This window comes from Thalia democratica, chromosome 7 (assembly GCF_965202585.1).
Source record: "Thalia democratica chromosome 7, ktThaDemo2.hap1.1, whole genome shotgun sequence".
Classification (NCBI taxonomy): Eukaryota; Metazoa; Chordata; class Thaliacea; order Salpida; family Salpidae; genus Thalia; species Thalia democratica.
The window spans coordinates 18,073,909-18,145,997 of record NC_139171.1 but is presented as its reverse complement, the minus strand read 5'-3'; the positions used below and the strand labels follow the sequence as shown (position 1 = coordinate 18,145,997).

The window sequence follows — 72,089 nt, the reverse complement described above, 5'->3', positions numbered from 1 at the left end:
GATATATCAAATAGAATTTTTTTAAACTAGATTATATGATTAAAATTCAATTAGAATGAATATTTTTAAAAAATATTTATGATAATTAAAAACTTATTCTTTTATCCTTTGAAATAAAAGTCATTACAAATTTTCTAACAGTTTAAATAAAAACCAAACAAAGGTACTTAAAATAATATAAAATGAGGTATGGACTGATAATTTAAAACCAATATATTTTAAAAATTTAAAATAGCAAAAGACTTATTTGTACATATTTTAAACAATTTCAGATCAGGTTTAAGCAGTAAGCTATTATACTGCTTCTTCCATAGAAAATAGACTGGTATAAATGTTTGAAAAATTGGAAGTTTTTGTAAACTAATAGATAAATTAAATACATAAAGGTAAAGAAATCCTGTGTATATATAAAACTTAACCAGTAGTCTATTCTGTTTAATTTATACATTAAAACGAAATATAAACGCTTAATCTGTTTTATATACAGTTTTAACTTTCAACTTCACATCTTAACTTTTAAGTTGTTACTATATACTTTTGTTTAGAAACAGAAAAACAATTTAAAAAATAAATTAACTAAACTCGCAAAAAAAAGATTAATGAAACATTAAGAAATTAATTTTTATTACTGTTCAAAACGTATTTACATGTAGCATGCTTTAAACATAACTTGTAATATAAATACATCTATAAGTAAACTGCAACAATTTTGCTAAAAAATTTAAAGGTGTGTTTCTAATCAGAAAATTATCAGCAGAAATATAATAAAAGTATTAAGTACTTGATATGTTATTAAAACTACATTAATATATAATTATGAAGGCAACAATAGTTTACCATACTCATTTACACTAGTTTATAAAAGCTTATGTTTTTCTTCAATTTTAATAGAAAACAAATTTTTTAGCTACATAAACAGGGTATGAACATAAATTAATAATTTATTTTTTTAAAGAAAACAAATACAATGATCCACTACAAAGCGGATTTTCAAATTGTTAATTTTATTCAAATAGAATCTGAATTGTGGTGAAACATTATTAAATTTTTTCTTTAAAATAATAAATTATTATTATTTTATCTCCCATTTGGATCGATTACTCTGTCTAATTTGTTTCAAACTCAAAATAAAATTAATATTATACTTAAAACAGACTAAAAATAATATATTTCAAACTGTAAATTATTTAGCTTTGCATAAACAATTAATTAGAGAATTATAGTTTGTTTAAAAAAACTATTGTAAATAACCTTAAGACTTTTTGGCATGAATCTTTGCATGTCTTGATAAATTAGATTTAGTGTGACATTTATACTCACAGTGCCTACAAGAATATTTAGGCTCATAATGGTAAACCATATGTTGGTGTAAGGCTTTCTTCGTTTTAAAATATCTACCATGTGGGCAAATATAACATTTGAAATATCTAAAATCACTATGAGTAGCTTGATGTTCAATAAATGTAGATTTAGTGAAATTTTTCTATCACAAATTTGACAAGCATATGGTTTCTCTCCTGTATGAGTAGCTTGATGTCGAACTAAGTTACTTTTCTGTGTAAACTTTTTATCACAAATTTGACAAGCAAAAGGTTTTTCTCCAGTATGAGTTCTGTAATGATTTGTTAAATTTGCTTTACATGGAAATAATTTCAAGCAAACATCACACTTAAAACTTTTTGATTCCCTTAGAACTTTCATGTGTTGATCAGGATATACTTTAGTAGAATACTTTCTATGACAAACTTGATAATTAAACTTTTATCTATATAAATTAAAAACAAATACTTACTTTTGATACATAAATTAAATAAAGTATATAAGTTACTTAATTAATAACCTTTAGTAGGATATGATGCTAACTTTTAGAGCTTTCAATATAAAACATAATTTCTTTTATAAAAAATCATTTGTATTTTACTACAAGGTGATTAATGTTTTTTTTTTTTAAATAAGTTTTCTGATTTTCTTTTGAGATTTTATAATAAAATTTCTTGTAACTATTTAGTAAAAACTTTACCAAAGAATACTACTACTCTGTTTGATAATGATTATATATATTGTTTTATAATTGTAAACTTAAGTTATTTATTTCATTATTTGAAATTTATTGTTTGGTATATATATAATGTTAATTTTCTTGTTATTTCAACTTAAACTAATAAGTAATACAAATAAGTTTATTAGAATTTATTAAGTTTTAATTAAACATAAGTAAGTTAGATTAACCAGGGCAAAGTTAGCTCAAAATGTTACAAATCTACAAAGATTGAAAAAAAAACAGCAAAAAAACTTAAGAGACAGAGCAATTTAAACTAGTATTATTGTTAACTATTTTAAAGCATGAACTTATGTTAAAAATTACAAATTAAATTAAATGTTGAAAAGAAGAAATAACTGTAGAATATACAATATATGAATACTATGAAACCTTTCATTTAAATCAAGTACAAAAAACTTGGATTGTAGTCAAAAAGTAAAAAAGCTAAAATTAATTTATTGTTTTAATAAAAAACAATGACTTAATAAAAATTTCATGTGTCTAAAGACAAAATTTTAAAAACTCTCTAGCTCAAAAGAAAGGGTTTAATGTTTTATTAATTTTAAAGAAAATTTACAGTGAAATATTTGCATTGCGGTCCATTTTTGTCAGAATCAATTATTTTTATTACAATTAATTAAAAGTTAAATTACTATATATGATTTTGATAACTTTCAACTTCACATGTAGTAAATTAAACTTTAGTTTACATTAAACTTAATAGTTTAATGTAAACTTAATAGTTTAATGTAAGCAGCAATATTAATTTCACCCCTATTAAGGCAATAGGTAATTACAAATAGGCATTAAAGCCAAAGGGAGTCTTTAGTGTTTTTTACAAGTTTTAATATTTTGTAGAGTTAATCTTATATACCCAACAACTATCGGTTATGGAAGGGTTAACATTATTTGAAGTTCAGTCTTACTTTTTACATTTTTTATAAATATACCAGTCACTCTTTACTTGTTTTTGAAATTCGAATTAACCTTTGAGATATTAAGCAATTTAAGTTAAAAGGTTCAATAGGTTCTTTAAGGGAGCTGCATAATAGAAATGCAAAAATAGATTATTTCATTGAAAACCTATCTATTTAGCTATTGTTTTAAAAAATTTTCAGTCTAATGTTTAACAAACTTTGAAAAACTAGTAAAAAGCAGTTTTTTAGTATAAAATAACAAACTTTTTTTTTTGTAAAAGTATTGGACATAACTTTTATATTTTCCTTTTTTTACAAATATACTTCTTTCAAGTTGGTTGTAAGATTAAAAAGAACATTTCCTGATATTGAAGTGAAATTCTTTATTTTGGAAGTTCTAAAAAAATAGACGTTGAAAATTTATGATTTTATATGGTTGTATTGATTTTTTATAAAAACTTGTTATATCTTTAAACATTGTTTATTTTTTGTTCTACAGAAAGTATCTCATGTAAGCTTTAAAATTTGAGACAGTTTAAATTTTTGAAAAAGAAAGTTCTATGACCTTTTGCCCTTGTTTTTATCAATATTAAAAACTACAACTTGTCATGTTTTTGTTTATATTTCACAAGTGAGTTTAAGCATTCAACTCAAAGTGTTTTTATAGCAATTATGCCATTTTTGATTTTATTTCTTTAAAAAGGGGATTTGAACATTTGAGGTCACTATCTAAAAAACATAATATTTCATATAAAAGTAAAACATTATAAAATTTAAAACAAAATTAAAAAATTACATTCATATTTATCGTTTTTTTATTAAAAATCTCAAAATTTACTTATGTTTTCAGTAAAAAACTACTTTATAAACTCTAGAATTGGTAAAACTGTTGTTTAAATTTTTTTCGAAACTATTTTAGGTTTTAATTGGAGTTTTTTAATTTTCCAATATTTTGTGCTAAATTTTTACTAATTTGCAGTGTTATAATAAAAATTGACATACCATGTTATAGATAACAATTAAAGTTACATTAAACAAAAGTAAGCACGTTTTTATCATAACTTTGATTTACTGCTATATATATGATTCTAGCTAAACTTTAAAACAACTAAGCAAAACAATTTTATTAAGATAAAGTATAAGTAAACCGTTGAAAACATTTATAAGCTTTTTATTAATTTACTTACAAATTGAAAAACTTGAAAAGATATACCAACTAAATGTTCTTTATGGCAATTTCTATATCTGTTTTAAGACTTTAAACCTTTCTAGTGTTAACTTTTATGATTATTTTTTCTAGAAACAATGTTGAATATATGCTAGTAATTTTAATTTTAATTAATACATGCGTACAACAATATATTTGAAGTTATTATACATTTATATTAATTAAGTGTTATAGCACTTAGGTAAGTTTAATCGACTAATACAGTGATAAAAGTGACTAATCAATACAAAAAATGGGTAAATATTTTATATGCATTGTTTTTTAAGGTCCAGCAGTTTAGTTTATGGATATATTTTTTTACCAGAAAGAAATAATGAGTTTATATTATCAATAATTTATTTGAATATAAACATCCAAGCAAAAACTATAAAATATTATTTAAGAAGATATTGAAGTAAACTTATACTTAATAAAAAAAATTTAGAAACATGTTTTTTAACGTTTTACAATTAAAAAAAAAACTTTTTAAAACAGAAAACATTTCACTTACAAAGCTTTTTTAGTTTTTGTTACAGACTGCTTTAAATTTCAAAATCATAAAACCGATTGAACAAAATTTATGCCGTACAGATAACCTATTTATATGCATAAATAACCTTCAAGAGTTTTAGAAAACTCCTAATTAAGAGTATTTAACTACCTGTTCAAATATTACATGTACATATGTATACGAGTGTTTGATTGTTGCTTTTATCAAGATAAACATTAAAAACACTTTATAAATCAAACATAAAGTAATGCATATATCAGCTGTTAACTGTATACATATATAAAGGTTGGTAAAAACTTAGCTTAACTATTATATTATTAATACTTTCTTTCAAATAGTTAGAATGTTTAAATACTTAAAGGCATTAAAAGTTTGAAAACTTAAAAGTATTTAAAGTAATTTTAGAAGTAAAACATAAATTTTTGACTTAGTCTATAACAACTCATTTTACTCTATTGATAAACATTGTTATTCTTATTTTACTTTAACAAAGAGGTAAATCAACGCAACATTAGCACAGTTTTAATAAAATCATATTAAGTACTGAAGTTGCTGAATACAAGTTATATTTCAACTTTATTATCACCGGAATATTGGGTTCTGTCTGCAACAGGGACAAGTTATGAAATTTGACAATTTTTTTTTAATGCATCCACTGCAAAATAAATGTCCACATTTCAGATTAGTAACATTATTTCCATTTTTAAACTTTTCTAAACACACAGCACAATCCGTTGATTGGTTTGCATTTTATTGTTAACTTAAATTGTTTTTTTATATATATTCTGCAAACTCCTAAATCATCGTAGTGTTCCATATTTTTATAAATAGAACAAGAATTAACTAAATGTTTTACTCCTGGTTTTAGTTCAGTTAATGAACTAGAGTATACACAATCTTTTTTTAGTTTTTCACTTAGTTCATTCATATCGTTTTTACAATTTCAATAATCTTCTTCATATACAATAGTAAATTCGAAGTTAACAACAGCATTTGTACCGAAATTATCAAGTTTTTTGACGAACTTGTTTATTTTATGTTTATCAAACATTTCAAAATTTTTATTAAAAAAAAAAAATCAAAGTTTTCTTTTTATCTGTTTTACCATCTGAAAAAAGCCATGAGCAAGCTTATTTAAATATTATAAATGTTAAAAAAAATTACAAAACTTTTATAATACTTCGTGTTTTCATCAAACTCAGCCCTCAAAACATTTACAGTGTCATCAACATTGTATAAAATATAAAAGGCCAGTGAATTTTAATAAATCAAAGTGATTATGGGAAAGTATGTTGATCTTGTATTCAAAAGACTTAACAGTCGTTTCTATTATTTAAAAAAATTTTTTTAATAGCATTGAGTTCTGTAGTTTTTTTAGTGTTTATTTTAATTTTTTGCTTTTAAATTTTAGCATCGTTAGTATTTATATCAAATTTGTAAATCAGTTAAACACTTACGTTTAATCTTTTTAGACTAAGTAGTTACAAATTAATCCAAAGATTATATTACAAGTACCAAAAGTATCTACTAAATTGTGACTAAAACATTATTTTTCTCATTGTAGTTTCGTTTAAAGAACTACCGATTATAAAAACTAAATATCAGTTTAAAGAAGAACATAATACAAATATAAAAACTTATCATTGTTTGGGTATTTGATAATATAGTTAAGTTGATGTAATTTCAAAACGTATTAACCAGCATTATCAAAAATTGTTTACTACATTATGGAACAATTAACTAATTAATGCTTTTTGATAAATATCTGCATAAAAACAGTAATACTTAAGTATCTCGTAGTTTAAAGGAAGTAGTAATAAAAAATGAGTTAAATTTCAAACATAATTTCTTTTGAGGTTATTCAAAACATATTACAATAAGATAAGACAAAAATATTTTTCATTGTAAACCAATTCTGGATTAAAAGCTTATCTAATTACTTTCAATATACCACAAGATCAAAATAAAAACTATTGTTAGACTAAGAAGTTTAAACAAAATTTATAAGTTATTCTATATATGATACTTTCTAATACTAATTAAAAATAAATAGAGATTGCGGAAAATATTATATATTCAATTATGTAAAGATTTTATTTAGGTTCGATTTTTATTAAAATATTTAGTTATCTGTTTTAGTTGGATTTAATTATACTTCTTGAGTTAACTTACTTAAAGTAATAAAAGTTTTAAAACAAACATTTCAAGTTTTTTTAAGTTGAGATAAAGTATTTTTATAACACAAATAATTATAAATACGTTTTTAAAGGTAAAAACTAAAACAATTTTTACAAGACAGCTAAAAATTGCTTTATTTAACTAAATTAGCGATTCACAAAATAACCAATAAATTGATTATTTATTTTTCTCGACTTATAAAGGTATATTACCAAGTATATATTAAATAAAAGTTTAACAATAATTTAAATAATAAATGGTATGATTACTACGTTATTTTATTTTATTTTGTTGATCAAATTTTTAATGTTTTTGTTTTTTTGTTTACGAAAAAAATTATTGTATATCTATATGTGAAGTACTTATAGAGGAGGGTATATTCTTTATGATTTATTTTTAAGCTTTAAAGTTTTTTTAAATTAAACTTATTAACGAATACAATATCTAAGAGTTTAAATAAAAACTTTATCTGAAGTATAATTTATATTGCTATGGTTGCCTTTAAAGTGTTTTTTTGAATTTTTTTTTAAATATATTTCTGTTATTGGTATTCAAAAACTCTTCTTACCCGTTTATATTTTTATTTCTTTTTAATAATTATCTACATAACCACTTAGGAAATTATGTATTTACATTATGAATAAAGGTTTATAACGAGTGTAATATTATTTACCTTATTTATCACATGTTGAATTGTTTGACAACATAAAGTTTTAAAAAAATTTAAAAGTTTAAAAACTAAAAAAACAATTTAAGCTAGGCAAAACATTTATTTTAATCTGTATGAACTTATTTGAATTTTATTATAGTATAAAAACTGATACGGTAACCTTACTATAACACAATTAAAAATCTGTTTAATTTTAGCACTACTTTAACAAAATCATATTCAACAATGAACAAAATTATGCAAAGTTTATGTAATATTTTAAGTATTTTCGTATCAATTAGTAGATTGTTTAAGTACTTAAGGCATTAAAAGTTTGAATAAGTGGAAAATTTTTAAAATGGTTTTAAAGTTAAACATAAACTTTTGCTTGAATCTATAAAAAAAAACAGGAGGGGATACTTGAGCTTTAAAAGACCTTTTTAAAGAGATACACATTAAGATTCATAGTTTATTTCAAGTAGACGCCGTTTCGACTTTTCAGTCATGATTAAAAAAAAAAAACTAAATGTTAAATACTAATTTTTAGTTATTTCGCACAGTTTTTTTTATTGATAATGACTAAGGAAAAGTCAAAATGGAGCCTAAATGAAATACACTATTAATTTATATTATGCATCTATTTAAAATGGCTTTTAAATCTATAACAGCTCATTTTCTTTAATTAGACACTTTGTTATTGAAACTTTATTTTAAGACAATCTACCTAACTGTATTAACATTAACCGAATCTAAACCTTATAGTGAATAAAAACTTGATGAATACAAATTATATTTCAGCTTTATTATCATCAAAGTTCTAGGTTTTGTCTGCAACAGGGACAAGTTATAGAAATTGACAGCCATTTTTCAATGCATTCACTGCAAAATAAATGTCCACATTTCAGCTTTGTAACATTAGTTCCATTTTTAAACTCTTCTAAACACACAGCGCAATCATTTGCTTGATTTTGAGTTTCCTTATAAACAAAATTGGTTTGCTGTTTTAATACGCATTTGTATAGGTACTTTTTTAAGTACTTAAGATGCTTTTTATTTATAATACTCCCACAAACAATTAATTTATCGCGGTGTTTCTTAGGTCTATAGGTTGTAGAAAACTCAAACAAACTATGCACTATTGGTTCTAACTCTTTAGAGTCCACATTATCATTATTTACTTTTTCTTTTAATTCTTCTACGTAGGTCTTAACTTTTTCAAATTCTTTGTTTTGCTCAAAAGTAAATGAAATTTTAACTTTAATATATCTACCAAATTTGTTAATAATTTCAGCGATTTTATTCATACTATGTCTGTCTATAAATGTCCCGTTTTCTTCGTAATTACAAACAAACTCTACGTTTTCATTTAAAGCTTCTTCACCTTCTTTAAACAAATTTAAAGAAAACTTTTTGAAGACTAAAATTTTAGAATATTTTTTGCAGAAACATTTAAACTTTTTCATATACTTTTCATACTTCAACTCCAAAGTTGTAGTGTCTTCAACGTAATGAGAAATGTAATAAATCAGTGAACTTAAAAAATCAAAATGGTCGTAGAAAACATTTTTGATGGTTCTTTCAAACAATTTTATCGCTTTTATTAGACGTTTTGAAGCACGTCTAACTTTTTTCAGTTCTTTAGTTTCGATTTTACTCATTTTATGATCTACTTTTAAACTTTGGCGAAGATAGTATTTATATCATTTTGTTGATAATTGCAAAACTACGTTTAAAGATAAAAAACTTAGAACTTTGTTTAAGTCCAAAGAATATCACCAGTTATCAAAAGAAAAGGCTATTCTTATCAAGTTTTGTATTTAAGCAGTTTTGATAATACATACAAAATGTAAAATAGTTAGAAACAAAAAACAAAGTATATAAAATTTAAGCTTTACTAAAACTAATTAAAGAATTTATAGCCGACTAGTTAATAGTTTTATAAAATTGAGCTGTATTACAACAATATTAGTTTTAATATTTTTTAAGTTAAAAGGAACTACAAGTATAATATAAATTAATTCTTATTTTTAAGTAACCTTTTCTTTTCAGATTAGCTAAAACTTATTTGATTTTAAATAAGATTAGATAAAATTTTATATTTATTGTTTTTCATTAAATTTCAACTATTGAAGCAATCTTAAATTTAGTAATTTTTACATCTGTTTTATAAAGAATTAACGAAGTTTCGTAAACTAATCTAACATCTAATGCAATACTTATGTTTTATAGTTTAGTCTAAACATGATTTTAGAATAACAATATTCAAAAAATTTTTTTACATAGCTTAGAATTTAAACGACAATTACAAGCTTAATTAGTACATGAACAATTACAATAATAAAGTGATTTGAAAACTAATTAAAAGCTAGAATATCGTTAATAAAGTTACTCGTTTGACTATCAATTAAAGATTACTTAGTAAACAACTTAAAAAAATGTTTGTTTTATTAAAATTTTAAAAATCAAAAGTTTTCTTCAGTTTTATATCGACAAAACTTAATTATAATATTGATTCATTCAACGTTTTTTAATTAAAAACTGTTGTCAAGTTTGGTAGTACAGTTATCTTTATATTTCGTTATATATGTTTGACAAGTTTACTTTTATCATATAACATAATTTTTTTTTCGTAATTTGTTGTTATACAAAAAAAAATTATATTGTAATTTTAAACTGAGGTTCCAATTGTATAACTTTTAAAAAATATATTCTCTTTTTTTATCAAGTTATTTTCTACATATTTTATATATTAGTTTTTTGTTTGATACAAATTTAAAGCAACATTAGCTTATGCAAACTTTAAATATTTTATTCATTAATAGATTTAGACAGTTATTCAAAAACATTAAAAAAAAACCATTATTAAGTTTGTAAATACATATTAAAACTACTAAAATTACAGTAAGTTCATCATTTCTCTCAAATAGACTAGTTTGGTATTGTTAAATATTAATCAATTGTTACATCCGACTAAACCATTTTAAATTTTTCAATATGAAAAAATTATTAGGACGATTGGTTTTCATTTTAATAACTAGTTGAAAAATTTTGGTAGTTAAAGTTAAATCTTTAAATTAACATTAATTTATATTTATTTTTCTAAACACTCACTGTCATTGTATAATAATAATTTTTTTAACAATAGAAAAGCTCTTTTTTTTTATTATTTTATAAAGTAATTGCAAGTTTTTGAAACTATAATGTTCAATGAATTATAATAAAGTATACTATTTGAACTATAAAAAAAGACTAATTGCACGTAAAAACTTTAACAGCATAAGTGCACTTTGGTTTGAAATTTACAAAAATATTAATATTCAGACTGTAAGTTAGTCCTAATATAGAGTACTATGGTAAATTTCGTAACGGGATTGACCACTGAAAAGAAAATAACATTTTCTTTTTAAACAACTATAAACAATGAACTTCACCGCAAGATCTATAACAACAGCATCCGAGACAATCCTACGACCGGTTTCGATCTAATCAGGAATCATCAGGTAGGAATAGCCGTGAGAAACCGCTGTTGTGATCTTAACCAAGCGGGCCTAAGTACAAAGTACTGAAGCGACCGTTTGTGGGTAAGTTGGAAAAAGTTGACACAGCTTAATCATTCACAGCCCATAACTAAATTAGAGATCGGCAAACTGCAGACAACATCATCCTATCAAGTATAAATTCACAGCTATAGAGAATGTTATTATATAAATAGTAGGCGGCCCGCGAATATGTGAACTTAAGTTACACTTAACATTCTGAGATTTAAAATGAATTGTAAAAAGTTTTAATTTACAACTTACATAAGATTTAAAAATAAAAGGTGACTTTTTAACTAAAAATGCTAGCGAATATTTTTAATTTTAACCATAGTTACAAAATGCCTGCCGACCTCTAAAATTTTAAACATTTACCCTTTTTTTAGTCATTGTTTTTAGTTACTAAATGCTTTTTTAAGTTAAAAATGTTAAACTGATTTAACATGTACCTTTTATTATCGATTTGTTTTCATTGGCAAGTTAAGTTTTATTTTACCTCAGATTTATCTCAAATTTATCGTAAATATATGTAAAAATACTTATATAAAATAAGGTTAATGTTCAAACTTAAACACCTTCTACTGAGCCCACTTGAAGGGCTTTTATATAATTTATTGAAATGGCGATTTTAAAAATTCTGGTACTACATATGTTTCATAAAGCTTTTATTTTTAATTTATCATTAAGAAACTTTACTTATATATAAATATATATATAATTTATTGAAATGGCGATTTTAAAAATTCTGGTACATATGTTTCATTAAGCTTTAATCATCAGCCAGTTAAATTCAAAATAAAAAGCACTGTACTAAACAAAGATACAAAATTTATGCAAAAAATTAAAAAACAGTATGACGTAATATTGTACATTACAAATATTCAGTACAAAAATCGATCTACCATCTAACTAATCAAACAACTAAAATTAACGAAAACAACAGTTAATTGACTATAAAATACTTCAAAATTTGTTGAATTTAAGAGAAGCTTTTTCATATGTCGACAAGACGATATAAATTCGCTATAAAATACTTAAACAACCTTCCTTTTTTAACGCATACATAACGGCTGTTGATTCTTTTAAGCACAGCCTAAAAACAGGGTTGTTACCATCTGCTACTGGCTGTGCTCTTTTTATCACCTCCCAAGTTAATTTAAAATCAATGTTTTTGCGCTTAAGGCTGCAAACATACTTCGAAAGCTCAGTTTCATTTTCGTATACACCACCTTTAAAGGATTTTTTATGGTTAGCATACCGAAATCTGAATTGAGTGGAGCATAAGCCGATGTAGAACTTCTTTTCAAGGTCAGAGTTAACTGTTGCCTTGTAAATAATGTTCTCTGACCGGCAATTGCCTCCCTTCAAATTATATTTACAGCCACCAGCGCAATTACACTGATTTTTGATTAAATTACTTTTGTTTAAAATCCTTCGATTATGTGACTTAATTAATCTCTCCAAATTCGCCATACATGAATAACTGATTCGCATATTATGTTTGTTAAATATCTTTGATAATGGGTTATTTTTGTTGAAATGTTTTTTTACTAGATTTATAAATTCTCTGCCGATGTTTGTTTTAACTGAAGTACAGAATGGGGGATTATACCAAATTATATTTCGCTTTCTGTTACTTTTATTGGTCGTTTTGTTTTTTTGCTCCGTTGTTTCAAAATTAAGTTTATAATTGTAACGGCATTTTTTCATTATTAGTTCGTAATCTTGCTTTGTCTTTAAAAAGTTTTCTTCGTTGCTTATAAAATACTTTTATGTATCGTTAATCTTGAACTGTATGTTTTTATCAAAATGCTACTATAAAGTATATTCGAAAATATATAATTTAAAAACTATTTAAAACAGAGGACTGTCTAGACTTTTTTCAGTAGGGTTACGCAACTTTTTTGTCCAATTAAATATTGTTTTGGTAGTCGCTTTTAATAACACTTTAGAAAATTACAAAAGTATCAAAAAAATTTAGGTACATAACATGTTTAAACTTTAAACATTTTCAAAATACCACTGAATCAGAATGGAAAATCTTTATAAGTAATTCTGTTCTATAATTTCTAGTAAAATGATTTAAATGTAAACCTAAGTCTTGCTTATGTTTACAATGTTAAATTTTTACTTTACATTGTGAAACTAATAATTAAAAAATAAGAAAATGTAGATTAATCATTAATTAAAACTAGTAATTAACATTTCTTATTATTAAAGAAATGTATACAATGATATGTAAATAAATTACTTAAGAAAAAAGTCCCAGATAAGTTAATTTAGATAAAAATCAAATTTAAACAAAAATAATATTTTTTTAAACAATCTTATAAAAGATGTAAACAATTATTTGATAATTTGATTAAAAAAAATGAAACTACAGTTTAAACTTTAACATTGTAAAAAAAACATTACCCAATTTATTAAAAAAATTCAAAAGTTTAAAAGGGATCGCAGAGGCAACCAGTCAATACACGCCTCTAATCTAAAGTATTGGTTACTGTTGACTTAAAAAAAAATGTTTTTTAGAATTTTATAAACTAACTTGTACTTAAAATTAACAAAAACACATTATTAAAAGTAGAAAGGTTCTTTTAAGCAAGTACAAAATGAAATATAAGGTATTCACAAAAATTTTCATTTTCAAAATATTTATATTTTTATATATATTTACTAGTAGTAAATATCCTTTAACTATGTCAGTTATTGGATTGGAAAAATACACAGACAAATTTGCACTAGTATAATGTATCATTAGCATAATAGTCTATATAGTAAAAAACAATAAAGTTGTATTTTGAACACAGCGTTTGTCGAGTAAAAAGTGCGTACCATACCCGCACTTCGTACTTAGGAAGTGCGTACCTAATTGGCAGGTTATTGTATCAAACTTTAAATATATATAATTACTAAGATTACATTAAATATATTTATTTTGTATAAAGTAAAATGAAAACAGCTGCACAATTTTCCAAATAGATTATGTAGTAGACTCCTATTATATAAACGCATAAAAAAATTAAGATTAAAATTTAAAATATAATTTATGTAAAATAGTATAATTTTTACTCATAGCTACTTATAGTATGTTTCTTCTCATTAAAATTTGTTTACTTTTATCTAAAAATAGCGATTCAATTACTCACATAAATGGTAAATTTGAACAATTTTAACACTATTTACAGAACCAAAAAAAAAACATATAACACAAAACTTCTTTGTTCTATATATTTTATAGAAATTCTGGGTTCTGTCTGCAACAGGGACAAGTTATAGAATTTGACAACCATTTTTCAATGCATTCACTGCAAAATAAATGTCCACAATTTAACTTTGTAACATTATTTCCATTTTTGAATTCTTCTAAACACACAGCACAATCATTTGCTTGATTTGCAGTTTCGTCGTAAACAAAATTGGTTTGTTGTTTTAATACGCATTTGTATAAATACTTTTTTGTATACTTTAAAATTTTGTCATTTAAAGTGTTTCCACAGGCTCTTAATTCAGTGTAGTAATCCATAATTTTGTAACTAAGACAGCAATTAATTAATTTTGTTGCTACTAGTCTTAATTCATGTAATTCAGAAGAGTCTAAATTTTCCTTATTTATTTTCTCATTTAGTGAATTAGCATCATTTTTTACTTTTTCAAAATCCTTGTTGGCTACAATAGTAAAATTATATCTAATTGTTACACTTCTACCATACTTGCTTAATATTTCTACAATTTTGTTTATTTTATGTCTATTTATAATTTCACTATTTTCTTCATAATTAAAAATAAGCTCTATGTCTTCATTCAAATCTGTGTTATCTTCTTGTGATAGAAATACAGAAAGTTTTTTGAAAACTAGAAACTTTGCATATTTATTACAAAAGAATTTACACTTTTGCATATATTTTTCAAACTTTCCTTTTAAAATACTATTATCTCCAACATTTTGAAAAATAAAGTAGGCCAATGAATTTAAAAAGTCAAAGTGGTTATAACAAATGTCTTTAATTTTCTTTTCGAAAGAAATTAACGTGTTTTTTATACTTTCACAAACTTCTTTTATTCCATTAAGTTCTTTGGTATCTGTGTTGTTCATATTTTTTATAGAACTGTTTAGCTTCGGTAAACTTACTATTTATAACAAATTTATAGGTAGTTAACCAGTTACTTTCACTTGTTTTAAGATTTAGTAGTTCTTATTGAATCCAAAGATTTATATATATATCAAACGAATCTACAAAATTAAGGCTTTTATTGTTTAATTATTTTTTAAGCACTGTTAATTAGAAATTCTTAGTATTATATATATGCTAAACAGAACTACAAAAATTAAAAGCCTTATTATGACAATTTAAGAACGTTTTGTATTATTTTTTATTCACTATAGTTTATAAACATATATAACAATTTTTTATTATTATTTTAAAGAATAAAAAATTTATACTTTCATAAAGCAGTATTAAGGAGCTGCATGAAAGTTAATTACTTTTAAACTTAGTGCTTGTTTAATTTAATTGAAGATTTAAAAAAAAATATGTTAATTAGGTTTAAAACTAGTTAAGATGTTAATTAATTTATTAATGATGTTTGTTTATCTGTTTTAGCTGGAATTAACTAGATTCTGCGATTTAACATAATATCTAAAGTAATTCTAGTTTTAAAAGAAGCACATTAGGTTATTAAATTCGAGGTTAAATTTACAGTTAAAATTAACATTTAAAAAGTACTTTTTTTTCTACTAACACTAAAAGTATTGTTATAATAAAGCTATAATATGCTTTATTTAACTAAAGTAGTGGTTATTAAAATTAAAAACTGTTAATAATTTAATTAATTGAATAATAAAGAAAAATAGCTAGTTTGCAATAAATTTAAATTAAATAAACTTAAAGTTTTAAACTCAATAAAACAAGTATTTTTTGTTCTAAAACCACAAAGTTTACTTAACAAAATATGCAAATATACCATTCCTTTAAACATGCTAGGTTAAGATATTGTACTAAAATAAATTATAGTTTTTGTATTTCTGTTGACTACTTTTTTTCATATAATATAAAACTTTTATCGTACTTATTGTCACAAAAAACTGATCAAAAACAGAAGAAAATAAAAATAAAGCTGATAGGCCAGTGAGTTCGTAGTCCTTTTTTTTTGAAGAGGATTATCACTCTATCCTCTGCTTGCCTCCTGCTAGAAGAATTCTAAGGTGATGTTCACCTAAATCTAATTGGTAAACAGCAAAAAAACAAAATAAAAGGAACAGTGTAAAGAACAAATAAATTTAAAATAGTCATGAACTAATTTAAAAATCAAACTTAAGTAGAATATTAATAGGAGAGAGAAAAATTAAGTATTTGGTTTTCACATAAAAAAAAATAATTATATAATAACATAAGTTTTATCAGAATAACTAACTCAGTAAAAAAATCTTAGACAACATGGTAAAAAAAAATGGTATCTACATAATAGTATTTGCACAATAAATAAAATGAAATACCAAAAAAATTCCTGGTTACATTTCCCAATACTATTATCACTTTTTAAAGATAAGCAACTTTTGATTAAATTTTCTAACACAGAAAAAAATCCTTGGCAATCTAGTATCAATGGGTTTTAAGATCAAAAGATTTTCACAAAAAAAAAAAAAAAAAGAATAAAACAATGGTTTAGTCATTCCGATACATCACTTAACTATCATGCCTAACTTAACCCTAGAATACAAAAAGTTTTAAGTCAGCCTATCTAATACTTTATTTCTTAATTTGTCAATTTTAAGTTTAATACTTTCAACATTTTCTTCAATTTTTAAGCCTTCTTTAATCAACTCATCTTTTTCTAAAATTAATTTTAGAATTTAACTCTGAGGTTCAACCTGTTCTTGTTCATTGCTAATAGGTTGATAGCCTGTTGAACTAATTTTTAATGAATCAATTGGAGAATTAGTGTGGGTGCTTTCTTTTGCAAGTTGTCTATCATCAGTTGCTTGACCCTGGTGGGTTAATTGGTGGTTGTGTTTTATCTCATAACAGTTTTGCTCTTCTCTTTGCTGTTTGTCTCTTACTTTATAATAGTCATTGACAAAATAACATTTTTGTTGAGGCCTCTGTTGCCTGTTAACCCTCTGGTTATAGCTTGGCCACCTGTCTTGGGCATATTTGGAACCTTTAACTGGTTTTTTATTAGAACCTGTTACGTTCACAGCCTGTGGTAAATTTCTTTCACTCATTATAACATCAAACTGAACAGCCTCACCTTGAGCAAGTGACCTTAAAAACTTATTAGGGTTGTTTTTAGTAATTTCAGTGTGATGAACAAAAACATCACTGTCCTTATTATCACAATGAATAAATCCATATCCCTTTTTGACATTAAACCACACAACTCGGCCTGTTACTCCATTTTTTATAATTTTTCTTGGAGCTTTAGGTTTAAATTTTTGTGCCTTTCTGGTTGAATAAACTGAAGCAGTTTTTGTGGTTACAAAATTACAGTGTTTTACTGTTCTATCATTTTTTCCATGTACTTTGGAAAAATTTTGGTTTAGATAGCCTTCATTTTGTTTGTTGTTATAGTGGTCTCTGCCATTATTTGTACATTGGTTGTCTCCAAGCCTATAGTGCTCTTGATTAGGCTGGTTACTATTGTGGTTATAATGAAACAGATTTTGGTTTTGCTGCCAACCTACATTATTGTGACTCTTACTTTTGTACCTACCATAGTATGGTTTGTAAGTTTCATATGAAATGTTTTTAGAATGCTCAACAACTCTCTGTTCTTCTATCTCACATATGGACTCTGTGTGCCTTAAAAATTCCTCATACTTTAACCCAAAATTTTCCTTAATTTTCTTTTTTAATTTATCAGGAGCATGTACATACATGAAATACTTAATTCTATCTTGCTCATTTGATTTTGCCCACTTTTTTGCTGATAAGTATAAATTTTGGAATTTTACTGGCCTTTCCCATGTTGGATGGGCTCCTAAGATTTTTGGCAATTTACTGCCTTTGCCTTCTAAAAATTTGAAAAGATTAAAGTATGTTCTGTCCTCATCATAAGCTTCAAAAAAATCTATTATATCAGGACGTGGCCAGATTCTTTGAAGTATTTCAAACTTCTCAGTATCATCAGTAATGCCATAAGTACTACACCTATCCTCAAAAAATCTTAATTCAATGACAGGGTCCCCTATGGCCTCAATCTGGGAAAAAAGTTTGCAATTTTCTAGGGTCCTGTGTTTCAAATTGCTGTTATATGTAGCCCCTACAGTGTGGGAAGAATTATATACAGGGCTACTGCCACTATAACTTATCTTACTTTGGGATTTGTTTTGACCTTTGTCTAATCTATTATAAATTGAATTTAATTTCTTTTTTAAGGTGGCCTTCTTTTTTAAAATTCTAGCTTGGGCTACTAGTTTTGTAAGCTGCTCTATATCCAAGTTTTCCACCTCTAGTAAACTTCAATAATCTAAAGACTGCTTATGTCTATTGGCCTGCACATTTTCATGTATAAGGTGCTGACTGTAATTACCCATATAAGAATGTTGATTATTTTTATCAAATTCTGACTTATTTAACTGTTGGTTAAAAGATTGGTAGTTCTCACTACTTAAAAGGACGCCATTGTGGGCTACCGATGTTGGTGGCCCAACATCTAAAGCCTCAGTTGGGTCAGGGTGACTTACTGTGGGCAGATAGTCAACCTGACCTTTTTGTTCATACTTCTCATTTATATTATTGTAGTTGGACATAATAACTATACACTATTTAATGCTACTTTATATAAATCAGACAAGACAGTTTTGAGTGATGAATCTTTTATATAAAACACAACAAGAAATACTAGCATATACAAAACTATAAATTACTATGACAAACTTTTTAGAAACTACAATCTATTTAAATCTCTAAAAGACTTTAAACAATAAACTAAAAATTTAATAAAACTTTTAGTAAAGAAGAAACTGTAAAAGAATAAACTATTAACTATAAACCTGGCTTAAATATTAAAACAATTAAATACTAGTTGAAAAATTCACTTTTAACACAAAACAATACTTACAATACACAATCACAAATCAATACAAGGTAGTTCAAGCTGCACACCAACTCACCAACTGCTTACAAATACACTGAGTGTCATTTTCTGATATTTAGTTGCATCAGAATTAGTTTGAAACACGTCAGATGATTCTCATTGGCTAGTGCAATGAAGCGTGTCAAACTCAAAATATTCTCTGAGCTCAACTTTGAATAATGAATAATGCACGTATTCATTACAAGTTTAATAAATCAAAGTGATTATGGGAAAGTATTTTGATTTTATTTTCAAAAGACTTAACCATCGTTTCTATTATTTTAAAAACGTTTTTAATAGCATTGAATTTTATAGTTTTTTCAGTGTTCATTATTTTAATTTTGCTACTAAACTTTAGCAACATTAGAATTTATATCAAACTTGTAAATCAGTTAAACACTTACATTTAATTTTGTTAAGACTAAGTAATTACAAATAAATCCAAAGACTATATTACAAGTACCAAAAGTATCTACTAAGAATATGATTTTTCTTGTTTTAGTTACGTTTAAAGAACTACCTATTAAAAAAAATAAATACCAGATTAAAGAAAAAACATGATACAAATCTAAAAACTTATCATCATTTGGCTTTATGATAGTTAAGTTGACGTGATTTCAAAACGTATTAACCAGCATTATCAAATATTTTTTTAATATATTCTTAAACAATCAACTAATTAATGCTTTTTGATAAGTATCTGCATAAAAGCAGTAATATTTTAGTATTCTGTAGTTTATAAGAAGTACTGATTTAAAAAACTGTTTTATTCAAAACTTAATCGCTCTGAGATTATTCAATACTTTTTTCAATAAAAATAAGAAAGAAATATTTTTCTTTTTAAACTAATTATGTATTCAAATTAATTACTATTGGTATACTACAGGATTAAAATAAAAACCTTTATTAGGCTAAGAGGTTGAAATAAAACTTATAAGTTTTTATATTTAATGTTTTCCAATACTAACTAAGAACAAATAAATATTTCGGAAAGTATTAAATTGTTAGTTATGTTTTTTATTTCGATTTAGTTTGTTATTAATAATATTTAGTTATATGTTTCTATTGAAACTAATAAGATATCTTGAGTTAACTTAGTTTTAGTAATAATAGTTTTAAAACAAACATATCAAGCTTTTTTAACGTTGAGATAAAGTATGTTTATAATACAAATATTTATGAATAAGTTCTTTAAATAAAAAAATTATAACATTTATTACAAGAAAGCTAAAACATTCTTTATTTAACTAAACTAGTGATCTTTAAAGTAATTAATAAGTTCATAGTTTATTTTTTTCGAATAATAAAAGAAAACTACCAAGTAAATAATAAACGAAAGTTATACTATAATTAAAACAAAAAATGATATAATTACTAAATGGTTTTACCATATAAAGAACTATTTTATTAATTAATTTTCTTAAACAATTTTTATTTGTTTTTGTTGTTTTATTTACTTAATAAACTGTTATAAAGCTATTTGTGAAGTTAATGAAAGTGATAGTATATTATTAGTCACTTTTTAGTGACTTACAAATAATTTAATGTGTATGAAGCTTAATGACTTAAGTCAGCAAAATTAAATTTAAGTATAAATTGACAGCTGAATAATCTTTTGCAGTATAAACTTGCATGACGTAACTAAGCGCTTTACAATGAACATTTTAAAAACTTTCTCTACTTAAAATTTGCTTGCGGGTGTAAAATGCAAACACAAATTAACGCATTATAAATTATAATGCACTTTAATTTTAAGTAGGAAGTTTTTAATGTAAATTTAACTTGTTTCTTAAAAACTAAATCTTATTTTATTTCTACGTTTAAGATCTGATTTACAATGTTTGACAAGTTTTTTCTGAAAAGGTTTAAAAAACAAGATAAAGAAAAAAATATGCTTCAAATGAGTTTTTACTTATAAGATTACTTTATTCTGTGACATTTTAAACAAACTTTTCAAAATTGAAAAAGAATATTTTAAAATTATGTTATGAATTGTGCAATAAAAGTAAGCCTATTTATAAAAAGCAACTTTTAGAAGACGCATCTTACAACCAGTAAAAAATTGTATTTTTTGAATTAACATCAATATTAGTTAATTTGACTTACCTTAATAAAATATATTTTTTTTAAGTTAAGAAACGTTGTAAAAATTCTTATAATTGCTTTGAAGAATATAGTTATTAAGTTGTAAATTCTGTAAAACTAGACTACAGACAAATAGTACATTATTTCAAAATTTATCATTCTGTAATGCTGTGATATTTTTGAATTTATTTTTCAAAACATTAAAGTAAAACAAAGAAAGTTATGTATTATCAACTGTCTAAAAAAGTAAATAAAAGTTTTAATATGAAATGCTACAAATGAAGCATATACTTACAAAATTATGTTTTATAAACTTAAATTTTATGGTGACTATAAAAGTAACATTTATAGTATATATATATTACATATTTTATAAACTTAGTTTAAAAGTTATCTCTATTACAAACTTTTCAGTAAAATAAATAACATTAGTACTTGTCCTCGCAACAACTGTACAACTTACATATTGACTGTTTAGTTTTATTTATTCCAACTATTTTTATATAACAACTAAGTAAACATCACATTCTTACTTTTATTCTTTTTTGTCACAGCTTAAGTAAGATGCTTAATCTTTATTTAACAAGTTTTGTTTTCAGTTTACATAATGTGATATAGGTAATCTTGAAAATATTCTGATTTAACCTATTTACGAGATCTTAAGTAATTCTACTCAAAACAAAATTTTTAGAAAAGATACGAAAAATAGCAAAGCGTTTTTTCTAAGGTATTATAAATAAATATATTTCATGTAAACTTTGTACTTAATTTCTGATATATTGTTCCACCATAAAAACAGACATTTTTCATAAACAAAAACTTTTACAAATCGCCACCGGAAATAATGCTAGTAGAAAAAGAACAATAACTTAAACTTACATATGATTAGTACAAATGTGTTATCAAAATCATTTTTCAATCCTAACTTTAATTTGTTTTTATTTGTGTTTTTTGTTCAGTACTCAAAGAAATTTAGTTTTATGCTGTTTTTATGTTGTTTGTACAAGCCATCTACTCATTTTATTATGTCATGCTGCTTCAACATAAAATAGATTTGAGAAGTTATCTTAAAAACATTTTTTTATAGAAAATATTGTTTTGAAGAACTTAAAAGAAATAAATAGTAAAGAATGAATAATAGTGAAATAGAATGGACTTTATTAGAATACATGTTAGTTAACAATCTTCACAAACTTTTATAACTATTTTAGTAAACAAACTGTGTTGATATAAATGTATTTTTAAAAATAATTTCACAAATTATTATTAGATGGCCTGGCCAAAAAACTTATTTTATAAAAATTAACATCATCATTTATTATAAAGTTTTAAACACTGTAGTTACAAAAGTTCCAAGTATTTACTCTTAACTAAATACTGGATTTTATATAGGTTGAAAAACTGTTTAATTTTTGAGATATTGCAACTGTTTTAAAAAGTTTGAGTTTGACTTTAATTTTTTTAATAGTAGTTTTTAATTTTAGTAGATTAATAGTAAAAATCACTAAGTTCTATTGTTTTGTGCATCATACCACAAAATTTCTTATCAGTAAAAATTACTTAAGTAGCTAAAATTATTTTCAATGTTGAAATTTAAAAAAATATTAAAATACAAAAAAGTATAATTTAAAAAAAAAATAATATTCTAGTATTAAATATTCAATATTACTTATGGACTTCCTGTAATTAAATGAAGAAAACTGATTTTAAAAAGTATGGAGAATTTTATAAAATATTTGAAAAAAATCAACATGGCTCAGGACATTTTAAGGTCATTCAGGACAGTTGTTTAAACTCATAGAGTAGTAACCCTGAATAAGATTAAATATAACTAAAATATAATGTATAATAAGACATCTAACTTTGCACACAATTGCTTTTCTAATACACAGTTTTCATATCTATTGTGCACAGTTTTAAATAAGTCTGTTGTATTTAAAGTTTCACTGTTATTGACTAAAATGTTAAACTTGATCAAGCTTAAACGTGTTTTTAAACTAGTTTTGCAAACAACGACTGAGGGTTTACAGTAAACATAAAAGCATGGGTAAAAACTAAAAAATGTCTGCTATCATACTGAAATTAGCTATGCATTTAGTATGCATCTCTCAGAAAAATATGTCTCAAAGTACTACATTCTACTGTTTGATTTATTTTTAAAATTAGTCACACATAGATTTTGTCTATGACAAAACTCTTAAAGGCAATAAGTGTTTTAAGTCTATTTTCTGAAATCAAAATTTTCTAGATAAAGAGCCAAAAAGTCATGTAATGTTATAGTTATATAATAGTATGTATAATATACTTTATATAATAGTGTACATAATAGTTATATCAAGCCCTTGCATTGAAATCATCCAAAATGATAAACTGTTCATTAAAAACATTTGGTAATTTTATCTGTATAAGATATCTATAAGTTTAGTTTTACTTGGTTGTTAGAGTATTGCATGTGCGCTAAACTAGTATAACTAAGTATAACACTAATAAAAGTTTACCTGGTGTGCGAATAAAGGATGTCAAAATTATTGTCATATCCATGAATTGTAAAAGTGTATTGTTGACTGCAAATATAGTGTATTGATTTGAATTGCAAATATAGATTTTTTGTTTAGTTCTGAAACATTTTTGAACTATGTATATTGTAAATTACACAAAAAAACATACATACTATATAGTATGTCTTGTATGGTATACTTAAATTTCCCAACCGCAATCAATTTCCACCTATTTTTTTTCTTTGTTTATTTCTTTTTATAATTTACTATCACTGGCACCCCTTACCCTTGGTTAGTAAGCAGTTCTTTGATTTGATTGAGTGGGAATTGATTGCGGGTGTTCTGTGTTATATACACTGTGATATGGCTTGTGGTCAAGAACCACTATAAAAACCTTACTATAAAAATTTCAATTGGTTCTGCAAAAGTTGCTTTATATAATGAAAACTAATACAAAAATTTTTTACTAAAGAATCTTAAAACTAAAAATGAATGTCTATATTATATGTTTTCACTTTTTGTACTAACTTTAAAATGTTCTTTTCATAACATTAATCTCTACTTAAAAATGGTCTGGAAATAATCTAATAAAAAGTATTACAGATTTTGTTTGTAATTCGTGAAGTGTAACTCCAAAAAATTTAAATATTTTCAGTTAGTTTTAAAATAAACAAGGTAGTAGTTAATTTTGTCATTTAAAAGAACAATGTTAAAGTTTTAAAAGTACAGTTTACTTTTTCCAACGCTTAGAAGTTCAAAGTAGTTTTATAACTGAACTAGAAGAAGCTTCAGAATGCTTGGAGTTAAAGGTGATTTTAACTTCATTTAGTAGTAAAATTTGATGAGTTGTAAACATAGAAAATTAATCGTATTCTTGACTAGTTTTAAAACTTTTTTAATAATATTTTAAGCAATAGTTATGTCAGCCTTTCTACTAATATGACTAATAAATACTTTACGTAAATTTTTTAAATTGTTTAAAAAAAGTTTTTTGAGAACTTTTTTCTATACAGTAAGAGTCTTAACAACATATATTTTTGTATATTATTCATGATTTATACTAGTAGTATTTATTTATTTTAAATAGTTGTAATTTTTTATTCACAATTTCATTCGTTCTTAACATAGATTGTAGTTTTTTTTTTAGTTTAATGTAAAGAAGGTAAATGTATAGCTTTATTATTTGTCAAAGTAATTGAAAAAATATTTACCAGAAACAGTTGAACCAACACAACCAGGGATAGATGCTAACATATCAAGAGTTTCCATTCAAAGATACAGGTAATTGAAGCATAAAATTATTTATAAGCATAATTAAAACAATTGATTTAGAAAAATTATTTTAAAATATTTATTTTCACCTAAAATAATCAAGCTACCATTTTCTCTTTGTTTTGAAATAGTAGAAATCAAAGTTATGGTTTAATGAGCTCCTTATTGAAGGTGCAAAATAAAAATAAAAAAATTCTAGTTAACCTTTTTTTCTCTTATAAATTATGAGCAATCATTTTTATAAAATTTTGAAATATTTATAGATATTAAAAAAAACTTTTAGCCTAATGTATAAAATTTTTAAAATATAGGAATATAATAAAACAAATGTTTGTGCACGCTTTAGTTTATTACCTGGTTTTGGTGAGCGTAAGCTAACCTTGTCAAATAACGACAAAACAGTATATAATATTTAGTCAATGGCAGTATAGTGTGAATCTGAACTCATTGATGCATAAAAACATAAAAAAAATAAATGAAAAAGCTTTTTATTTTCTGCATATGTAGATATACTTTTAACATTTATCTGCTTCAATAAATTCTTCATGTAAAATTTGTATTGGAAAATTTTACAAAAAGATTGTATCTAGAAAAAATGACTGAATGTTTTATGCTTATAGTACAAACTGGTCTTAGCTGTCACGGTAAATGCTCTGCCAAGCAAATTTACTGTCTACACGTGTTTTCTAGATTAAAAAAGCAGAAGCTTAAATTTTTAATGTTATCATTTTGATTTGAATAAAATCTTAACTATTTTATGTTCGTTTCAATACACAGTTTTTCTTGTAATTTTTGTTTTCCAGATAGTTTTGTTTTAAATTTTTAGCCAACATATAACATTTTTCATTAAGTTAAACTTTATATTGTAGCTGACCACAATCATAATAAATTTTTAACTTTCAAAAACGGATAGTGTTAGTTTTTGTTGAAATATTTGTACCTCCTTATGGCTAAAATTTTATATAACCTAGTTATTATTCTGATCAGAGTTTTCCAAACTAATTTTTATAATCATTTCCTTGGAAAATTAAAAGATGATCACCCTCACTCATTAAAAACAAATCTAAAGTAAGTTTTAAATCTCTTATAAAATGTGCCTTTGGCTTTTTTTGCTGTTCAATTTAAACCCAAGATTATCTAGTTTAAGTTTGGAATTTCTAGTGAAATTTTTCAAGCTCTCTAATACGTACTCAAAAATATCTAGTGTTGATTTCATATTTACCCCCTTATGATTCATTTATTAATTACAGCCACCCTTTTGTCCCGTTTGATCTTATCACCCCTGACTTACTAAGGGACCCTGTACAATATGTTACAGCTTATAAAAATACTGTACTCATAAAATATGAAATAATACTACAGTATATTCTTTTTTACATATCAGATTGAAATATTTTCTATAAATGTTTTATGCTTTTTTTTAATCAGTGTAACTTAGTTTTATATATTGCTTAATAAGTACTATGTTTATATTAAAAAAGATTAACATAAGCATCAAAGTAAAGTTAATGTCTTACATATACATTTTACAGTCAAACTCTGAAACAAAAGTCTTATTTGAGTTTCAAAAATGTTAATTACTATGTTAAAGGTTAGTTTTTTACTTATTTACTGAAAAACTTAATTCTAATAAGTAATACTTTTGTAGTAAGTAACAATGTTTCAAAAGTTTACACTATAATTTCAGAAACATTATTCTCTTTCATTTATTAGTATATTAAGTTATTTTACATATCTTTATGAGACCAAAATTTTACTACTTGCTGTTTTGATATTTTTATTATTTTTTAATTATTAATGACTTGATTTGTATATGACAGGCTTTATTTTGAATTTACTCATTATAATGACTTCTTGTAAAAAATGTAGTTTTTTCTACAACGCTTTCTATGTATTTATATTTATAATTTAGTTTTGTTAAAAGTTGTTAAAATATGTTCAGATAAAAAATCCAAGGATAAAAAAGGCAAGCATGTTCTTCAAGATTTAAGGTGATTTTTATTATTTTTTTTTTCAGTTAAAGTATTATATAAATTATAATATATAATAAGTTTTATTAATATTTTACATTTAAAGTAAATTACTTAAGTTTGTAAATGTAAGTACTTCATATGTTTTTAGTTTGATGTTTGTGACTTTGTATTGACAATATGTACAGTTATTTTAAATTGGGTTTAATTAAACATAACATTTTATTTAACTGGTATAAAAATAAGTAAAAACAAATTAATGTGCTAAGTTCTTAGCAGTAAAATAGTTCAGTGCTTCCTGGCTTATCTGTTCCTCTATCCGGCCAGTTTCAGCTGAGAAGTAGATTAATTTTATGTTTTACTAAAAATACATACATGATATTTTTTTTTACTAAGCAAGCAGTTTTTAGTTACGTCATTTTTCTTTACGACGTAATTAGTTTTTTGTCAAATTAGTTTTAAACTTCATCAAAGTTTTCTTTTGTAAATGTTTTTTTGTCTTATGTTCCTGGTTTGTTAAAAATAGTTAACATAATTAAGTTAATAGAAAAACTTTAGGTTAGTGTAGGATTTGTTATATGTAACTCTTTAAAAACTTGCCCAGCATGGCCGGATAAGCGAGGAAGCACTGTACTATTATATTGATTTTTAAATCAGTGTAATTAGTTATATTTATGGCATAAATGTGTTTTTTATTTAAACAACTTCAACAACATAAATGTAGTTTAAAAATTGTGTGGCTTCTTTTAAACTGATAAATATTCTTCAATACTTTTAAGTGAAAGGAAGAATAAAATGTTGAAAAAAAATTATAAGAGTAAAAATTTTTACTAGGGTTGTATAATATAACTAACAATTATCAAATATTATTAACAGTGGTATAATGAAACCAGGTCTAAATGCAATCATGGGTCCCACAGGATCTGGTAAAACTTCGTTAGTTATGTTTTATAAATTTTTAGTAAGAAGTTAAGTTTATTTTAACATTTAAACCTTTTTGTTATTTTTTTAGCCTTCTAGACAGTTTAGCAGGGCGTAAGAACCCGAGAGGATTAAGTGGCGAAGTCTTACTAAATGGTGAAATTTTACCTGATAATTTTAAAAGAATAAGTGGATACGTTGTTCAGGTTGAAATTTTCTTAATTCTTGTAATTTTTACTTACTTTTATAAATCACTGTTTTAATGATATTGGTTTTCATTAGTTTTGTTATTTAGTTATTTGCTATTTTACCACTTTTAACTTTAATATTTATTTCTATTTGTAAGTTATTTTATGTAAAAGTTTGATAAAATATGTTTATTTTTAAAAAGACACTTGATCACGTATAAACTACTATTATCGTTTGTTAACTAGTTATTTTTCCTTGCAACAATGTTAATAAATGTATTCACAAACTAATATGTTAAATATAGTTGAAAAGTTTGCTTAAAATACTGGGGTTGCCAAGAAAACTGGAATCCACTAAAAACCTTGAATTTGAAAATTTAGGCTAAAATAGCCTGGTAAAACCTGGAATTTTGAACAAAAATCACAAAAAATCTTGCATTTGAATCTATAAAACTTTTATTAGATTTAAAAATATATCATATACAATACTTTTTTTCTTATCATTAAATGTTTTTTATAAGAAAAATCTTTTAAAGTACAGTTATCCTTTCAATATTTTTTTTTACAATTTAAGACAGTCTTCTACCTGAAGATTAAATATTTACTAAAAATAGACGAAAAAAATGTGTATTTTCAAAAACCTTAAAAAAAATTCAAAAACTTTTGGTAACACTGTACAATATAAAAACATACATATAGAACTGTACTTGTAGAATTTAAGTATTTCTATTTTAAGTAACATAAAAGTAATGAAAACTAAATTGGTTTTGCATTTTGAGACCAACACAAATCTTTTAGTCAGTTTAAACTTGTGATAAAAAACAGTTGGAAAATAAAAAAAAATGTTTTCCTACTAAATTGTAATATAAACAGCTGGTTATGTTTCAATATTTAGTAGAGAGAATTTGTTTTTATAACTTACCTCACAGTGTTCTAGAAAACAAATTTGACAAAAACTTTTACTACAGTAAACTTTTCATAAATATTTTAACACATCATCTTTTATACAAGTTAAACATTCTAATTAAAATTAAGTTTTTTTAAATTAGACATATGTTCCTAGATATATTGTAAAAATAAATCTTGGTCTAGTCTACTTACTGTGATTTTCATAAAAATATTTTTACAAAGTTCTCACATATACTTTCTTACACATTCTTACGCAGTTTTCGATTTATTTTCCATGTTGGGATGTTTATATTACAACTTGGTTAGAACAGTAACTTAATAAAACCCCATTAGCATATAAAGAAAAGTTATATTTTATATTTCAAATAAATTAAAGTAAAATAGTATGTTTTTAACTATTAAAATTTTGTCAACCAATTATTGAAAAATTTCCCAAAATTCAATTAAAGTAAATAGGTAAGAAAATATAATGATAATAATCAAGTTAAAAAATTCTCCGAAACAGAAAGACATAGCAACAGGGACGCTGACAGTTCGTGAGAACCTGATGTTCTGCGCCAACTTGCGTTTACCGAACACAGTGCCACCTAGTGAGAAGAGGGAGCTTGTTGATCAGGTTTTGAACGATCTCAACATCAGCCACTGTGCTGACACTAAAGTTTGTTCAAATATACAATGTAAACTTGAATTATACTAACATCAGCTGTTTTACTTTTTATTAGTTATATTTTATTACTATATATTAGTTAGTTTTAGTTTATATAAGGTGCTAAACGGTCTCAACATCACTCATTGCGCTGATTCTAAATTTTTTTTTTGTTTATTATCTCAGTGATACTATTTTGTTCGTTCTACTAAAAAACTTTTTAGGTTTAAAAATGGTTGCTTTTGTCAATTTGTTTTGCTAAATAAACACTAGAAGTCAATATTGAAGTATTTCAAAAATCTTTTTTTTCATTTTACAGAGAAAATAATATGCAACTACTGTTTAAAGATTTTTTTTTAATTTTTTGTAAAACTAAATCATTAAAAACTATATTTAAAGGTGTTATATAAAGTAATGTTAATTATGTATACAAGTTCTTAGAGAAGTTTATACTCTATATGTATTTACTTTTTATAACTGTGGACGATGTAGTAACACTATTTCAAGTATAGTTGAAACATTAATATAAATTAGCTCAAATCTAATTAATCAGTAACTTTAAAATATTAAAACGAGATAAATTGAATGGCAATCAACTTTTTAGGTAGGTGATGGCATTACGAAGCAGAGTTGCTAAAAATTGGTAAACTCTGTATTTTTTTAATGAAAATTTTGTTAATATTATGGTATCTTAAACTTAGATTGACATCATGCATTTGTTATAACAAAAAATGCAAAAGCATACAAACTTTAAAACCTTTTTGTTTATAAAAGTTATACTTGTAGCAAATCTGCTTTAAAAAATCATTAGCTGATCCATCATGATTAGCAAATACCAACTGATAAACAAGATATTGGTGGTTAAATGGGGACGGGCTTGTTTTTCACAAGGTCACATTTGCACGAAGTTAGAATCAAAGTTAGAGTTAAGAGTAAGGTCAGGGTCAGGTGAATGCGTGTAAAAGTTGACTACTGGGCAAAACTTAAACTTTCTACAAAAGTGTCAGTTTGTGGAACAGCAAAACCCACCAAAAAAAAACCAAAAAACTTTTAAAATAACAAAAAAAAACAATTTCTCAAGGAAATAATTGAATGACACGGATATTAGTGTGTAAGTATTAAAATAATGCAAACCAACAAAACAAAAAACACGCAAGGTGGGAGACGACCTGATACGAGGGATCAGTGGTGGAGAAAAGAAGAGAACGTGCATTGCAATAGAACTAATTACAAGTCCGTCAGTGCTGTTTCTTGATGAGCCAACCACAGGGCTGGATGCTTCAACTGCTAAGAGTGTCATGCGATTGCTGTCCACGTTAGTTGCTACGTAAAAAAATGTTGTGGGAAAATATGATTAATCTATGGTGTTTATTTGATAGGTCATCTGCTGTATTGAGCTATTAACCTTAATGTATGAAAGTTTGATCTATAAATAACTATGTCATATTACATTGTTTGGTAAAAAAGGAACTACTTTTTTAATATTTATCTTAAAAATGATATTAATAATATTAGAAAACGTAAATTATAATTCTTTTTATGCATTACAAGCAGTTTAATTAATTAAATTAATTTAAAGTCAAAATTTTAGTTTAATAATTATCATGTGGTCTTTATCTGTTGACATCTATCTATAAAAGTATATTTTTTGTACAAAGGTTTTGGTGTTGTAATAAAAGTTTACATATATCAATTTAAAAGCTAAATTACAAAATAACTATCTCAATGCAATGAGCTTAACATCTCAAAGCAACTTTAGGTTTTTGATTTCACAGATTAGCAGAGAAAGGTCGCACTATAATATTCTCAATCCACCAGCCCAGATACTCAATATTCAGATTGTTCGATTCACTTACTTTGGTGTCAAGGGGTAAGATGGTTTATCACGGAAAACTAGAATACGCACTACCCCATTTCAATGCTCTTGGTAAGTAGCTTAAACAGTTTATTAATTTTTCTTTAACATTATAGTTGTTCGCTTATATTGGTAGATTACAGCAAGCTTATGATTTCAATGTTTATATTTAAGTTCTTGTGACGATTTAACTTTTGTTTTTGCTTTAAATTTATTCGTTACTGAATATTCAAAGTTTTCAAACCTTCTACAATAAAATTTTAATTTGTTTCAATAGTGTCTGAATTTTAAACAAGCTAAACAAAAATTAAAACATCTCATCTTTTTATTAATCCTTGAGAAAAAAAAATTCAAAACGTACAAATCACAAAAAATATAAACTATCGCTGTTATGACGTCACAGGGTATGAATGCGAAGAATACAACAACCCGGCAGACTTCTTCCTTGACGTCATCAACGGAGACACGAGCAAAACCACCAGAGGCGTGCAAGATAAAAATGACGTCACAGATAAAAACGAAAATGACGTCATAAAAGACGGAAAAGAAAGCAATGACGAAACAGTTGGAAGGGAGCTGAATACGAAGAGTTCGGAGGATTTTGTGCGGATAGCTGCTGTACTGAATGACAAATATTTGAACTCGGAAGCAAGAATGAGATTGGATAAAGAGTTTGAAGTCATCGGTGACGTTTTCGAAAGTTTGAAATTTTAAATTTGTTTGTTGATTATTTTACATGCTGTTTTTCTATCAAATAAACGCTAGCTAAAAATAACTAGCCTTAATTTAAGTTTTACTCTAATGTTTTGTCAAAATGTTAAGAGTTCTGATTAAATCAAGTTTTATCATTTACTTTTTAATCAATGCATAGTTTTGTTTTAATTTCACCTACTATACCAGGCTTGCTCAGGATAGTAGTTTTTTGTTTTAAATTAGCAGTCCTGATTTCAACTACGTGAAGTATAAGTAATGCATAAATAGTATGGGTTGTTTTTAAGTTGAAGACATAGAATAAGTGTTTGAAATTTGTTTGTTAATGTTAACTTTTATTTATCTAGTTTCTTATAAATGTAACATACTTATTCTAAAAAAGATTATTTGTTTCGATTTGCAATACATTAGATATTAAATTATTTACTTAAATAACTATAAATATCTTACAGAACGCAACTTAACCAATTTTAAATATATTATCTCGATTACGTTTTGCACAGGCAATCAAAACGAAAGTTGGTTTTACAATGTGAACAAACATGCCAACCCGTTCCATTATGAACTGAAAATTCTCATGAAAAGAGCTGTTCTGAATGTCATAAGAAATCCCGCCGCACTAGCTGTTGTGGTTTGTATTTGTTTGAGTGAAATTAAATTAAAATTTTTGGTTTTGAATTAGTTATACAGTAGTTTAATTTTTGGTTACTTTTGTTTTACTAATGTGAGTGATGTTTATTTAATCTTATTGTTTGTATAACATTAATTTTATTGCTTTCTTTCATTGTTTTTTTGATTTTATAAAAAAGAGTGTATACGAGTGGCTACGCGTGGTTTAGTTAGGGGTGCTATTGTGGTTTGTTTATGGGTTACTATTAATATTATTGATTTTAGTAAAAAGTTTAAATTTTAATAATATTTGTATACGTTTATAAAGAATAATGATATAATGCTAACTGTTTATTAAAACAAGTGTTGTGGTTTACATTAACTTGAAATGTTTCTTCTGTTAAGCTGTTTATATAAAATTCTGTAGTTTGTTGTAAACTCATCATGTTGTACCATATATATGAAATTATTTCAGATGGCAGTCAACGTCATAATAGGACTTTTGTACGGATTTTTATTTTACCAACTTGGAGATGAAATAACCCCAGATGTACAAAACAGGTTAGGTGTACTTTAGTTAAAAAAATTATTTACTATATAAATGTTAAGTTATTAAAGTTACAAGTTTGAGAAGACTATATAAGTACAAATAAAGGAAAGTTTTTACTATAAAAGCTATGGTATTTCTATTAGAATTAAACTATAAACTGTGTAGAACCTAAAACTTAAAATTACCAAAATAATTTTACTTAGCAATAGTATACAAATAAATATTTTTATTGCTTAACAAGTTGTACTGAATATGAGTTTTAAAATGTTTTTCTTATTTTGTACAGATTTGGAGTTTTGTTTAATTTAGTCATTTATCTTTTATTCGGGTCCTTAAGTGCTATGGAAGTTTTTCTCAAAGAAAAGGAAGTATTCGTGTTAGTTTTAAAACAACAATATTTTGTTATAGTTTTTGAATTTATTTTAGACTATTTTTGTTCAATTCAATTTATAAACTAAAGTTATTTATTAAATGACAGTAAAAATTTATTTGAATCTACTATAATTCCTAGACAATTATTTTTTATTGAGATATTTTATTGTGTTTTAGTCAGAGTTTTTCAGTAAAAAAATTGTGTAGTTGTATGAGAAGTTGAAAAACTATTAAACTTAAAGATTTAAACAAAGCAGAAATTTAATTCTTTATGCAATTTTTAAATAAACAAAAATTTTAACTTCTGAAAGTTCCTCAATTCTTTTTGTAGTAATTAATTAGTTTAAACAGTTAAAACGTTAAATGATTGGTTTATTTTAATTATAATAAATAATTTTTCAGTCACGAATACGCATCGGGTTACTACCGGGTATTTCCCTATTTCCTATCAAAAGTTTTGGCAGATCTTGTGCCAGTCAGAACTTTGGGTCCAATTTTCTTCGCCGTCACCACTTACTGGATGGTTGGTAAGTATTATGACGTCATAAACAAATATTATTACTGGATAGCTGAAACCGTTTAAAATAACTGTTATAGAAGAAATACTACTTACTTAGTTAATGTAACACTTATTCAGCGGATTTAAGCCAGGAAGTAATAAGCTTTTTATTTTCCTTTTAAATATTGTGCTATATGTTAATATTTGTTAAGTAGTGTTACATTTTTTTCATAGGATTGCGTCCGGGTATCAATGAATTTTTCACTTTCCTTGTGATCCTACTATCACTCGGATATGCAGCAGTTGCAATGACCATGTTTTTCACGTGTTTTTTCACTACATTTGTAGTGGCAAACACAATAGTGTCACTTGTGTTTGTATTTAGTGTGGTCAGTTTATCATTTAGTTATGCTCGTTAAGTTGTAGCTTTTTTTAGTAATTTAGTGTTTAGTTATTCTCAACTGTTACTTGTAAATTTTATGATGTTTTGTTTTTATATATTTTAGTAGAACTATTTTTTTTAATTAATACAATTATTGACTATATTAGTTGATTATAACAAATGTTTGCGGGGCTCTTATTAAAAGTGGATATTGTAAATTTGGGGCCGTTACAGAAATTTAGGGGGCCATAAGAGGCGTTTTTAATAGTAGTTTTGAGAAGTCTTGTCGGAGGGGCCATAGCTTTTTTAATTTATTTTAAGGAGGCCTTTTGAAAAAAAAAGTTTTGGAAACCGCGCTTGAAACCTTTTTTTTTTTTGTTTATTAACGAATAAAGTTTACACTCACAGTTACTTATTTACTAATTTACTTTTTTATATTCACAGATGTTCGCGGGACTTTTATTGAATGTGGACAGTGTGCTTCCCTGGCTTGCTTGGATTCAGCATATCAGCATTGCGAGATTCGGATATAATGTTTGTTGTTAAGTATTTCTTTACGTTTTAACTATCATTTTATTTTATACATCAGTTATGTGCAAACTAGTTTTTAAAATTAATAATGTCAGGTCTTCGTTTTGCTTTTGTTTAGGAACATTTGCATGTATTATACTTATCAATCTCTAGCAAAATCTATAATCATCAACTACAATTAATTCTAATTGCAATACAACTGATATTAACTAAGTTAATATTAATCAAGATGTCAAGTAAGTTAAATGAATTATTTTTTTTACTGTTGTATTATGACTTATATAATATATTATTTGCACACTACTTTTACATTACAAACATTTTTATCCTATATAATAACAGGCACTGGCAATTAACGAGTTTATAGGAACAAACTTCACTCAATGTGTTGATCCTAACAATTTGAAAGATAACAGTCAAGCCATACCACCAAGCTTGCATTGCACTGAATTCTACACTGAAAACAACATGTCCTGGTTTGTGTAACTATTATGCTGTGTGATTTTTAGATTCAAAAATTTTTGTAACAGTTTTTTAGTATATATAGTTTATTATATGTTTTGATTTTTAGAAAACAAATAAAGAGATCTCAAGTACTATAAGAGAAATAATATATTTATTTATTTTAGAATTTATTATGTAGTTATTTGTCTTAACTAAAAAAGATTGCTATTTGTGATTTTTAGATTCAAAAATTTTTGTAACAGTTTTTTAGTATATATAGTTTATTATATGTTTTGATTTTTAGAAAACAAATAAAGAGATCTCAAGTACTATAAGAGAAACAATATATTTATTTATTTTAGAATTTATTATGTAGTTATTTGTCTTAACTAAAAAAGATTGCTCAATTTAATGTAATATAAAGAGCTTATTTAAGTTGCACATCTTTATTTAAGACTTTATAATGCAAGCTAAGTTTCGGTCAAAGACCTCGTCAGTGCTTGTATAAGAATCTTAATTGAAATAATTTCTAAATTTTAAATTAAATTCTATTTGAATAAAATTTTTATAAAAGTACTGACACGAGGTATTTGACCGAAACTTGGTTTGCATAATAAAGTCTTGAAATAATAATTTTTTACAGTTTATATCAAAAATATTCATTCTGCCAATTGACGTACTTTTTATCCTAAACTTTTCATTTTTTGATATGATAATAGCTTTCATTGGAGCATCAATGAGCTTGTTGTAATTTGATATGATGCTCTTAGTTAGATTTAAGCCATCCGTTAAAGTTATCCAACTTAATTTAAACCAATCAAACAACAGCAAATTAAACGACAGGAAATTGTTTTAAAGTGTTGTATCTTAATTTACTATGGTAATTTATTCACTATTTTGGTTACAATATTTTTACTGAGCTAATTTTTTTTAACCAATCAAACAACAGCATACGAACGACGGGCGAGTGTTTCCTCCAATCACAATTAAGCATTGGCGACGGAATTAACGTGGACAGAAACCAGGTGTGGTTTTACGTCATAATAGTGTTTTCGATCGCGATATTGTTCTTCATTATGACGTATGCAAAGTTGGCCAGGACGAAAATTTACAGCTGATATATAATTGTTATAGAAAATTTGTTTGTTTTTAAAAGCTATTAAAACAATAAATTTTTAAAAGATTTCAACATAATTCTAAAAAATCATAAAACAAACTAGTAGCACATTATTTAAAAATATTATATTTTTTACATTTAATTTCTTTTTTACACTTGAGCCTGTAAATTTTAAGTTTCCTAAAAAAATATTTTGTATTTCAAATTTAATTCAAACTTTTTGCGACTTATATCAAATTAACATTTTCATGCTTGTTTAACCTCAATAAAAACACTTCTAGGTATTTAGTTGAATGAATATTTCTTGCTATTTTTTTAATTTAAGATACTTAGATATTATAATATTTATTTTAACTCGTTTTCATAAATGAAACTAAATGTTTTAAGCTTTCTAAAACTATTGTAACATAGAAAATAAAAATTACTGTTTAATATGAAATTGATGAAATACTAGTTAAAATTATTAGTCTAAGTATGAACTTTTTTACTTAAAGTGGTTGAAATCTTAAGTAGCTTTAAATACGATTCGATTTAAGTTATTTCAGCTTTACCTAATTTACAGGTATAGCCCTGCAACTTTACTTTTATACTACAGTGTTTCTAAAAATTTTTTAAACGATATCATCTTTTACATAAAGTTTTATAAGTAGAGTGTTCATTAGTCTTCTATTAAAATTTGTTGTTCGATAGTCCTTAATAAATCTTACTTTTGTATATATAAACCACTACCTTCAACCTAAAGCATAGAACAAAGCTACTTTAATCATAACATACTTAATGACACTAATAAGTGTTTATATTGAATGATACAATATTATTGTTATATACGAAATACTATTTTAAAATCACTTTGTTTACAATGTTTTGAAACTTTAGTTTGCACATTGAATCTGATAAAAAACTATGTGATTGTAGTTTGTAAATTAATATACTTTTTATTTTAAAGGTTTTTGTTAATGAAACTATAGTTAAAAGAACTACATTTATAAAGTTTGAGTTTTTTTATAAGTTACATCAAGTTCATTATTTTTTTATGAGATATTTGCGTAAAGATATATTTTTAATTTTTCCTAACTCACTTTTGTACCAGTCTAAATATTTTGTTACGTCATAATAATTGGTAAAAAAAATTATTTTCTCTTTAAAAAAAACATACTAACTTAAAGTTAAAATATCTTATTAGTTTGTTTAATCAGTTTAGAAAGTTATTTAAATACTGTAATAACAATATCCTAGTCATTAATTCTATGGTCGGAAGGAATTTTGATGTATTTAAATACAACTTCCAACTTAACCAGTATATATTTATCATTTTCAAAGATTAGATAAAGTGTTAAACAGTATTCAACATTGATATAATTTTTTTAAATAACAATGATGTAGTTGTACAAAGGTATAAAAACAGAGTAGCTTTCAAATTTGCACGAACGTACAAGATTGCACGAGGGTATAAAATTGCACGGAGATACTTTTGCGCGAGCAGACAATTTTTCACGCAGACATAATTGCACGGGTTGAATTAATATACTGATAATAGGGCTATCTTTCCATTCCATAAATTTGCGTATTTAATTTTAGTTTTCTTTTATGATGAGCATCGACTCCAAACTATAAGGCTCACCTCGAGCACATCCTTTAAGGACTTTGCTACTATAATCAATATTACAGTTTTGACATTGTATACAATAGTGTAAGTCAGTGCTTCTGAACCTTTTTCTAGTGGCGGAACCCTTTTCCAAAGTTCAATTTTTCCGCGGAACCCCTAATTTTAATTTTACATAAAATGTTTAATTAAATAAATGCTCTTTTTTAAATTTCGAAAGGCTTCGCGGAACCCCTGAGAGGCGTCGCGGAACCCTAGGGTTCCGCGGAACCCCATTTCAGAAGCACTGGTGTAAGTGCTTAAAAATAGCATTGCGTTTATCCTTGCTTTTGTGGAATTTTGTTACGTAACATAAGAACTAAAAATTATATGCAATTTTAAATTAACTTTTGAAAGAAGATAAACAACACTAATAACAAACGTATGTATATTTAAATTATAGGTTGCAACTTCTTTAAAGAAAGTAAAATGTAATACGCTGAAATATTTTTAAGATTTTTTTTATAAGTATTTTGTGCTAAAAAGGTAAATTTTATTTTATTTAACAATTTAGCTTGAACAGTGAAAAAAAATTACTTTTGAATAGTTAAATAAACTATTGTAAAATTATTTTTTAAGAATTTTAAAGAAGAGATTTTTACAATAACTGAGCTAAACTTTTATAAATAAAAATATTAAGATAAGTACTAAGAAATATATGCATTTAATAAGAAAAAAAAAAACAATAATAATTTTAACAATAATGATACTAACAACAACAAGTTTCTTTCTATTTTAAATTATTTTTTCTATTGAATTCTTGTCCAAGTCTAAAACTGTAATAATCGAAAGCAAACATAAAAATAAAATATTTTACTTTGATTTCCTCAAAAAAAAAGAGATCTTTTAACTTAAGTTTACTTAAAACCGTTATCTTAGCTCACTATTTAAGTATTATATTTTCTGCTAAAGTAAAAACACCTATAACTATTTTTTTACATTTGCATTTTATAGAAAAGTTTGTAAGTGTAAGAAAAAAAAAATTGTAAGTTTTCTGAACTTAATTCAAAACAGTTATCTTAAAGAATATTCTTAAAAAATAACCAGATAGAAAGTACTAAAACCTAGACTAAACCAATGTTACTGTAACCAAACAAATCAACTTTCGAACAAAAAAAATATAAAATAATAAATAAAAATTTGAATTTTAAAAGACAAATACTATTTACTCCTTAAACGAAAGTAAATAGACAAGTAGTAATGATCACTAGTGACCTTGAGAGTCACTATTTAAAAGAAAATTTTTAAGTTCATCCTGGAACTTTCCAAAACGACTTATATTTTTTAAACATAATGGTAGCTTAATCCATAACTTACATCCTTGGTAGGATAGCGATTTATGAGATATTTTACTGTTTAATCTAGGTAGGGAAAAATTGTTTTGGAAAACCTTGTATGATAGTTATAGACATTTTTTACACTTTTATAGTAACTTTTTAAAGTTATCTGGTAACAAGTTATTGCTAAACTTAAACATAAACAGACCTATTTCAAATAGATACAGACTTTAAACATCTAATATTTTTTTCTAAGTTTTAATTCTTTTACACTATCATCATATTTCTTATAATGTATGCATCTAAGTGCTTTGTAAATGAGAACATTGATATCATGTATATATTTTTTATTTGCTCTTTCCCAGCACAACCAACTATATCAAACATTGCTCATAAACAAAGAATTAAAGACTAAATATAAATTTTTTTCATTTAAGTGTCTGGTTTTATACAAACCACCCAATGTTTTTTTTTTATAGCTTCTATGTGTTATGTCCATTTTAAATTTATGTCTAAAACTATTTTCAAATATTTATAGCGATCTGTGTTTGTTATAACTGTTTTAACTATTTTAACTTTAAGTTCTATATTTTTCCAAAACTATTTTTTGATTGATGTAGAATCATGCTTTTGGTACTCTATAGTACTTATAGTGCTTTTTGTAGCTTTTAAACATGTAATTAAAAGATTAATATTAGTGTAAATAGAACCGTAAACAAATTAGTAAAATAGAAAACTAATTCAAACTATGACCAATTTTTGAACTAGTTTTATTTTTACCCTTTACTTTTACCCCCAGTCGGAAACTTTTTTCTTATCTTTTTTTTCTTATTAGTTTAATAATTTTTATTATTTATCATTTTTAAGTTTTTAGTGATTAATTGTTGTTTTATTATTTTATTTTTACCATCTTTGTTACTCTTAACCCTTACCCTCGATCTTTAGTTTTTTTTCTTCATTTTGTTTTTTTGTTTATTAATTATATTTTTTATTGTTTTGTTCAATAATTATTAGTTTAAATTTTTAATTTTATTGAATCTTTTAAACTTAATTTCATTGTTACTCCTAACTTTTACCCTTGGTCAGTTTTATTTGTTTTATAATTGTTTTGTATAAATTATTGTTATTATTTTTTATTAATTTTTTCTAATTGTTTGTATTTTAATAACTTTTAAAATTTTGTGCAAAAATGATCCATCATGCAAAAGTGACCGTTGATGCAAAAGTGTCTCTTCGTGCATATTTGACCCGTTCCCCATATTTGTTATAATTTCAGGTCCAAAGCAGTATAGAAATACAGAGAGAAATAAGGAGGTAAATAAACACAGCAATAAAAGAGTTAATTACTTACATTTATATACTATCAAATCAGTCTCACATTGTGAGGCAGAATGGTCGAGACGTTACTGCGTCGACTGCTGATCGCGGTGTACCCCAAGGCTGTGGGTTCGAATCCCGCCATGAGAACATTCATGCGCGGGCTTTTACTTGATTAAACATATTACTACTACCACCAATTGTTGTAATATGGTCTTGAGGACGTGCTAGTGTATAATCCTGTTTCACCTCTAATGAGTTTGTACAATCTCTGATAGGCAGTTCGACTACGCAGCTGGTACATCGTTTATTTTTTTGTTTATATGTTTTACTTAGTTGTTAGGATATTTTTCTCTCAGTATTATTTTTTTAAGTAAGATTTTATAAGTTTGCAAGTTAAAAACTATGTTTTATTTTTGTTTAAATTCTTATTTAATTTATTGTTATGGTTTTTTATAAAGAAATATATTAACTTTTTATAAATACAAAGTATGGTTTTTTAATCTGTGTTATACTTTGTTTTACTGTTTGAGTCTTTATGTTAGCAGAGACCGATTAAATAAAAGTAGAAAAACTAAAAGTTTTTTGAAACTTAGATTAGAAAATATGTTTATTATTGTTTAATAATAAATCTTTTGGGAAACAGATACTTCAAATGAATAACAAGTTCGATAAAGTAAGGTTCTTTAAGTGCGAAACTTAACTATAGGTTATATTGGTCGTACTTTAATATTTTAAAGCTATTTAAAAGTTTATTGAAAACTTAATTCTTTTCTTTGTTAGTTTAGTATCAAAGAAAAAGGTAAGTTACAGTTGAAATTATGAAAAATTAAATTATGAATAAAGGTGTTTTCAATAAAAAATTAAGGAACAGTCTATTCTGTTCCAATTAACTGATATTTTTAATCTAACCAACCGCCTATTACGAGAAATTAAATAATCTAAAGTGCATGAGGTTATTGGCATAATGTTATAACTATTTACTGAAAGTGATTTAAGTTTATCTTAAAGATTTTTACTTTTAAAAACAAGTTAATAAAACAATAAATAAGTAGAAATCTGGTTATAAATAATATATCATTTAATGGACTACTAATCTTACCTTTTATATTAGATAATAATTACTGAGAAAGTTAATTGGTTTCGAATAATACTGGTTCAGTTTATTCGAGGCAATTACTTTCATTTTTATTTTAATGTGTTAAGCTTAGTAAGTTTCATTTAGTGAATAGAACTTATTTTGTTAAAAATTCTTGGCAACAGTTGTTTAAAAAGGTTGATTAGCTATAAAAGATCTGAAATTAAGAGTAAAAATAAGTTTAATATCATCTTAGATTTTTCTTCATTTTGTGTAGGTTTACAAACAATATTTAAGCTGCTATAGTAGAACATTTCGAGGAAAAATATACATATACAAGTTAGAAAATTTATTAGCTCAAACCCGCTTTAAATAATTAACTTTCTTTTGAAAGCACTTATTTGTTTATTTTTACAAATATATACACTTCCTGAAATTTATAAAATGTTAATTTGCCAGACTGAGATTTTAGTACGTTAAAATAACTTTTTACGATATTCAACTATCACCTTAAGGAAATCTGTGTTAAACTTAATTTATAGTTTCACTTAGTTAGATGTTTTATCTTTCTTCTTATTTTTCTTTAAAACTCAAATTTGTTAATGTTATAATTTTAATATAACTCAATTTAAAAAATAAGTGGAGTGTAGTTTGATGAACGAGAAATCTTTCGATGCTTCAGATCTATTGAATAAGTTTTTCTATTACTTGTGTTATAAAAAATTAATAGTAATGTAAAAAAAAAATAATTATTTTATTAAATGATTTCCTCGTACAAAACAATAACAAAGAATTGACTAAGAGAAGATCTACTAAAAGTTAGCTATTTTATTAAAAGTTGATACTTTTCTATACTAACTTTACTAAATGCTAAGTATCAGATAACCACTTGTGTAACAGCCTTAATTCAAAATTATTTCATTGAATTTATAAATTTTGTTGACACAAAAGTTCCAACAGATCATAAGAATACATTAAAAAAAAAGCATTCTTATTCATACCCTTTTCAAAACACATATTTAAAAACGTCAAAAGCCTAAATCAAAATTTAATGAAACTTTTACATAATTTAGCATAATTAAAATAGTAATATAGAGATCATTTTAATTACATTAAGCTTTATTAGAGTTAGAAGCACACTGTAAACAACATATATAATATTTGTAGTTGAGGTCATATTTCTAAAATGATTAGAACAAGCCAATTTTAAAGTTAGCCGTAACTAAAAAAATCAAAATTAAACTGTTTTAGTTTTACTGATTTCCTTTCAAATGCTTATCCAGGGTCGTCTTGTGTTTGTATTTTTTTTTTGCAAATATGACACTTGAATTTCTTTTCATCACTGTGTTTTAACTAGTGCACTTTTAAATTCCAGTGCTTACTGAACGCTTCATCACACTTATCACATTTGAACGGTTTTTCCTTGGTGTTAGATCTCAAATATATTTCCAGTTCCGATTTTTACCTAAACATTTTGTGGCAACGATCACACTCGTGAACTTTCAACTTTTGTGCTTTTATTTCATTCGTAAGTTTCTGACGAATCTGCTGATGAAGTTCTGTTTGCAAGAATTAAAGAGTTTGTTTGCAAGTTTGTTTGGCAGTTTGTGTAATTTTGCTTTTTTAAAGTAATGTCATTAAGATAGGTTTGAAACGAAGTTAAGTAGTTTATTTTTAACGAATCTTAAGGTGTACTCTGGTATTTAATTATATTATGTGTTTATAAAATTTAATGAAATGAGATTTTTTTTTGATTTTTGTCTATTATAAATTACTGTTCAATTATTGTTTAAAATGTTCAGATTATTCTTTTAAAACCAAATGTTTATATAAAACAGTACATACTTGCACTTTAAAAGTTTATAACAAAAACACTGTCATTTAATGGATTTCTCAAAACACTTTTAAATTATGATATTTTTCAGTTATGACTTTAATTTATCACTCTTAGTTTTTCTAAATAAACTGAAACTAAGTTTAAAGGTTACTAGCCTCTTTCAAGGCTTAAAAATAAAAAAAGTATAAAAATTTACTATGTGATTATTCCTTTTCCGTGGGATGATCAAATAAGAAAGACTCATTCGAAGTAGACTGATCTGAAGTAGATTCATCTGAAACATAGAGTTTAAAAGCAAAATTGTTGCTACTCCGAAAAATAGTTTCCATACTTATATTAAAAAAAAAGTGAGAAGTTAGCTTGACCGCGTTTTTTAAGAATTTTTTTTTAACTTTTAAACTTTGGACCTAATTATTTTTCTTATCTTAATAGCTAATTAACTAAATTTTTTTGTGTTCTAATTTTGTACAATTTGGCCTTTATTTGTTTTTTTTATGAATTTTCTTATTTTATGAATTTGTGCTATAAAATTACTTCAAAACAGTTTAAATAGAAACTAATAGAAGCTATTTTACGTATTTTCCAAATTAACATTAAGTTTGAAATTTTAATTTTATTGTTTAAAGTATTTTCAACAACTTTAAAATAAACCAACATGATACTAAAATAGCATGGTTTTATACTTTTGTTTATTTGAAACAACTATTTTATTAAACTCAAATACTCTATTAAAAGATAATTTGTACTTTTTAAATATAGTTCATTAAAATTTTTAAAATTCGTTCATGTTGGTTTTAAATAAATTAAGATTATTTCAACTATCTAATTTTCAGTTAAAGTGTCAATTTTACTATTTTTTATTTTGTTAAAAGAGATAAATAAACAGAGAAATAAAAATTTTTGTAACAGAAGAATTTTTCAAGTATTATTGTCGTAAATAAACATTTTATAAAGAATTTTCTGCTTAATAACCTTATTAGTAAAAACAAATATGATTATTATTGAGCATCAACAATATTGAGTATTAATAGAATACAGCTTTAGTAGATATTAACTAGTGACTAACTGGTACTTATTGAATCTGCTAGTAAATACCAGTGGCGTGTTTTGACTGGTTTCCTGTTTCCTGTGATCCCCTTGAAAAAAAAGAAAAGTAAAAAGAAAAAAAACCTAGAATATCACTAAAAACGTTGTTTATTGACTTTGTTTTGGTTATTAGATAATACTTGAATAATGAATGTTGATTTATAACAATGAAAGATTAAAAAGTTTCTTTAACAAAAAATGCTCTTTTTTGCACAGCTGAAATAGATTTTAAATAAAATTTCAATTGTGACGTCATAATAGGTAAAAGTTTTGAAATAGCATTTTCTTTCTAGGAAGCTTTTTACTATGATGCTTTTAGTTCCCACTATAAATTGTTACTTAGTGTAAGTAACTTTTAATATAGTAATGTTTTTGAACTAGAAAGTAGAACTTTACTTAAAAAATGTCCTATATAATCACTAATATTTTATTTTACTTATTTGGTTGTGTAAAATAATGTTGTGTGAAGCTTTTATACTTTTAAATCTATATTTTTTGTTTATGTGTCAACCAACTGGGTTTAAAACCTTGAAAAGTTCAATTTAGAGAGTTTTCAAAATTACCTTTAGACAACTACACTACCTGGAATTTTTTTTTTATCATTTAATGGTATGTTAATATTTTTTTATTTAAGTTGTTTTAATTTTGGATATCTGTTGGCCACAATTGGTTCTTGATTTTTTGAAATTTTTAACTTGGAGAGACTTCAAAACCATTATTAGAATTCCTGCACCATCAGGCAAACACTTAGTTATAATTTAAAGATATTTTAATTTAGTTAAACATTTTTGGTAACTACTTAGGATGATGTTGCACCAATATTAAGCTGAAATTACATTGTGATTAATATCTTTCTGAACCATAATTTTAGGCTTGAAATCAATATTTTAAGCCTTGTGTGATTGATCTAAACTAAAATTATACTTTGTATTAAACAAGCTATATAAATACATAGTTGGATTAAATTCATTTGTTATAAACTAAAATACTTAATTGATTTTATTTTACAGTATAATAATGTATATAAGTTATTGTATCATTTCCTTTATTTTAAAAATAAAAGCAACTAAATATTTGAGTTTTATTGGTTTATAATAAATAAGTTTTATCTATGTATTTATAAAATACAATTTTTAAGCCTATAATTATGGTAAAAAACAACATTGAACTTAATATAATTTCAGCTTGATATTGGTGCGAGATCATCCTAAGTAATTACCCATTTTTTAGTGAAATTTAAATTTTTAGAGATAAATTACTTAAAAAATATTTTAATTATAAATATATTTTTTCCGGTTCTTTTAGATTTAATTTATCTAAATTTAATACAGTATAATAAATAAAAATATATAAAACTTTTCCATTACTACTTACATGTTTTTTATTATTTCTAAGCAGAAAAAAGAGTTTTAAACATAGAGTTATTTGGCTAAATATTGCGTACTTAACTGACAGTGCATACCTAAGAAATGGGTACTTAAGCGGTAAATTAGAAAAAAAAATTGTGAACCCCCTTTGAAAAAAGTCTAGACACGCCGCTGGTAAATACTAAACTTTGATTAGTATAAGTAAACAAAAACAAGTCTTGCCCTAGGTATGTAGATTATAAATTTTATATAAACTTGAAAACTAAATTTATTTAGGTTTAATTACTTTAACTTGGTTGTTAAAACTTAAAATATCCTAATCTAAAATCTCTGCTGATAGCAAATGAAATACTAAATTTTCAATGAAGATAAAACAAAAAATAATGTTTTAAACTCAATGCTTCTTTCAAAAAAACACTTACACTTTAATAAAGTGATTAGAAAACAAATAGTTTGAATGCCAAGGTTAGTTTTAATATTAAACTTAAAGAAATGAAAGCTAAAAAAAAACTTAAGTAAACTATAAATATATTAAAATTTTCAAAAATAGTAAAGTTTAAAAATTTTCGGAATTCCTTTCTAATTTTTTAGTTACGTCTAACTTAAGTGACAGTTTTAGTTTAAGTTTAACAATCTGTACGCCATAAAATTACTTCATAACATTTTGAATAGAAACTAATGTGTACTATTTTACGTATTTTCTAAGTTAGCAAACAAAGTTTAAAATTTTATTTTTTATTATTTTGAAGTATTTTCAACAAAGAGTTTAATATAGCATGGTTTTATACTTTCGTTTATTCAAAAAACACTTTTTACTAAATTAAATACTTTATAAAAGTTAAATTATGCTTTTGTTGATATAGTTGATTAAAACTTTTTAAATGCTTTCATAATGGTTTTAATGCAAAAAACACTTGGGTTCTAGATCAATTATAATTATTACAACTATCTAACTAATATGTAGAATATCAATATTGTTAATTCTTATTTTGTTTGAATAAAAAACTGCATATTAATATTTATTAAAAACTACTCATCTACAATTCCGACGTTATTTTTAAAAATATAGAAAGAAGTAAAAGAGTCAATTAATTACATTTATATACTAACAAATTAGTCTTATATTGTGAGGCAGGATGGTCGAGACGTTACTGCGTTTTCTGTTAATCGCGGTGTATCACAAGGCTGTGGGTTCATATCCCGCCATGAGAACATTTATGCGCAGGCTCATACTTGATTATTTATAGTGTACTTGAGTTAAGCCAAGCGTTGTAATATGGTCTTGATGACGAGCTAACGTATAATCTAGTTTCACCTCTAACGAGTTTATTCAGTCTCTGATAGGCATACGCAGCTGGTACACCGTTCATTTTTTTTGTTTATTATACAAATAAATGTTTAACTTTATTGATAAGATATTTTACTATCAGAACAGTTTGTCTTTAAGATGAGTTACTATTGGTTTGAAAGATAATAATAACTGTGATTTTTTTTGCATTCAAAATCTTGGTTTTATTTATTACAATTACTTTTATTTAATTTTATAAACTTACAATAATTTTTCTATATAAAACTTATATTGATTTAATCTGTCATATATTTTGTTTTGCTTTCTTAAGTCTTTATGTTTGCTCAGAGCAATTAGATGAAGCTAGAAAAATTTAAAGAATAACAGAACTTTGAATTTTAAAAGTTGTGTAAAAATAAATCTTCTACAAAAAACTTATATCAAAAGAAAAACATGTTCGAAAACATACGTTCTTCAAGTAAAAAACTCGGTTGTTAGTTATATTGGTTGTACTTCATATTTTTAAGCTATTTTAATACTTCTTTAAAATAATTTAAAATTTTTTGTTGGTTTAGTATCAAAACAAAGGTAAGTAATAGTTGAAGTTTAAAAATAAATTGTGAAATTAAGAACAAAAACATTTTTAATAAAAATAGAGGAACAGTTCTTCTGTTGCAATCAATTCAAGGTTTTAATACAGGGTTTCCCAAACTCATTTACTAAATCGCCCCCTTTTTAGAAATTTGACAAAAAAATTGCCCCCCATGATTTTATATAGTATTTTTTCTTCTTGAGTACACACTTTTGAGCCAAAAAGTTGCATTCGATATGTAATTTAGTCTGTAACTTCTTATGCACGCACTTTTGGGCTGTGTTCAAAGTAATTTACTGGGCTTGAAAAAGTAATTTACAGTTATATTCCTATAAGCCGAGTAAAATGTATTAAAATACTTAAGTATTAAAAATTCTTTCGTTATCTGTAATCAATTCTGTTTAAATATGAAAGAAAATTCTAAAAAATCCTTTCTAAAGTCAACTTGTTAAAAAATGTAGTTAAGGGTTCCATAGTTTAAAAAAACTAACATATAAGAAAATTAAAAAAGTCGAGCAAAATTGTAATAAATTTATTTACTATTATTGTGGTATAGGAAGTACTATTGTGAACTAACAACCAAATTGAAAGCGCATTTCAAAGTATTAAGTATCAAAAAGCTAAATGTTATTTGTTTTGCACAAGTAGTTTTCAAGTTACTTAGTGGGCCGAAATTTGACTGGATCTGAACCGTAGGTTACTAATCTAAAATCTTATTTGAAACCTGACATTAAAATAATCTCTTATATAACGAATTTTGGAAATTTAGAAGTGAATGCTAGGTAACTTATTTAAGTCGCACTATATACTTTAACTGTTTTTAAAATAGGCATATTCTAAAATTACTTTACCATAGATTAAAAAACTATAAAAAAATGAACAGCTTATTTTAGACATAATGAAATAAATATTTAAACATCATTGCTGATTTAGTTTTAGGGAGTTTGACCGACTGGTTGATTATCTCACATGAAATGTAGTTTTATAATTAGCTTCCATTAAGCAGAAAATGATTAATTTCAATGCTAAAATATTTTATAAACATGTTAGTTGTAAAATTAAAAAAATTAATTTTAACTTTTTAAGCTATATGTTTCGTAAACGAATACCATGAAACAGTATTTGACTTGGAATAACCATTAAATAACTAAACCTTAATCCTAAAAATATTTTATTTTATTTTTTTTATTTAAACTAAAAAATAAAAATAAAGTTTTTACAGTTAATTTTGTGAACAGAAAGTAAAAAATTGAATTTTTTTTATTAGATTGAAAATTGTTTTGTAAACGTAGCAGTCTTTTCGATGGCTTATTTAATTCTGTTCAAAAATTAATTTGTTTTCTAGCTATGAACCTATAATAATTTGACAGAGGAAAGAAGTCTAAAATTAAAAACTAGAATTAAAATATTAAAACAAACGACATATTTTAACTGTCAAAATATTTTGAATTAAGATAAAACAAAAAATAGTTGTACTTATAGTTTAACATACATATCTTAACTCATTATCCTTAACATAAATCAAGTTAGAAAACAAAACTGACTTCAAGAATCTTTTTAGTGAAATAGTTAAAGTCATTTCAAAAAGATACCTCAAACCTATACTTTTTTAAAGTCAACAAATCTTTTTTGAAATAAAAACTTTAACGGTTTACAAGATTTTTTAATTGTACAGATTAAACAAGTAATAACAAAAATCTGTCAAATAAGCATCTTTTAAACAAATATTTTATTCACTATGCTATAAAAACTTTTAGTGTAATGTAAAACGACAAAATAAACTACAAAATTAACCAAGTCAAAACACAAACCACTCAATAAATACAGTAGACTTCCGCTTGAATTTGCATGTTGAACAAAATCAAAAAGTGCAAGCTCAAAAATGCAATATCTTTTTTTTTACAAATTGGCAAATTTTAGTATGTTGTATTACAATAATGTTATGAATAAACGTAAAATCCACTAAAACATAAAACATTCATTAAAAAGATTGATCTATATAAGCTATTAAGTATAGTTAAATTTTTGTTTTATTAATACTTAATTAGTTGTATACTTTGTTTAAGTTTAAGAAATTATAAATTTGCATCTGTTTTGGGCAGTGCGAACTCAGGAGGAAGTCTACCATAATTAATACTCATTAAGCATTAAGCAAACTTTTTATAAAATAAACAACTTATTAAAATTGTTATAATAAAAAAATATTTAAATATAATATAAACTAACTTTTATAAGAAATTTTTTAAAAAATCAACTAAAATTGAAGACCTTACAGAAAATAATGTCTGCAACTGAAGTCTTATCTAATAAGAAGGATGAGCTTCATGACTGCTTGCAACTTTTTCTATATCTGGTTCTAAATCAGTCAAATAAAGCCTCAAGTCACCTCCTTTACAAATATCTAAATTATATATTTTGCTCAAGTATTGATAACTGTACTTTCTCAACAACATAGGTAGAAGGAAAAGCTATTAACAACAATCTAACTTCCTCCCAAATGATTGAATACTTTTGCCTTAGTTTTTGTTGAATCCAAAAGCTTTCATATCGTTCTTTGGAAAAGTTTACTTTAAGTTCAAGGTCAGTTTGTAAGTCTGAGAAATTTTCCTGTAAGTCAACATTTACTTCGAAAAGATCTGCTTCGTAGGAATCATTGATCTACTTCGGGATGTTTAATTAAAAACGTCAGTAAATGTTTATCAATATCATATTTAAGCTGTTCTAGATAAGATAAAGATACTTTTATCACCTTCACTTATTTGAAATTTTAAGTTTTCCAAACTTGCAAACTGTGAAAACTGATTATTTTTGATTTTTTTCAATACAGTTCAGATTGGTTTCTGAAACTGGTTGTCTTACTTTTGACTTTTACAAGGTTCAAGTTTATACCTTGTAAAGTTTTGTTCAGATATAGTTGATCTTACCATATAAGTCTGACATGTAAGCAATGTCTATTTTTCTTTTAACAAGATTGTCTGCCAACACCTTATCCTTTTTAGAAAAAAATCAATAACTGAATTAAAAACAGGCCAAAACAATATAAACCGTTTCCTTTTGATAACCATTTCACTTCCGTGTACATTATCAACGCACAAAAATCCCATCATTGTCATTTCACAGCTGTTTAAACAGACAACTTTGCAAAGCATGCCTTTTTATTTTGTTGACAGCTTTTATCACAAAGTTTAATGAGTCATTAAAACGGACGCTCAAATTTTTTGCTACTAAATGTTGGCGATGTATATCGCAATGTTGAGTAAATATATCAGGGTTTAACTTTTTTTAAAAAGAGATTAATTCACGATAATTACCTATCATAAATGGAGCACTATGTGTTGCAATTCCTATAAGATTTTTGAGGGTATTTTTTTAGTTCAATATATTTTTTTTCAAACACAAACCTTCCTGTGCTATGCGTTTCCATTAGTTGGGAGAACGCTAGTTCTTCGTATGTTGTATCATCAACTATTAAATGCAGGCAAACAACAAAAAGAAATTTATTCTCCGGCAATTTGAATTCTTCAACCTGCATGGAAAAAAATTATTGCACATCATTCGAACTAACTTTTGTTTAACAGATTCTGACATTTCATCTATATGTATTTTCACAGTGCTGTTGCTTAAAGGAATAGAACGTAAATCATTACTGGTGTTTTTATAATTAATGACTTTTTCGGGAACTGTTTTTAAGACAGGAATAAACGTTTTCTCCCAAATGGTGTGGCGAGGTAGCCTTTGTTTAGCAACTATGAGAGACAGATAATAAGAAGCTAATTGTCCATCTTCAATACTTTGTGTAGATTTCTTGAACATGTTTATGATTTTACACTGTTTTGTTTTATCATCTCGACGTTTTATGAAAAACTTTAAACTCCTATCAACTTGTTTCGGTATTAAGTCTATATTTGACTTAAACAAAATAGATTTTTTTTTTGATAACGTTTTACCTCAGGGTCAAATATTTAATGGCAAGTTAAAATTATTAAAATAACAAGATTGAAAGTAAAAATTTTATTACTGCCCAAAATTCTAAAACCGCCCCCTTACTAGTTATCGCCCCCCTTTCGCCCCTTTACTAAAATTCGCCCCCCGACTTACTAAAATCGCCCCCCAGGGGGGCGATATCGCCCACTTTGGGAAACCCTGTTTTAATATAATCAACAGTACAAGAAAAGGTACTGAAATTTCAATGATAGAGTTACATAATAGAGTTACAGTTAAATTACACTTTACATTTTGTTTCATTAACATATACAAACAAATACTAGAAATAAAACGAGTCAATTATCTTTTAGGGCTGTTTTATTTTATATAAAACTTTTTTTACTTAGTGTAAAGTTATTATGTGCATTGTAAAGCCATTAGTGACGTCATGCTACTTTATTCAGCAAAAAAGTTAACTTTGCGTTTAACATAATCAAGTTTTGAGTTAAGTTCAATAAAGTCGTTAATTTCTATGGTTTTACCAACTTGTGAGTCACTGTAATGTGACTAATTATAAATACTTTTGTACGCTGTACACTTATGTGTTTAGGTGTTAAATATGCACGAAGTATCACTATTGTACGAAGTCACTTTTAAACGGATTGGTTTAGTTTTTGAATTCAATTTACTTTTTGTTATTATTACTGTTACTTCTGACCATTTCTTTTGGTCAGTTACTTTTTATCTAATTATTTTTTTTTTTTATTAACTTTTTAATCTTTTTTTCTATTACTGTTACTTCTTCCGCTTACCCTTGGTCGTTATTTTTTTTTGTAATCAATTTTGATCGTACAAAACTACAACTCATTAAAACTTAGATAAAGATCAGAACAAATAAAAATACTTTTCGAAGTTGTTTGTCAGTATACTTTTTGTTGATTAAATTCTTGTAAAAACGTTAACTTATGAAAGCAGAGTCTTTAACATAACTGTAATAAACTGAAACAAAGATTTAATACTTTACTAAATGAAGCATAAATTAATCTATTTGAGTTAAACGAAGTTAACAATTTGGTCAATAGAAAAAAATATTTTGTAGGCACAGCTCTTGTTAAAAGGTAGATTACACTTAAGTTTCTAGGTGAAAATCAGTGAGTTTTTAGGCGAACTTTTGATTAAATTTGGAATTACTCACATAATAAATAAACAAAGCAATTCGTATTATTAATCAAGTGTTTATCACAACTATTTATTTTTTGTACTATATCAACTTTCTTTTCCTTGTTAGATACCTGATTTGTTTACTTTTCACTTTGGTAGACATTGATTAATTCTATTGTTTTGAAATGTGTGGATTGTGGTACACTTAGTTTATTGGTACTATTCAGCATACTTGAATCCTACCTTATTTAATTAAAATCTAACAAAATCTAAGTTCTTTTTGAGACTACTGTGTATAATCAGACAAGACAGTTTTAGGGATGTACTTATTATATAAACAACCACAAAACAATACAAGCACTATATTTCAAAAATACAAACTACTTTTTAAACTTTGATAAATCATTTGGTAAAAGTGCAATTTAATATTAAACCAAATTTTAGTGCAGTACACTATAAAATACCTAAATATATAAATAAATTTCAAAAGACTTAAAACAATCAAGTACTGTTTTAATAAAAACTTTTAGTGAGCAACAATTATAAAAGACTTAACAGCTTTAAAACAAAGTTTAAAAGTTTTGATGTTTCATTGCATCATAAGCTTTGATTCTCATTGGCTCGTTTAGATGCAAGTTAGCTTCCATATTTGGTCATTGTTGTCTAGCTGCATGCAACCGTTTCAAGCTCTAAATATTTTCGTGATCTCAACGTTCAAACAATGACAATGCAAGAAATTTGCAGCAGCTCATTACAGTTTGAATTGTTGCTTGTTCTATCCACGTATGCTTGTAAAAAAACATACACATTTATAATAATAAGTTAACACGCAAAAATAAATTAAATTGTATAAAGCTGTTTTTAATATAAGCTAACAATAATTATTTATTCTTTTTAAAACCTCATAATGTGTTTTTTTATGGTTCTCTAAAGTTTTGCTATGTGCTTTATATTGTTTTGAAGATAGGTGTTGAACGTTGAAACTGAGTAAACAATACGAAAATTAGTTGTTTTTTTTGTATTGTATTACACATTGCTTATTAATTAGATTTTCTTTTTAATATCGTGCAAAAATGACCGTTCGCGCATATTTGAACCGTTCACTACTAATTTAAATTAGAATAAACGCAGTCTCGTTTTTTAGTTAAACAAAATTTTACAAGTTGAACATTAAAAGCCTCATTTATTAAGGTAAAAAATATTTCATCTAAAAGAACATATTTATATGGTGCACAGGATACTGTTTAAATTAAATTGTTACCATATGGTATTGGACTGAAATCTACTGGATCCACAAAACCGGATTTTATTTTAAATTTTCTGCTGATTGAAATAAAGTAAAAGTTTCTTCTACACTATTATAAGTTTTATAAAACTTAAATTTAGTTTTGAATTCGTTTTATTTTTAATTATTTTTTTGATATATTCTTGTTTTACTTTTAAATTTTTATGTTTCAAACAAACATAACATGTTAGTCTCTGTTTATATATAAATAGATATATTTGTTTTAATTTTATTTACAAAAAAAGCACCAACTTTCATTAAATTTAAAATAAGCTTAATTTTAAAATCAACTATACTTTTATAAATTTTTACTATCATAAGTTTATTCAACATATTGTGACTTAGCTTTTCTATTTAAAACATTTAGTATATATTACTGAGTAACAATATATTAAGCAAATTATGACATCAGTTTTTAAATAGTTCTTTTGTTCTTTTAAACAGATTGAGGACTTTTATTAGTATAGTAGTCTAACTTATATAAACTTTGAATAGGTAGTTGTAACTATCATTGTTTTTTCACTTACAACTTTATTCAAACCTTTAATGAGTTTTTATTTTTTTACATGAAAAATTTAGAACATATTTAAACGCCGTTGTATTTTTTAATTGCTTGATTATAATTTTAAAAAAGTCGGTATATACTATTGCATTCAGGAAACAAAATTACAGTTTTCATTTCATTATAGAATAGTAAACAAAGTGAAAAGTTATTTAAACTATAGATTAAAAGGTATTTGAATCAAACTTATGCTTTAGCTAACTATCTTGTAACTATAAACAGTACTGCCGTTTTTTTATGTTGTTTAAATTAATTTTTAAACCTTGTCTAATGCAGGGGCATGTTTTGACTGTTTTGCTGTTTGCTGTGAAAAAAAATAATATTAAAAAAGATAAAGAGATTCTTAGAATATCACTAAAAAGTTTGTTTATTATATTTGTTTTGGTTATTTGATAAACTTTGATTAATGAATATTGAGTTTTTAACACTGAAAGATTTTAAGTTACCTAACAAAAACTGCTCAATTTTGCCTAGCTGAAATAGATTTCAAACTAAATTTTAATTGTGACGTGATAATGAGTGAAAGTTTTAAAGTAGCTTTTGTTTTCTGGGAAACTTTTTCACTAAGATGCTCTTAGTTCCCATTATAAATTGTTACTTGGTGTTAATAACTTTTAATTGAATAACGTTTTTTAACTAGAAGTAAAATATTACTTAAAAAATGTTCAATATAATCACTAAAATTTTATTTTATAATGTTGTGTGAAGCTTTGAAACGTTGAAAAGTTCAATTCAGAGAGTTTTCAAAATCATCATTAGAATCCCTAGACCATCAGTGAAACATTTAATTATAATTTAAAGATTTTTAAATTTAAATTATAAGTCTAAACATTTTTTAGTTAAATTTCAACTATTACAGATTAAACTAGTTGTAAAAAATATTTTTATTATAAATAGATATATAATTGTAAACATTTTTATATTAAAGAAAAATTGTTTGAACTCAATCTATACTAACATTTAAATCAAAATCTGTAATTCATAACTTTCTTCTTGTTCTTTTAGTTTTAATGTATCTAAATTTAATACAGTATAGTGAAAAAAAAAGATATTTTTCTCTTACTACTTGTATGTTTTTTTTTTCTAAGCAGAAAAAATCATTTTAAACACAGAGCTTTTTGGCTAAATATTGCATACATAACTGGCAATGCATACCTAAGAAATGCGTGCTTAAGCGGCAAATTAAGAACAAAAAAAAACTGTGAATCCCCTTTGAAAAGAGTCTAGACACGCCCCTGGCCTAATTCCCGCAACACTGTTTGTTATTTAAACATTAAAACAAAGCTGTACTTATTTAAAGTTTGTCAAGTACTATTTATAAATAAATTTCTATAAATAGCTAATTTTGTAAAGTTATTTAGTTTAATTAAATGAAGCGTGGCAGAAAAGTTTTTGTGTGACTGTTAAAACCATTTCTGTCTAACAAAACTTTAAAAAAAGTTAAAAGAAAAGCTAATAAAGTTTGTATATTTATCCTGTAGTAATTTTTTCGAAAATGCTAATATTGTTTTAGAATAAGTTTTAATAACTTTTAAAGAATAAGAATTAAAATTTTAAATATAGGTGTGTAAGAATGCTTTTAAGTGTTTTTTTTTATTAATATTTTAAAAGTATCGTTTGCAAAGCTAAGTTTAGTTTTATATCTTACTTTACCTTACGACGATTCCTTTGACGAAACTTTTTGAGCGGTTGTTAAGTTTTTGACATTCAATAAACAAAATATTAAATTATTTTAATGTGTTTTTGTTATCTTTAAAATATATAATAACTGACGTACCCAGATAGGAATAACATTGTTTGCAATAATTTTTTAATTAATCTAGATTGTACTTTATAGTTGAGAGTTGTATTTTTTAAGTACTAAGTCACAAATAACATCACTATTAAAGCTGCTATCTAATCTTTTAGCAATCATAGTAGCTTAGTAAAAAGTTAAAAGATAAGACGCAATTTTCACTTAATTTGGGAGCCACTGGCTGATTTCTAGTTGCTAATAATACAGACCAGTGACCCTTAAAGTGGGCAAGATCAGGGGACAGTGAAAAAGTAAATGGTAATTGTAAGTAGGAAAGAGCCGATATCTAATAAAGAGTAAAGATATTTTTTTTTAGTTGCTGTCAAACTGGCAAGTATAAAAATTATTTTAAAACTCTGATTAAGACCTTGTATGAATTACAAGAAATGTTGATTTATTTCAGTCAAAATAAAACAACTTTTTTTAGAGCTCAAGAAAACCAAGTTAGTACAGGTTTTACATAACATAAACTTTTTACAAACAGTACAAAATTTTCATTTGTAACAACTTTGTTTAGTTACGGTTTGAAAAAGAAACACCTCTAAGTTTTTGTACTATTTATAATTTTTTTCAATTACTTTTTAAAACAAATATACTGTAAAATACAAGTGACTTTATAACAAAGGTTTTTTATATACAAACTTAATTGAAAAAACGAGCATTTAATAACAGTTTTATATAAAGTTTGAAAATTGTATTCAAAATTTATTTTCTTATGTAATATGTAAAAAATTGAAAGTTTTATACAATTGATAAAATAAACAAGATAAGATATCAAATTAGTAGTTTGTTAACTTTTCTAATAATTTTTTAGTTACTCATTGAAGTAATTGAGAAAGAGTTTTTAAATAATCAAATAAAATAAACGAATTTAGGCAAATATGATTGAAAAAGAAAATTGTAGTTAAATAAAACTTTCTTATTAATCTTTTAAAATCAAAAAAATTACCTAGTATTATATAACTTAAGAAGTAAAATTATTCAATTTTCAAAACCAAACACTATTTTTATTACTTAGTAAATTTTTATTACAACTGTTTTATTTTATTATCATGGTAGATAATAAAAATTTGCTATATGTTTAGCTGAAAGCTGTATCTACGTAAATTAAATTTTGTCTTATAAGTTGAAATAATATACTACTAAAACTATAAAAAACACCTCTAGTTCGTAAATAGTTGTATGAATCACAACTGTAGTTTTAAAAATAGCTTTAAAAAACGGAAATCAAAGTAATATTATAAGATAAAACTTACATGTTGATTTTAAATTATTATCAAACTTTTAAAGAACAAACCTTTATTAGTAAAAACTTTAAAAAAACTTTAGTCGTTTAAATAGTATTATATGAGAGTATATTAGTAAGCAAATTATTGACAATAGCAAAATTTTTGTTATAACTTTTCATTGATTTGATTTTACGTATCATAGAAAAAAACGGTCAGGTTGCGTCCTGCTAAGAAATAGTTAATGCAGGAAAAACTAGTTTCGATTTTTTACTTAAAAAACTTTACAAGTATGATATTTTGTTGCTTGTGATAAACTTTCTACTACCTGTTTTTTTAATATAAATTTATTTGTTTAAATTATAAAATTTTGTTTTTTTATAGCTGAGAAAATATTTGTACTGCGACTCGCAAACGTTTTCGTTCCAACAGACTTGATCTACATGAAAAGCTGCTGACCCCTGCTTGAAAAGAAACAAACGTTCTGTCTATGACGTCACAATCCATCACCTGCACACGTCTTCTACTGTTGTGACGTCACAAAGCTCGCACTTCATGTCGCAGCACCAGTTAAACGAGCAGTTGCAGTGTTCGGTGGATCTTCGAGTTCTTTTGAAGTGACCCCTTCCGCAACATAAGTGGGTGCACGAACCAGCTCCATCTGAATATAGTTAAAAATTATAACAAAGATTTGTGCTTTGTATTTGTTGTTTCATATTTAAAAATGAAGCTAAGTTGAATCAAAAAAACTTATAAATAATGCATACATAAGACTATTTGTATTTGGAATTACAAACAAGCATTAAACCTTATTACTTTAAAGTAGCTGATATTTTCTTGTTTTGTTATAAACTTCTCTTACCATTTGTAGCATTGCAAGTTCTTCCGTATGTTCCATAAGAACCCCTTTTTAAGTTCCTCGTACAAAAATTCCATCCTTCAGATTCGTATACCAGTGATGTTTTAAGCTACAAAAATGAAGAAAATAGAAGTTATAACAAATTATAGTAAAAAGTAAATTTGATCTAGTTTGACTAAAAAATGCATTTAAACCAGTAGAGCTTAAAGATTAAGTTTACTATTTTTCCAACATTTATAAATGTAAATAATTAAAGTTATTATTTTATCTTTATCATTCTCCATAAACTATTATAAATAGCTATTGAAATACAATATAATTTTACAAATAACTCCAAAGATTAAGTTTGTATTTATAATTTGTCTATATTTGTTAATGAAACATTACAAAAATTAACCAAAAACTATTTTTTACCAACCTTATGCTTATCTTTACTTTTCCTGACTCTCAGCCTCTTTCCTTGATCCTTCACCTTAACAGCTCTTTCATACTTCAACTTCAATTGATTGCCAATCAAGCTTCTGCTCGGCATGGACTTCCAGCAGATGTGTTGGGAGCACGTTCCCGACAAACCGTGACATTTGCACTTGCTCTTCGTTGAGTTCAACACGACCTGAATAAATTAAACTAAGATGTTTAGAGAGTGGAAAACTGACAAACTAGCAAAGTAAATTTTTACCTGTAACAACGGAAGTTTAATTTTTTTTTTTTTGATAAAAAATATTTTTTTTAATTAAAAACTATTTTTATCTTCAAAGTCAATTTCTGTAAAAATAGTTTAGTTTTAAACTGTTTGTTATTCCTACATGAAACATTTCTAGAAAAAGAAATGCAATAAAGTAAGGTTCCAAAAAAGAACTTTAGTCTTTTTTTTTTTTTAGTTTAAAAATATATCTTTCATAAAAATATATAAATTGTAAAACTTTTTAATTACTACAACAAATGATAAGCTTTGAATTACAAGCTTTACAGGTATATTTATTTGCTTTTTTTAATGTTTAAAAAAAAACAGCTAAAACAAAATCAATTTTTGGCACTTCACTTAAAACTTTAGACCTTATTATTGATTGTTACTCTTATTTAACTTTCAAACAATAACTAATGAAAATTAATTAATTGAGAAAACTAAAATAGAACACGTAAATAGTGTAAGATAACAAAAAATATTGTTCTACAGTTTTTCAATACAATGAAGTAAAAAAAAATGAAAATACTTAATTATAAGCCATTTTATTCAAAACTATTTTTCATATCTAAAGTTAAAATAATAATTTTAGAAAAGACAATACTAAAAAAGACAAGTTTTTAAACAAAGATTTAGTCGTTTGTTAAAAAAACATATTTATTTATCTAAAAATGCATATAAAATTAGTTTAAGTAAAAATAAAACATATTCAAAATTTATTCACAAAATTCAAGCTTTGTAGTATTAACTTAATTAATAAAACTAACAAATTGTCCGATTTGGCTGTTGTGAAGCTTCATTTTGCTCCTCAGCGACTTCAAGCGGATATTTTTATCGATGAAAGATTTCACAACTTTCACACCAAAACTTACATCGTCTGAACATCCAGCCCAATGAAAGTTCTACAAAATTTTAAAGTGGTAAAAAAATTTAAATTTTTTATTTGTAACTTTGAAAACTAAAGCATCAGATTATAAAGTTTAGTCAACAATAATTCTTAAGTAAGCAACTTGTTTGTTAGTACTTTATAGTTTTGAAAACTAATTAAACAAATAGAATACTAAAAACTATAATAAATAGTTAGTTAACACATAAAATAAACTAACAAAACAAAATATTAAATTAAAAACAGTTTTTTTTTTTTTTTTTTTTCTATAGTAAATATTAATAAAAAGTTGTTGATTAAAACTTTATATGGCTAAAACTATTTTAGAACATGTTTTGATACTAAATAAAATTAAAATTTGTATGATTACCACACTAAAAAAGTTTTTTAGAATTAAATAACTCTAAGAGTCAGCTTTTTAAAGCTGCGAAACTAAGCATGTAAGAAGCAATTTTATTTGTTTTAAAAATATATTTATGTTATATTGACAAGATTTAAAGTATGCTTTAAAAAAGGAAAGTTAAATAAACAATTATGATCCAGTCTGTTAAATAAATATATTTTTTATGATGTGTTACTTATACACTACATCATAGTAAAAAACGTTCAAAGCCTATATATTCAAACAGGCATACTTAAAAGAAGTTTAAAATTAACAAAGTTTTTTATATGTCAGTATTCATAATTTCCGTCAAACTATAACATGATCCAAACCTGGATTGCTTCCATGGTCTTGGGGTAAGCACAATCACACACGTTCGGTAAATCCCCATTACTGCAACTTTTAGTAACCTCAAACACGATGCTTGCCGATATTGCTGCGTGAATGAACGACTTTTCTTTTCCTTCTGTAAGTTATTATAACAGATACAATAATTTTTTTTGACTTTTTGTTGAAAACAACAAATTTTCTACGAAAAAACTTTACTTTACTAAAGGCAGAAAACATGAAAAGTTTTACAGAGTCTGTTAGCTCAAATGTATGCTAGTTTATGTTGGTAGAATTTGTAAACATGTTTATATTTTATCGGTAGCGGGACTCTTTTAGTCGAGTAAAGTATTTGCGTAAAAAAACAATTGTTTTGATTTCTTTACTAGCTTTTATTTTTTTAATATTCCTTGTTTAACGTCTTATTACATTGTATCTAATATTTTTTTTTTTTATTAGTTTATACATTGATAAAGTTGTATACAAAGTTTACGTTTTAATTTACAATTAAAAATTAAATGTACAAATTTAGTAGAAAAAAAAACAAGTTTTGAAGTAATCTACAACTTTTTGTATATGAATTTGACTAAAACATCAAAATCGAAACAAACTCTTGATTTGTAGTAAACGTGGTGTCTGTTTTGTATACTTTTAAAATATTTTAATTAAAGCTAATGACAATGTTAACTGCTAATGAAAGTTTCATTAATAGTTTTAGAACTTAGTAAAGTAGTTAAATAAAGTTACATAAAAAAGTTAGGGCGATTCGTTATAAAAATATGACAACTATAAGATAAACAAAAATTTGAATATTTAAATTTTTCATTTTAAATATAACTTAACATAGTGCTTTTATAGGATCTACTGTGTTACTACTTCAACTTTTTTTTTGTTTTAGTATAATAATGTTTAATTATAGTGAGGAAATTTTGAAAAATCAAAACAACAGTTTTAAATATTTCTTATAAAGTTTAATTTGTTTAAATATAATTTTTTGTCCAAAAATGTGCCTATAAATAGGTTAGAAAACTTTTAAAAATTTTTACTATATGTAATGAACAACAAAAAACTTATAAATCTAGTTTGTATTAATTAGATCATCTTTAAATAACTTTTATAACTTGTCAAAATTTGGGTACTTAGTTCAAAACTCGAGCAATAAACTTTACTTTGCAGTTAAATGCAAATTAACTTGTTTAAATGCAAAAAATTAAATTAATAAACCGTGTTTATTTACTAAACCCCAAGTCTTTTGAGTTCACTCACACAATAAAAATATCTTGTTGGCGATCAAACAAATGACGATATTATTAAGATCGGAAACATTTAATATTACGTCACAATGCTTCAGCATGTATCGATCAAAGTCGAAAGAAAATTGCGCGAAAAAGATGAAAGGCGATAACACGTTTTAAAGTCTTTAATAAAACGCGCAAGAAGTTATCGGAATTTTTAATATGTACTTGTTGTCACCTGTTTATCTTTTGTTCGGTATTGTGATCGATCATTTTTTATTTTTGGAAACATTGTTAATGAAAAACTTTCTAAAAATCAAAAGTGCCTGGTAAGATTTTAGAAGCATACAAAATCTAAATTAAGTTAAGAAGTTTGCTAAAACAGCAAAGTTTTAAATTGGGTTAATTGTTTTTAAGTTTAGTCTGTACTTGTGGTTATTGTATAACTACTTATGATTTGAAAATTTTTTAGTCATAAGAATAATTAAAGTCAGTTGAATAATAAAAAAACTTTTACTTTATACACGTTATGAAGCTGAAATTAAGAAAAATGTGTTTAACTTTTGACAATTAAACTTACTACGTGTTTCATTATTATTGTAAATTTTAAAAAATATTACCTTATTTTATCTAATATCACTTCAAAAAAGTTGTTGTTTCTTGTAAAAAAATATAGTATGTAGTTTGACACATTTTGTACTTTTAAACTCAAACAATTATATTAGTAGTACTAAACTAGTTCACCAAAATAGACTGCTACCCAACTTGAAAAAAAAGAATACGTTTCAACAGCATTAGGTTTATAAATAAATAAAGCATTCAAAATATTTTCTAACAAAAACGTTTGTGGTAGCAAAGTTTATCAGAATAAATCATACTTAGTATGATACAACTTTAAAGCACTAGGTTACTACTAGTTTGAAAAAAATCGTTGTTAAGCACACAAACCACTTAAATCACTTTTGTAATTATAACTACTAGATATTAACTTATAGTTTTTAAAGAGTTAAACAGTTTGACAAAAGTCATTAATTTTTATACAGCAATACAAATTTATACAAGGTGTTCGTTAGTGTAATACCAAATTTTATTTGTAGAAATTGAAAACTATCTATTTTGTACTTAAGTTTTAGCTTATCTTTGAAACTCTTAAAAGTGTTCATGGAATAGATAAGTATCTAAATAGCTTACTTGTTTTCAAAATGGGTAGAAACGCGTTGTCTTTGTCTTTACCTGGGTACACAGGACAGTTCCACAGGTCATTTCTAGAGTATTAATTACAAACTTTAGAAGTTATTAAAGTTTACTGTACTTTTACCATATTTTATTTAAAAAGTTAAAAAATATTAAAACACACTACTTTTTAAGCTAAATAATCGCAAAAAAAATTTAGGAACGTAAAAAAAAGAAACTGTACTTAAGTTTAGGTTGATAAAATTAAATAAAAAAATAATTTAAGATGATTTTTTACATGAATGGTTAGATTTTTTTGTAGTTCAACTTTTATAAATAGTTTAAAAAACTATACGACTAACTTTTAAAATATTCCTTATTGAATTTTAAGTTTAGATATATTAATCAACTAGTTACAGTACAAGAAATATACAATTTCTTCTAGGAATTAGGTAAAAAACCCGAAGAAAAAAAGCTAAATCATAGTTACATTAATACTGAAATTAGCTTAATGGGTTGAACAAAAAATACAAATAATTACACTAGTGTGGTTTATATACCTTGTAAAACAATTTTGAGAGAACTTTAATTAACTTAAATGAAAAAGAAAGTTAAGTTTCAATAAAGCCACTAACACATAAATTTTAAAATAGAAACGAAATGTAAGAAAAAAACAAACTTGAATTGAAATCGGCACATTTGCACGGCCCTGTTCACTCCATTACTAATAACTTTCACTAATGAGGGGTTTCCCCTACAAAACCTTCTCTGATTGGTTGATAGATATTTCATAGAGTTGCAGTAATCAAGCGGTGACGTTGCTGTTTTGTTGTATGAAGGCACTTGCATCAACCTTTGTGACGTAATAATAAGTTTTTTAGTTTACTTAAAAGTTTTTAAAAATGTTTATTTTAAATATATATCTTTTAGACATATAATTTTGATTTGAAACAAACTTAACTTATTTTTTGCAATTGGTTACTGCTTTTAGATGTCCTAAAACATTTCAACTTACTAATAATATTTAATTAATTAAAAAATATTTTAAAACCATAAAAACTAAAAAATTAAAACTGAAAAGCAGCAAAATGTTTATACCATGTTAAAAAGATAAGTTAGCTTAAGGTATTTGTTGATAAAGTTGTTTTATTTATCTAAACCTATATTAGTTTTTATGATCAATATCTTGATCTTTTATAGTTTTTAAATACTTCTGCTTAAACTCATAACTATATTAAAAAATCAAATGATTTGGAAACTGTATAACTTTTCTTTGTAGATATAGTCAAAGCAGAGGTTTTACAAAGATAATAAGTGTTTACATTACACTAAAGTTATACAAAAACTCTTTTGACACTTAATAAAGGTCAAAAGCAAAACTTTGATTGGCACTGTAAGTCGCTACGGTAGCCGAAAGTAAACATTATGACGTAATAGAATACTCAGTTATGACGTGCAAACAAAAAAACTAAATTAAAAGCAGCGTCAAGTGTTGTAATAAAATTCGTGACAGGTTTCAGTACTTTTAACTTTATCTAAGGTGTCAGACATGAAATTAAATAATTAATTGTTGTTATTTTTTAGTTGACATAAAAAGTCTGTGTTTGAAAGCACGTCAATTAAATGAAGCGTACTTTGTACTTTGCAATGACTTTGTTAGAACAAAAAAAAAGTGCTTAAGGGAAATAATTGTCAATTGAAAAAAATATTAAACCTTAAAGTATAGTTAGTTTTTTTTTCACTGAAAAAAAGCGATTTAGGATAGCGTTTAAAACTTGTAAAAATTAAGTTTTTTTATTTTTATTTGTAACTTTTAATATAACTTTATTTATTAAATTTCGTAATATGCTCGTTAAACTTCTGTAAGGCTTTTAAAACAGGTTTTTGGTATACAAAATGAAAAGTGTACTGAATAAAAGCATTGTTAAAAATACGAAAACCAATGAGACTACAAATACGTGATAAACTAAAAATATGTTTAAAGAAATTAATTTATAAGGTAATTTAAGCAGATTGATATTAATTTATTGCAAATATCTGCAAACTGTGTTCATTGTGTAAATTTATTCAAATATTTTGAGGCTAATTATCGTTTCCAAGTAAGATATAAAACTATATAAAAACGTTTTAGTCGGGAAAAATTATTTATAAAAAGTCGACAACATTAGTTGACAATTTTTGTTGCTATATTTGCTTCTTATTAACTATAAAAAACGATCTTTATACCACTGTTTAATCTAAAAAAATCCAAAATTATGGAGAAATTATGTTGTTAGCATTTAAATACCACATTATAGCATTATATTTACTTTCGTGATCAATGGATTTCAGTCGAAAAAAGACAGTCAAGTTAATTTTTATGAAAATAAACAAAAGCACTATTTGTTTTACATTCATATAAAACTTCTCCTAAGTAATGACAATATTAGAAGTTGTTTCATCTTTCTTTGATGTGTTGTAACAAAGCTTTTAAATGTAAACTTCAAAGTTTAGTTTTAAGCGAAACATTTCCAAAATACTTAATTTACACATGTAAGCTGTTATTCATACATGAAACTTTTTCTCTTATTTAACAAGAATAAAATATCTAACTTTGTATGGAAAAAACAACTGTAAAAATTTTAAACACACTTTTTTTTTTTAATTAAAAAAAAAATAACTTAAAAGTAATTTTTTTTAAATTATTAGTCTAAAGATATATTAAAAAAAAAAAGTATAACTTAATTAAATAACCAATTTATGTCAATAACTTATACAAGCTTAAATACACTTTAAAAACAAATAACTTGATTAAAAAAAAATAAAGTTTTATTGTTTTAATATATATATATATATATTGAACTAACAAAACTAACCACCATGTAGAGCTTACGATCAGAGCACAACTGTTCCATATAAAGAATAACAGCAAACACTTAAGTCGACTTTTCATTTTATGCAAGATTTATAAGCTTTTGTTAAATTGCTTTTAAATACTTTTGAAACTCTAAATTATGGTTATAAATGCAGCAGTTGAGATCTCTCTATTTGTTTTCTTAAAACCAAAACATATAATATTATGGTTATAAATGCTTAAAAATTTACATTTTTCAAATTGTTTAAGTTAAGAACCGTTATTTAGGTTTTTAAATAAAATCAGATTTAAAATTTAAGAATAACTCATTTAGAAAAGTATTACAAGTTTGATAACAAGTTCTTCTTTTGTTTAATTTAAGACATATTAGACAGTAAAATGTATAATTTTGAATTATAACTGTTAAGTTTTGTAAAATGTTTTTAAACTACAACAAACACTTAATTACAAAAGTTTACTTATTGTTTATAGATAAAAACCTGCAACTACTTGACTAAAACACATTACAATACTACACAACTTATTTTTGCTGACTAATCAACATTTTCTAAACTGCTTAGCTTAATATAAAGTTACAAAACTTTCAACGTATTCTTTTTAGAACATTCTCTTTTTTATTCAATTATGAGTGTTAATTGCTTATAAAAAAAATGAATAAATCTATTTACTAAATAAACACTTACAGCATTTTTGAATAAAACGAACTTTTTCTGAACTTTAAAAAACCTTAATTAGCAGGTGCAGTCAAAAACTAGAATCAATAATTTTGTTTTATTGCTTAATTTACTTATAGTTTTGACCCAAGTGAAAATTTTAACAAACTAAGAATTTAACACAACATGTATTAAATATTTATGATGATTATACGTTGAAATACTAAATATATAATTGTATATAAACTAAACGTTAAACGTATAATATTTATTTTATGTGTAAGTTAAACGGTTTATAAAAATCAAAAAACTTTTTTTTCTAAATTTTCTTGTTAATAAGACACTTAAGTTTATGTTACAAACACTTAAATTATAGAATATAACACTTAATAGAATAAATATATTATGTAAAAACGTGATAAAAAATATTTGAAACAAGTAAAAAAAGTTCAGCTAAGTTCAAAACTTAGCTATCAAGCACAAAAACTTATATGATTTATATCTAGTATGGTTTTATAAGTAATTTTCAATACACTTTGACTAAGTTTTTTGTATAAAGTTTCTGTTGCTTAGATTGTTTTCATAAAAAATTTATACTTTGTTTCTATTTAAGCTCAAGTATTAGTTGTAAAAAAAGTAATAAGTTACCAAGTATCTAAATTTAAACTGACGTTAAGTATTTTAAAACCATTAAACATACATATTTGTAAAGCAAATAAAAGCTATAAACGAATTAAGATTTTTGAATGTAAATACTTATTTTCTTTCAAGTTTTATAAATATATTGCTTTAAAAAAACACTATCTGACTTACTACGTTATTTGAATATACATTTACATTTAAGAATAAATAATTTACACTTTTATTTTACATACTAACATTTAAAAAAAGCTATTAACAAACTTAAAAACTAAAAATATACTATCTTTCAAAAATATAACTATAATTTTTTCACTTGAAGAAGAAAAACAAAATAAAAAAAAAAGCATTGGATTTTCTTAATTACTTTTAACAGCGTATAAAGCACTTTATTTTTATGTAATAATTTATTAACTTAATTTGATTTATACTAACCTTAAGACTCAAACACAAAAAAGTAAGTAAAAAGTATTAAACATGTTATAAGTTTATTTAACTGTTTATAAAAACAAATTGCTAACAAATCTAGGCTAGTTCGATCATAGTCAATCTCGGTTTTGTTTTTAAAAGCCCAGACTAAAATGCTACAACTAGCTGAAAGCCAATAAACACCAAATAAATAACATCCTACTTTAAACTTTATAAAAGTTTCAGCAGCAAATAACAGCTTGTAAGCAGAAGTGGGAAAAAATAAGAAGGGGGGATGAAAATAAAACAAATTAGCTGTTCAAACACCACAACTTGAGTGGACATCACAACTTGCTACTCTCTTCCCTTTCAACTTGCCGCCATTACATTATGACGTCACACTATATAGTCTGGTTGGAAGGCTGCTGAACTGCGAGATTTGGAAATGTAACATCTTTTATACGTGCTGATCAGACATGTAAAGTTTTGTTTTGGGTGTTTTCCCCTAAAAGTTTGTTTGTACGGCACAGGTAACGTTGAACTTACAAGGTTGTTACAGGATAAGCGCAAAAACAACTTTCGCCCATTCACGAACATGATGTCAGCTGGGCTGCTGTCAAAACAAGCCAATCTGCACATCAAGATGTCGTAAAGCTGCGTTTTCATTGGTGGATATTTCGTTGATAAAGTTGTTTTGAATTTCTTAAGCTGAAGAAAGTTTAGTAGAACGCAGACGTGTTTACAAGAATTGTGAAATACTTCAAACTCAAAACTTTCTTGAGATAAACAAAAACACTGTATAAAAATAGAATAAAGTAAAATTTTATTTTTATTTTTTTTGTAAATGTAACTATTTAACTCTTTTTATTAACTTTATAAAAGTTTACCACTTAAACAGAAGCTGCTTTTAAATCGAAGTTGCTGCGTGCTTTAGACACTTTTGCCAAAAATTAAATACACACAAACAAATATTTATCAAAACAATTCGATAACAAGCAATCTTGAAGAAATCAACAGCTTTATTTGATGTAAGTTGATTTCCAGTAACAATATTTTTATACTATTTACTTGCAAGAAAAAGAAAAGTAAGTTTAACTGAAACTCTTTGCAATAAAGTTTTAATAAAAAGTATAAATCACACTAAAAAACTCAAGTAAAAAAAAGAATTGTAATATATATTTTTGGAAAGTAATATATTACTAACTTTAAATTTTGTTTGAACAAAACTAGTCTTTAAGCAGATAGAAGTGTGAAATATTAAATATGCAAACTTTAAGAAAATAAACACAATGATAACTCCCTTTATAGCTATACGATACTACTTAGTTGATTTTGAATTTTACAAAACTACACAATAAGTTAAATATTTTCAAACTATTTAAAAGTTTCTTTTTCCAGTTGTCTTTCTACAAATGTATTGACCTTTTAACAAAATAAATTTTAAAGCTTTAGTTTAACTAATTTTACTAACTTTATTTTTAAGTGGTGTAAGAATTAACTATTTTAATTAAAATGAATACAGCCAAAATATGTTAAAAAGTACTTGGCCTAGTTTGAAACACAACTTAAATTAATCCTAAAAATAAAGCTGAATATTGACTTTAAAAGCTTTAAAACAATTTTACTAAAGGCTTTTAAATTCATTCATTTTTAAAAAGTACATAAATAAATAAGCTAACTTTTACGTTAGTAGTTTCTAAACTGTACTTATACCTTCTAGATATTTACAAAATATTGTAACGGTAGTGATATAGCTTCGACTAGTAAAAAAGCAATGTAGCAACTTTTTTGCAAACTAAGTATTTATACATACGCTGTAGGTTAAGCACAACTTTACTAAATTATAACTGTTTTTTTATAAGTTTATAAGCAACCGGTTTTTAGGATATAGTTATATGTAAACAAAGTTTAACTACTCAATAAACAGTTTACAAATTGAGTTTAAAATTAAATTACGTTTGTTAATTTGAGAAATTATTTATTAAACGGTTAATTTGTTCTCAAGCGAATTAAGTCATACATGTAAAAAAACAACTTATTAATTTAATTAAGAGTTTAAAGCTAAAAATAGGCTATAAATGTAGATTTAATTTTGTTATAAAAATAGTATGCAGTTATAAAACTTAATTTACTACCAAGCTTTTGTATGGTTTTAATGTCTTTAAACTTAGTGATATGTATTTACCCAACCCATTTACTAAAATATGAAGTTTTTTTTTTAAATACACATAAAAAGTTTCAAATAAAAATAAACATTTGTCACTGAATAACTAGTATATGAAAAAATGCATATCTATTGATAAAGTTTGTTCTAAAGGTTTATACTTAAAAACTTTTTTTTAATAATTGTATATACAAACTTTTTTTATTAATATATTTTTCAGTAATACAAAGCTCAAAATATAAAAAAAAGAAACTGAAACATGCTTTAAAAACTAAGCCTTAATTTTTTCTGTTACCTAAAACACAAAACAACTTGAAACTAACTTCTTACAAAGCATCAAGCTAAACTGATTTACTAACTTTGCGCAAATTTTACAAAGCAGCTACTCAGGAAATCACGTTTTTAAAGTCGAATTTCAGCTAACTTGCATTACAAAAAATTTCATTAAAAAAAGTTTAAGTACTTAAGTCAAAAAAAGGTCAAACAAGTTTAAACTAACTATAAAAACAATTAATGACCAGTTATTTACTTCAAAAGGTATTTAAAGTATTGAGGTTTTGATTTTTTTTTTGTAATAGTTGCTAACTATTTAAATAAACCTTAAAGTGTTATACGTTTTGAAATCCTATTCATATATGCTTTTGATTCTACTATTTCTAAAAAAGAACAATGATCTTATTCAAACTGTCTACATTTGTATTTTTTCTACTACTTCATTATTTAAAACTGCTATTGTGTTTTAAGCAGTTTAAACAACTTTAACTTAAAGGTTGCGTACTTTTTAAATAACAAGTATTGAAACTAATGACTACTTGAAGAATGTGAAAATGTTTAAAAGCTGAATTCAAAAATAACTGACTTTTTGACCTTTATGTATTTTAAAAAGGCTTTTTAGTATTAGTTTTATTTGTTGTATAAAACGAAGTCACATTTTCAAATATAGTCTGATTTCATATATTATATCATAGCAAAATACTACTTAACTAAAAAAACTGTTTAATATTCATATTAAAACTAACACTGAAAAGTAGCTTGTTCGTTTTAACTTTACTACAAATTAACAAAACATAGAAAAATAATCTAATTGTTAGGTTATAAGTGTTAATCATCTAATAGTATCAAAACAATAAGTAGCTGCAAAACTCAATGCAAAGTTGCAAACTTCATTCCAAAAACCAAGCAAAGTTGCAAGCAATGTTTGTTTGACCGTATGAGCGGTGCCCTCAGAAGTAACACAAATAACCACTCTGCTAAGCTACTAAGGTGCAAATAAACCTTTAAGATAAGCGACCACTTCTTATCTTAATCTTCATAATGACTTGTTTGTAAGCTTAATAATGTTAAAATTTGTTTGATTACAAAAACAAGATGTATCAACCATAAATTTTTTTTTTGTCGTCAGTGTTATTTTTTTTTCTTAAAATTTATCAAAACTATTAGATACTATATAACAACTCAAACCTTACATAATATGCACTGAAAATTGTTATAAAACTATATTCGATTAATAAAAATTGAACTTAAGTAATGTAAAGTGTTGTACTGGTTTATGTTTTTGAGATTTTAATTAGCTTAAAGCAAACATGTACCTGCTAAACACAAAGTTCTAGAATATACTTGAGTAGTTTTCATGCCCATGGAGACAATACTAACGTTTAAAGCAAAGTATACAATATATTATGATTTGTTTAATAATTTTAAAACTTCTGTTTT

General features: G+C 24.8%; 2 protein-coding genes across 2 annotated transcripts; one reads left to right on the top strand and one right to left on the bottom strand.

Moving 5' to 3' along the window:
- Positions 1-24,942: 24,942 nt before the first annotated feature.
- Positions 24,943-36,675, top strand: LOC145841153 (broad substrate specificity ATP-binding cassette transporter ABCG2-like). Its single transcript, XM_082948524.1, has 16 exons — positions 24,943-24,979; positions 26,913-26,961; positions 27,817-27,876; positions 27,953-28,067; positions 29,464-29,616; positions 30,762-30,919; positions 31,380-31,531; positions 31,863-32,159; positions 32,674-32,801; positions 33,255-33,340; positions 33,616-33,705; positions 34,104-34,228; positions 34,435-34,589; positions 35,027-35,116; positions 35,456-35,589; positions 36,507-36,675. Exons 1-16 carry the CDS (start codon positions 24,943-24,945, stop codon positions 36,673-36,675), a joined length of 1,998 nt encoding a protein of 665 aa, XP_082804650.1.
- Positions 36,676-58,617: 21,942 nt separating this feature from the next.
- Positions 58,618-68,878, bottom strand: LOC145841152 (proto-oncogene Wnt-1-like). Its single transcript, XM_082948523.1, has 8 exons — positions 68,808-68,878; positions 64,338-64,511; positions 63,677-63,750; positions 61,256-61,389; positions 60,423-60,557; positions 59,389-59,583; positions 58,974-59,079; positions 58,618-58,772 (listed from the first exon to the last, which is right to left on the bottom strand). The coding sequence occupies exons 1-8, from the start codon at positions 68,876-68,878 to the stop codon at positions 58,618-58,620; spliced, it is 1,044 nt and encodes a 347-aa protein (XP_082804649.1).
- Positions 68,879-72,089: the final 3,211 nt, after the last annotated feature.

Bases quoted from the DNA above. Each gene is read 5' to 3' on its own strand.
- LOC145841153 (XM_082948524.1), top strand. From the start codon at position 24,943: ATGCTAACATATCAAGAGTTTCCATTCAAAGATACAG. The intron at 33,341-33,615 runs GTTAGGTGTACT...TATTTTGTACAG, and splicing joins ACCCCAGATGTACAAAACAG to ATTTGGAGTTTTGTTTAATT. The intron at 33,706-34,103 runs GTTAGTTTTAAA...ATAATTTTTCAG, and splicing joins AAAGAAAAGGAAGTATTCGT to TCACGAATACGCATCGGGTT.
- LOC145841152 (XM_082948523.1), bottom strand. From the start codon at position 68,878: ATGAAAACGCAGCTTTACGACATCTTGATGTGCAGATTGGCTTGTTTT. The intron at 64,512-68,807 runs GTTCGTGAATGG...TACGTCACAAAG, and splicing joins AGCAGCCCAGCTGACATCAT to GTTGATGCAAGTGCCTTCAT. The intron at 60,558-61,255 runs GTTTGGATCATG...AAAATTTTGTAG, and splicing joins AGACCATGGAAGCAATCCAG to AACTTTCATTGGGCTGGATG.